This window comes from Coffea arabica, chromosome 2e, assembly GCF_036785885.1.
Source record: "Coffea arabica cultivar ET-39 chromosome 2e, Coffea Arabica ET-39 HiFi, whole genome shotgun sequence".
NCBI lineage: Eukaryota > Viridiplantae > Streptophyta > Magnoliopsida > Gentianales > Rubiaceae > Coffea > Coffea arabica.
In genome coordinates, this window is record NC_092313.1 from 49,394,970 (window position 1) to 49,467,058 (window position 72,089).

General features: G+C 37.1%; 1 protein-coding gene across 1 annotated transcript; it reads right to left on the reverse strand.

Moving 5' to 3' along the window:
* Positions 1-25,611: 25,611 nt before the first annotated feature.
* On the reverse strand, positions 25,612-52,956 carry LOC113732549 (protein unc-13 homolog). Its single transcript, XM_027258385.2, has 26 exons — positions 52,692-52,956; positions 52,080-52,255; positions 51,922-51,986; positions 51,458-51,800; positions 48,626-48,692; positions 48,390-48,543; positions 46,418-46,585; positions 46,103-46,213; positions 45,210-45,419; positions 44,281-44,382; positions 43,602-43,832; positions 42,344-42,418; positions 42,139-42,219; positions 41,317-41,502; positions 41,067-41,222; positions 35,797-35,889; positions 34,452-34,523; positions 33,378-33,495; positions 30,655-30,833; positions 28,863-28,944; positions 28,569-28,673; positions 28,385-28,491; positions 27,498-27,575; positions 27,327-27,422; positions 27,046-27,141; positions 25,612-26,061 (listed from the first exon to the last, which is right to left on the reverse strand). The coding sequence occupies exons 1-26, from the start codon at positions 52,697-52,699 to the stop codon at positions 25,888-25,890; spliced, it is 3,333 nt and encodes a 1,110-aa protein (XP_027114186.2). The 5' UTR covers positions 52,700-52,956; the 3' UTR covers positions 25,612-25,887.
* Positions 52,957-72,089: the final 19,133 nt, after the last annotated feature.

Sequence of the window (72,089 nt, forward strand, 5' to 3'; positions counted from 1 at the left end):
TGCTCCTACGTGTTATGTGAATATGCATGTCTACTTCGCTTTCCTTGCCTTTCCTTAATTCCTTGCATTTATTTCATTTACTTTTGCTTTTATTTAAGTTATTCTTTTAATGGGGTATGTGTACACCTCTTGGCTTGTAATAGATAGGGCTGTGGCGAGCAATTTGGTCCATTTTCCCCTTCCCCTTTTGTTTTAGTTAGTGAATGTAATAGGTTCATTAGCTTGGTTGCATGCCTACGTGTTAAGTGTTATTCATTTTATTAGGCTTTTGCATCTAGTCGAGCATGCTAAATGTTACGTGCTACGTGTTTATGAGTATTTGGTATGTCTACTTGCTTTCCATAGTGTGGATGAATGGAATGGATGAATGTACGTCACCACACTAGTCCAACGCTAGTTGTGGCTTCTTTTATCGTTTCCACTAGTCTAATGCTAGTAGGAATTCATAGAAAGGGCTAGTCCAACGCTAGACCCAATAGGATTTTTCCTTTGTTTTTCATTAATGCATTATTTGCCTGTTCACTACATATCATGCATTTTTCCTTAGTTTTATCATTTGGCATGCTCCTCGATTCCCCTTTCCCCTCACTTTAGGTCTTGCATCTCATGCTAGTTAGGGTACATTTGCCTGAAGAGTCCCCTTCTGATAAGGGAAACGAGCGAGTGTGGCTACTCGATAGCCTTAGCACGCTAGTTTTGCTTTCTAATCAAAGGGAAAATCGAAGTCGAAAAAGTTAGGAGTCATTCCCATACCCGACCTGATGCATTCCTTTAGGTTCATTCATTCTCATTTATCACTTACTCATTTTTTTTTTCAATTCACATTTCCTCATCACTTTTCCTTTCCTTATTGTTCATTTTGATTTCTACTTCACAAAATTGCACTTAATTACACCTATATGCCCTTATCACTATATTTCATACACTTGCACACAAACACTTGGATTTTTCATACAATTTCGCACATGCACCTTTTCATACACTTGCACACAAACACTTGGATTTTTCATACAATTTCACACGTGCACCTTTTTATACACTTGCACACTTGCACACTTGCACTTTAGCCATCATTTGCATTAATCGACCTCTATAAGGTTTTCCTTTATTGGCCGCCACAACTCATGTGGTTGGGACCAAAAACCTTACAAGAGACATTTTAGAATTTAGGTTTGCATTTTTCCTTTCTTTTTGCATTCATCTAGACATATCCAACATGCGATACATACCTTGGGTAGAAAAATTAGGAAAAGTTGGGTTAAGTCACGCAACTAGCCTTGGCTAGGGTGAGGGAGTGCCTTAGGCCTTGCCTTTGCCTTCTCTCTCATCAAATGTGACCCCCGATCCCTCTTTTTGGTTACGTAGACCCAAAAGTTCTTTAAAAGGGTTCATTTACTTTTTTCATTCAAAAAACAAAAATCATTTTTGGGTGACTTGGTACACCCTAACTCTATACCAAGTGGCGACTCCATTTTTGATACAAAAAACCCTTTTTGAACTTTATATGGCCAAACCGTCGCATTATTAAGTCCCATGGCCTTTATTTTCATTTTGCACATGTTCACACACACTCACACTACACATCATTCAAAAAGTGGGGCGCGACAAATAGTTAATGGAAATGGAGCAAGCTACTCATGATGATCAGGCACAACGGAAAGCTCCGAATACACAAGATCTTCATAAGTCAAATAGAACAAGTCATGCACCTGAAAAATATGATGACTTATTCATCTTAGAGGAAAATAATACTCCAATGACCTACATAGATATTCTAAGGAGTAAAAACTCTAAGAAATGGTTTGAAACCATGAAGTCAGAAATGGATTCCATCTATGAAAACAAGGTGTGGACACTAATTGATCCACTTGAAGGGATAAAACCCATAGGGCGTAAGTTCGTATTTAAAACAAAAAAAAGACTGACATGGATGATAAAGTAGTTACCTATAAAGTTAGGTTGGTAGTTAAAGGTTATAATAAAAAACAAAGTATTGATTTTGAGAAAACCTTTTCGCTAGTAGCCATGCTTAAATCTATTTAGATTTTACTTGATGTAACTGCATACTTTAGTTATGAGATATGGCAAATGAATGTTAAAATCGCTTTCCTTAATGGAAATCTTCAAGGGGAAGTGTACATGACACAACCTGAAAGTTTTACATCTAATGATGCTAATAAAGTATGCAAGCTGCAAAGATCTATTTATGGTCTTAATCAAGTTTTTAGGAATTGGAACATTCATTTTAATAAAGTAATCAAAGGGTTTGGTTCCTTGCAAAATCAAGACATGAAGGTTAGTGCAAGTTTAGTATATTTCCTTATATTATATGTGGATGACATAATAATCATGGGAAATGACATACCTATGCTCCAAACAGTAAAGGTATGGTTGTCAAAGAATTTCTCCATGAAGGATCTTGGAAATGGAATCTTTATTTTGGGAATGAGGATCTATAGAGATAGATCAAAAAGACTACTAGACCTTTCACAGTGCACATATGTAGATAAGATGCTAAAGAGCTTTAGTATGAAAAATTCTAAGAAAAGATTATTACCAATGTATCATGGCATCTACCTTTCTAAAAATATGTGCCCTAAAACGGAAGATGAAAGGTGTTAGGCTCGAAAACAACCTAAAAGGGGGTGAATTAGGTTGATTAAAAAACTAATCAGATTATGGGCACTTTTTGCTCAATACGAAATTTACCCTCTTTAAATCAATCAATAAAGGAGCAATATCACTTGAGAGAAATATAAGACATATGCAATTTAAGGATCACAAGCTAATAGATAAATAAAAAGATAGGAAATGCAAACCAATTGACTACCAAGCTCCTCTTAAACTCGAAGATCAATTCACAAAACAAGTTTCTTCAAATTGATGAATACAACCAATCTTGTGTACAAAGGAAGGCTCACTTCCTCCTTGCCCCAAATTTCACTCGGTCAAGTTAGGAAGTTTTACAATCCCTCAGGATAACCCTCACAAAGCTACACTATTGAAGTATTGTCTAACAAATGAAAAGCTTACAAGGAGTCTTACACCACAAAGAGTACAAATGTTTCTTAGAGAGTATTTTCTCACTAAAACTACTCTTGATCTTTTGTATTCTCAGTGTGCAAGCTATTTTGAAGTTTCTGACCATGCTCTATTTATGGGAGATCAAGAAAGTGTTTCATTAAAGCTTCCAACGAATAGAAAGTAGCTGAAGAGTCAACTAGTCGTTGGGAGTATCGGACGTTCGATACTTCTAATACTTGCGTCCAAAAGCAGATAGAGATTCAATTCTTCCGGACATCCGGTGATGATGTTCTTCGTCCGATATGATCGTCCGGTACCTGCCCTATCTATCGACGTCCGGTGTTGTCATTGTGAGCGTCCGATAGCTTTCGACTTCTTTTTTCTTCTTTCATTTGCTTTTTGAATCAAATTTCTTCAAAGTTGAAAAGCTTTCTCATTGAAAAAATATTAGTTTAAATTATCCAATTATTTTGTAAACATCAAAAAATCGGGATCAAGATCATCATTCTCCCCTTTTTAATGATGATGAAACAATGGATGATATTTTGAAAAAATTTTGAGCAAAAACTCCCCCTTACATATAGCATCCATAACCAATTCAAAAATCATTCAGTACCAGCATGAGCAAAGTCATAAGCAAAGTAATTTCTATCATAGTCAACATAATATCATCAAAAACTCCCCCTTCCACATAGCATCCATAACCAATTCGAAATCATTCAATAATTTTCCCCCACTTTTGTCATCATAAAATCAGAAAGTAATTGCCATCAAAAGTAACATCATCAGCTAACATCAAAATCAATCAATGGCAACCATCACCAGCCAATATCAACAAAAAAATAATATCAAAGGATATCAATGAACATTAATGATACCAACATTCATATCAACCAAAATCCATTAATGGTAACATTTAAAAATGTCAAAGGAAACACAGTACCGAACATCAAAAACATCAAAAATATTACAAAAGAAAATTTGAAAATGCATCCTAATATGAAGTGCAAATGACCCTAGAGTACTGTCGGACGCCCGTTCATCAACTATCGAACGTTCGATAAAGCTTGACTGAAAAAAAAAAATTTAGTTAGTCTTTTCCAAAACGCCCAATTTTGTCCTTAAAAATATAAACTGATCCAAAGGTAAAGCTTTTGTAAGAATATCAGCAATTTGGTCTTTCGAACAAACATATTTTACACAAATTTCACTCTTTTGGACAAGATCATGAATGAAATGATGTTTTATGTCTATGTGCTTTGCCCTAGAGTATTGAATGGGATTCTTTGTCAAATTTATGGCACTCGTGTTATCACAATACATAGGCACACAGTCATACACTAGTCCAAAGGCATTCAAGGTATGTTTCATCCATAACAATTGAGCACAACATGCACCGGCGGCTACATATTTCGCTTCTGCCGTAGATAAAGAGATGGCATTTTATTTTTTGCTAAATCATGATACCAAACAATTACCAAGAAAATGACATGTTCCACTACTACTTTTTCTATCTATCCTACACCCACCGAAATCAGCATTCGAAAAATCACATAAGCCAAATTCATGACATTTAGGATACCAAAGACCATAATTCAAGATTCCGTTTAAATATCTAAAAATTCTTTTAACAACAATTAAATGAGATTCTTTAGGGTAAGATTGGAAACGAGCACACAAGCAAACAGCAAACATAATATCGAGTCTACTTGCGGTTAAATAAAGTAAGCTACCAATCATACTTCTATATATCTTCTCATCAATTTTCGTACCTTCTTCATCTTTGTTAAGTTTGGTGGATGTACACATGGCGTTCCAACTTGCTTCGAATCCTCCATTTTGAATCTTTTGAGAAGTTCCTTTGTATACTCTTCTAATGGAGTATTTTCTTCATCTTGAATCGTCAACTTCTTAAATCCTTCTTGAACACCTACATCATCATCTTTACAGCAACTCTTGGAAATATCATCATTAGTTTTATCAAATATGACATGTATGGTTTCTTCTATAACAAGAGTCCAAGAAATAATATTTGGTACCCTATAATATTTTGGGTTCTTGAGAGTTAGCATCATGTCTAACTATCCACATGCATTTTATACCTCTTCTCATGTTCTTCCTCACATAACAATCACTTTTCATGTAACCTTTTTGACAACAAAAACTACACATAACCAAAGAGTTATTTACATGAAAATGTTTAATAGATCTTACTTCTCTTCTTTTATAAATAGTAAATTTATTTGCACTAGAATTTAACTTCTTTTCATGAGTGTCAAGATGAGGTTTTGATCCATTTCTTTAAAAACAGTTTTATTTTTTATGTTGGAGAAAGTCATTTAGATTGTCCATTCTTCTTTTCAAATCACCTTGTTCCTCCTTGAACATTTCACAAAACCTTGTTTTTCTATCAAACTCATTTTGTAGATCAATCTCACTTTCTTTCAAGTAATCATTTTCAGTTTTTAGCTTTTTGTTTTCTTGAAAAATACGTGCATTGTCCTGAAGAAGAAAACTAATTTTGTGTTTTAATTCCTTATTTCTAACATAAGATTCTTTCAAACTATCATGCAATTTTTCAATGAAGGATTCAAGATCATCATTAGTTTCATCATCACTTTCAAGTTGAGGGTTACAAGTTGTTACCTCATTATTTCCAATGGCCATAAAAGCCATTTGAGCAGATTCTTCTTTCTCTTCTATTTCACCATTTGAGTTGCACTCATTCCATGCGAATAAGAGTTGTTGAATCTTGGTTTTCTTTCAGCTCTCCTTTCTTTATTCTTCTTCATTAGACACTCACTCATGCAGTGACCGCATTCATAGCATTTGCACCTTACTTTTTGTTGGCCTCTTGCTTTCCTTTGTTTATTGCATTGTTGAATTGATTGGAATTCGAATTGCTAGGTCCTCCTTTTCTGAATCTCCTTTTGTTGAGGATTCTCTTGAAATTTTTTGTGATGAGAGCTAGGTCATTGTTATCAACATCCATATCTTCACCATCCAATGAAACCGAGTCATCTTCATCTTGGGATGCTTTTAGAGCAATGCTCCTTTTTACTTTTGCATATTCTTCTTCTTGTACCTTGGTCTTAAACTTCAACTCATAAGATGTTAGAGCGTTTATAAGAGATTCAATAGACATTGAATTCAAATCTTTCGCCTCTTGAATAGTAGTCACTTTATTTTCCTAATCTTTAGACAAAGCATTCAAGATTTTTCTGTTTTTCTCTCCTAAGAAGTATTCTTTTTCCAGAACCTCTAAATCCTTAATAAGATCATTAAATCTATAATACATTTTATCAATATTTTCATAAGGTTCCATCTTAAACGACTCATATTTAGTAATCAATATAGACTTCTTTTGTTCTCTAACATTCTCACTACCTTCATGAATTTCTCTCAATTTGTCCAAAATCTCTTTAGCCGACTTACAGCCTTTGACACTAATAGATTCATTTGACTCTAAAGTACTATATAACACATTCATAACTTTTGCATTTAAGGTGAGATGAGCTCTATCCTCTGCAGTTAATTCATTTCTTATTTTTGGTCTGGGTCTATGAGTATTTTCATCTTCTATTGAGGCATCATATGGACCTTCATTAACAATAAACCACAGTTCAATGTCAATTTATTGCAAGAAAATAACCATTCTCTCTTTCCAACTCACATAATTTGACCCATTAAATATTGGAGGTCTAGTTACAGATTGTCCTTCAAAAAATATAGCATTGTTGGTTGTCATCTTTGCTCTTAAGCCGCTTGAACTTAATCTCTAGGAGACCAAACTCTGATACCAATTGTTAGACCCGAAAACAACCAAAGAGGGGGGTAAATTAGGCTGATTAAAAAATTAATCAGATTATGGGCACTTTTTGTTCAATACGAAATTTACCCTTTTTTTTAAGTGATCACACAATGAATCAATCAATAAAAGAGCAATATCACTTGAGAGAAGTAGAAGAGATATGCAATTTAAGAATCACAAGATAATAGATAAATAAAAAGATAGGAAATGCAAACTAATTGACTACCAAACTCCTCTTAAGCTTGAAGATCAATTCACAAAACAAGCTTCTTCAATTGATGAAATACAACCAATCTTGTGTACAAAGAAAAGCTCACTTCCTCCTTGCCCCAAGTTTCACTCGGTCAAGTTAGGAAGTTTTACAATCCCTCAGGATAACCCTCACAAAGCTACACTATTGAAGTATTCTCTCACAAATGAAAAGTTTACAAGGAGTCTTACACCACAAAGAGTACAAATGTTTCTTGGAGAGTATTTTCTCACTAAAAGAACTCTTGATCTTTTGTATTCTCAGTGTGCAAGCTATTTTGAAGTTTTTGACCATGCTCTATTTATGGGAGATCAAGAAAGTACTTCATTAAAGTTTCCAACGAATAGAAGGTAGCTGAAGAGTCAACTAGCTGTTGGGAGTATCGGACGCCCGATATTTTCGATGCTTGTATCTGAAAGCAGACAGAGAGTTTGAAGAATTATTTCAATTCTTTCGGACGTCCGGTGATGATGTTGTTCGTCCGATATGATCGTCCGGTACCTGCCCTGTCTATTGGATGTTCGATGTTGTCATTGTGAGCGTCCGACAGCTTTCAACCTCATTTTTCTTCTTTCAATTGTTTTTTGAATCAAATTTCTTCAGAGTTGAAAAGTTTTCTCATTGAAAAAAAATATTAGTTTGAATTATCCAATTATTTTGTAAATATCAAAAAATCAGGCTCAAGATCATCAAAAGGCATGCATGAATAGAACACCCAATGCTTTAGCAATAGGTTCTATCATATATTTTATGATGCGTACTAGGATTGATGTCTCTTATGTTTTAAGTTTTACAAACAGATGCCAGGCAAATCTCCGTGATGGACATCAGATGGCCGTCAAGAATATTGTCAAATATTTGAGAAGGACTAAGGATATAATCTTGGTATATGAAGAAAACAATTTGCAAGTGGAGAGATACAATGATGCCAACTGTCAATCTGATAAAAATGATAGCAAATCTCAGTCTAGAGATGTGTTTACTCTAAATAGTAGTGTTGTGACTTGGAAAAGTTTCAAACAAGAGACCACAACAGATTCTACATCTGAAACCAAATACATTATAGCAGTTGAGGCAGCTAAAGATGCCGTTTAGATCAAGAAATTCATCATTGAGTTTGAAGGGGTTCCATGCATTAAAGATCTAATACTTTTATATTGTAATAATAATGGAGCTATTACTCAAGCAAAGAAACCAAGGTTTCATCAATGGTTAAAGCATATAAGGCGTTTTTACCTAATTAGAGAGATCATTGGTAGAATGAATCCACATTATAACTAATATGCATATTCTTTAATAAGAGATAACATTGAATCACATATTTAACATTCTTCCATTTTAAGGAGATGGATAGTGCCAATCGGAATCATCAAATTCTATTCCATTATTAAAGTATTTAATAGGTACTGGGTTTGCATCAAATTCGACATCAGAAAAATAATCTTCGTAATTATTTAAGGAAATATGTAGATTATTTCTAGGAAGTGTGAGATCATTTATGGGGATTATGGGATCATTTATGGGCTCTGATACTATTTCGGTGCCCAAATTTAAGTCCAAATTTAAACTTGGGTTGGCTAACAAGATATTCATATTTATCATTCTAGATGCAAAAGATATTTTTATTTCTAAAGTATATTTAGGATGTGTAATATTTATTGATAAGGTACAAAATGGATTTGAAATATTTTCCATAAAATTTTTTGCAAGAGAATAGAGTGCAAACCATATCAAGACTAACAATTTTTTATTAACAAAAGAAATGGGTCCAACACGCTTCCATACGTTAAATCTGATTTTTTACAGACAAAACTCTGGCTACCTCTCCGAGGACTTCTTACTTGGGCGTTGCAGCCTCCAACCACCAAGGTAACTTCCTTTAAGGGTCGCTGTTTTGCAGCACAGCTTAGTTTCATTTTCTACCTCTAAGCGTACTCAGATGTAAATATAGAAAGTTGTGAAGAAACTTGCTTCTTTTATTAATGAAGAAAGTTTAGTACATGATATAGGCTAAGCACACTACTCTCTCTCTATCTCTTCTTATTTACTAAAGATGAGAGAAAATTTTCAAGACAATCGGTAAGGTTGAGTTGCCAAAGTAGAACTCTTGATTCCTTCAATTGCCTTCTTCATATGGCATGCTCCTATTTATATAGGTGTTTGGCGGACTTCAATGCTGGATTTGAATTGATATTTCCACGGATTTCTACTGGCTTCAATTCCATAGACGGACTTCAATTGGTTTCAATCCCGCGGACTTGAGTAAAATATTTTGGATTCCGGTAGTGACGTAAGTGCCTGCGTCTTATTCCATACTTTGACTACTTGATGTCGTGTCCTTATTTTTTTTTTGGTACAGGCTGAACACGTATTATTTTTGCGCTTTCTCATCCTACACAAAGTTTTGATAGTTTTGTCGTTGGATTTTATTTGACTGCTTTCCAATAAGCATGTCGCGCCCCATTTTTTATAAGAAAAATAAATGGTTTAAAAAGTGAATTTTGGTTTGATTTTTGATTTGAAAAAGGATTTTTGATTTAAAAAGAAAATGGGCCTAAATGGGGTTTGTAATGCGACGATTTAGGCCCAAATTATAGTTTAAAAAGGGTTTTTGAAATAAAAATCGGAGTCGCCACTTGGTATTGAGTTAAGGTGTACCAAGTCACCTAAAAATGAATTTTTTAAAGAAAAAATAGAAAAATCCCTTTTAAACGACTCCAAGTCTACGTAAATCAAAGAAAAAGGTTTGGGAGTCACATTTGAAGAAAGGGAAGGCAAGGATAAAAATCCGAGGCACCCTTTCGACCTAACCAAGGCTAGTTGCGTAATTTAGTCAAAGATTTTCTTATTCTTAACCTAAAAATTTATCACATTTGGACGTACTATATGAATGCAAACCCTAGATGTGACAGCTCCACCTTCCCCTAAGGCGAACCAAAGGGGTTAGCGGACTGCCTGCCCAACTCTCGCCAAGACTAACGGTGTAGTTTAGAGCGATCTATCGCGTTCCGGAACTTATAAACGTGCGTAAACAAGTCAAAATGGCAAAATAACCCAAAATAAAAAAAAATGAAATCCGGAGTCGGCCATGAATAGTAACCGACCCGTCAGAACCCAACCAAATAACAAGCAAACATTCACATCTCGAAATTTAGCATTTACAAGCCAAAGTGGCATACAAAAGTATTCAAAAGTGGATACATACACGGTTTGCCAAATCAAAAGAGAAAACTCCCCAAAAGTACATTTAAGGTTTCAATCAATGAGCTATACAAAAGATATGTCCAACTAGCTCAATTCGGCAATCAACTATCAATTGCAGTCCAAAAGTATTTATTTTTCTGTAAGGAAAACAAAAGGAATAGAGTGAGCTAATTGCCCAGTGAGATAATACTACTCAAGCAACCAAGTTCATATAAGCATAAAGCTTTTCATTTCAATTCATCAAAAGTAAGTAAAGGCACACATTAATGGTGGAGATAAAAGGATACGGGCGGCTCTCAAGAGCCCTTTTCCTCGTTTGCATTCTTGATCGAACCTCATTGACTCTCCGTCAATGTTTAAAAGTAACCAACCGTAGACTCCACTTTACTTCCATTCCTTCCACCCAACATACCCCTACTGGGCCCGAACTCCAAACACTTGCACTGTGGTATTACTCGAGTATACCGGAATCGAGAGTCTCTCATACTACAAGATTCCATTAACAGTCCCCAAGGTTCATTAATTGGCACGACCAAGGCCTCGCCGGCTCGATTCAATCAATTACCAATGGGGTTGAGCTCAATGGTAACAATCATGGTCGTTGGATACTCGTTCAATCGACACCAAGTCAAGTACTTTTCATTTCATGTAACAGTCCATGTAACATTCCAATAACATGAGAAATAAGTGAGAGTGATAAAGTACACCCTCACTTCAATCAATATCGATGGTGCAATAACATTTAACTCATCAAGTTCAAGTATCAAAGCCATATAGTAACACATAAGTGAGTAGTACACTCACCAAGCTTGCAAATGGTGTTTCATGCACTTCCGTCAAAAGAACGTCGTGAACCACCGTCACGCCCTAAAACATGCAAACAAGTACAATGAGACTCGATAACGAGTCATAAACCAATGCCAAACACGACCCCAATAGGGTTCCATAAGCATATACAAGCATTAGGGGAAACCAGAAAATCCGGAAATGGCATTAGCTTTAGCCCTGAAAAAAATAGTTTTTGACCTCATTTTCCGGTAATGGCACCAAAGGCACTACAATTATCGGATGAAGGTCCAAGACCCACCGTTTCGAATCTAAGAGATAGGGCTACAATATTACAGAAGGTCACTCAACCCAGTTTCGAGTGTAACCAGGTCAAAAATGCAATCTACTATACCAGAACAGCAAAAACAGATTCACAGAACGCATTCTAGTGCAAACATCATAAAACAGCCTACATAAGTCCAAATCCAGAAATTCCAAAGCCATCTGAAAGCTAAGAAACAGGGATACATTTCATTAGAAGGCCTCAACAACCAATTCGGAAGCATTCCTAACCAAAATAACCAATTACATAAGCAATTCCCAAATTCGGGTAAAACCAGGACAGCAAGGGTAATTTCGACTTTTCTCAAGGTACGCTACTCCGGTTGACCTGAAATTTTTCAGGAACCTCTAAAATATCAGTCCCTACAACTTTAATGTTTTAAGCCAAGGCCAATTCGGCCTCTAAATATGAGCTACAAAACCGGGCAGAATGTAATTTCATAAACCCTAACTTTCCAAAATTTCTTCCAAAACAGAAATTGCTTGCAACTATCCACTTTTTCCACCTCCTAGGTCCCTTACACACCATTTCCAATCATCATACATAGCCACACAATCATATTCATATTAAAACAGAAAAATCCCCAATAATTACAAAACTTCATCAATTCAACAAAAAATCACAATATAATCCATAAAGTTGCATCTTATACCACCACTAAGCATAAATTAAGCATCATTAGAGGGAGGAGAGTGGTTCTTCATAACTCACCTTAGAAACAAGAGAGAGAGAGCAACAAGTCCTCTTAGCTTTCCAAACAACTCCACCAAACCCCACACAAACACTCACTTAAGGTTTTCTATGGAACAAAAGTAAGATTAAGTGGTTGTTTTGATGATTTGGAGCAAGATGGAATCAAGAACTTGGAGAGTTTCCTTCTTTCTTCTTGAGAGAGAGGGCCGGCCAAGATGAAGAGAAAAATGGTGATTTTTTGGTGATTTTTGTGATTTATTTGGTCAATTGGACAAAAGGTGAATAGTGGTCTTACTTAAGACCAAATCCCATGGTGACACTTGTCACCTTCATTAATGCTTGCCTAACTTTTGTCTCTCTTATACCAATCCACTTAGCATCCTCTACTTATCTCTTAACACCCAGTAAATTAATTCCAGTATCCAAAACTTAACCTAGTTGGTCAAATTTTTCTGAACTTTTCGCACTAGTGGGTCCCACGTCCGGTATACGCTCTTAATTTCTTAAAAACTATTCGATACTAGAAAAATCATCTAAAAACTATATCTGCTCCTTAAAAGTATTTAGAAATTTTTCTAATCACGAAAATGCAGAAAACAAGCCATTAAAGAGAATAAAACCTAGAAAATGGAAAAGTTACGGTTCTCACACTAGACCTAGGAGGGTGTCGGGGGGTCGAAATGTATCTTCAAAACTTATTTGGTACCAATCACATTAATTGTGACACCCAATGAAGACTCTTCGAAAAAGTCACGAATAATGCAAAAATATGAGACTCTAAGAAAAGAAAAGGAATAAAATAATTATACAACTATACATGTCTTAAATGAGTGCATCATGTCGGGTACGGGGGACTAATGTTCGTGACTCAATTTTTCCTTTAATAGAGGGAATACGAGCGTGCTAAGACTAGAAAGCCAAACTCGTCCATATCCCATATCCAAGGGGGTTATTCCCTAATCTAATCAAGCAAATGCACTACCCTAATCCTAATTCTAAAATGAAATGCAAATCTAATGTTATGTATCATGCATAGGGGTATATATATATAGGGAAATTAGGGACAAGGGATATACGTATAAGGGGAATATCATACAAAATAATAATAAGACCCTAGAAAGTGAAAAATATGCATAAGATGAAGTGATTTTATCATACAATCATGATCTAACGTGCGAAGAGCTCCTAAGGGTCTAGCATTGGACTAGCCCATATTTCTACTTTCTCACTAGCGTTGGACTAGTGAGAAATCGGACAATAGGAACCACAACTAGCGTTGGACTAGTGTGGTATCGAGACAGGAATCACAGCTAGCATTGGACTAGTGTGATAACATGCATTTATTACCGTCTAAGAAATCAGATAAAGCATAATAAAGCAAATGAACACATAAATCACATAAAACACATAGCACATAGGCATGATATCTAGATGCACGTCCTAAGAAAGCGGTAACACATAGCATATAAGCATGCAAATCACATCAAGCAAAGAAAGCAAACAAACCCTATCTATTACATTAGGGGGAGGCCCTACTACAATCTAATGGGGGATGAATAAAAAGAAAATAATAAATAAATAAACCCCTAACTATTACAACTCGGCATTTAAATGCCTTTCAAATGATCAAAAAATAAAATAAAATAAATATACTAAATTAAAACAAATAAAGCGAATAAATAAATAAATAAAATGAAAACATTTAAAAGGCATGCAATCAAGCACATAAAGTCACGTAAGGGCGCACATAGGATCAAATAAAGTAAAAATAAGGGATAGAGTGTACCTTCCTTGAGTTGGGGCCCTAATGAAGTGAGATTACTTATTTACCCTCCAAAAACAAAGAAAAGGTCAAGGCATCACAGATAACCACATAAATATGAAATTGAATCATCAAAAGCCTTTAAATAATAAAACAGCCTATGTTCACCAAATTAGAACCCAATTAGAAGGAAAGGAAAAGTTTGAGGGATCAATTTGATTAATTTTTTCAATTGCTTGGGCCGTAGTAGAATTAGACAAGAATCCAGGGGTTGGAATGCAACTATTGGAAGCTTTTCATGCAACCCATGCAATCCACGAAGGAAAACAAGATTCTGTAACTACTTTCTATACTTTTATGCTTCAGCAAACAATGCTTTTAAGCTTCAGCGACTTGCAAGCAATGGCAGATTCACACAACCATCTCAAACCACAAACCCAACCTCAAGTTCTTATCTAGCTTATCATGCATGCAAATGGCAGAACCAGAATGAGGAAAATTTTCATGCAAACTCCATGCAGAAAAACGAACAAAGCTTTCTGCTAAAAATTCCAGCAGCTGATGAAGCTTTCTGCAATTCTAAGCTAGCTGCAACATTTCTCATTCCAACCGAAACACATTGATGAAATAACTCAAACCAAACACAAATGCAATGACCCCAAGCCCATGTTGTTAACATCAACCAAATGCCATTGTTTACCCCACTAAAATCAAACAAGGGAGCTGAACATGAAAACAACAAAGAAAATGAACTTGGAGCAGCGAAGGTTTCGCTCATTTGCAAAACAATGTCTACCTCTATTGCTACAACAAGCCAGGAAACTCCCTTTTCCAGAAAACTTATGGCTGAACATTTCCTACACTACCAAGCAATGGTCTTGACAGTTCGACAAAAAATGCAGCCTGGTCGAGTTTTTGATGCAACTCCCAGACGCAATCCTAAATGCACCATTAACTTCTCGACCCAACTCACTTTGAACCAAACAACAAAACCACTAAATGTTCTCCTCATTTTCACTATAAAAACACATGTTTAAGCAGAAAAAAAAATAAAATAAAATTCAGACAAAAGATCATGCAAGCATCAAGTAACAAAATTCAGCAATTTTCCAGCTACGATTAGCTACACTTGTGGTGTGCTTCAGATGTAATTTTTCATTCAAACACGGTCAGCTTCTCAACCAAACAGCAAAGCCATGATCTTATCAACAAATTCACAAAACTCACATCCAAACAAGCAAAAACATAGAAGGAAATAATGCAAATTCTGGAAAACTTCATGCAAAATGGTTCGGCAGCAAGCTTGCGGCACAACTTTCATGGTTTCTGATGGAATTTCTTTTCATCCGAATACAACTAATGACTTAGACAACAAAGACTTAGACTATAGTAGCAAATTTTCCAAACATTTTCCAAAATCCTTATATGTAAACACAACAGTTCACAGGAAAAGAGCATGCCCAAATCTGGGAAAATTATGAGATTATGCTGGTTCGACACAATCAAGAGAAACTCCACAGAAGACCAGAAAAACAACTATTGGAGCCCATGAATAAAAAAAAGACAGAAAATGGATCGAGCACAACAAAAGGCAGCGGGCATGGTTCAACAATCCTCGTAGATTCATCAGGTAAGACAGAGACAGAAACCCCAAACCCATTTCTTTACAAAAATCATCTCAAGAACCCCTACCAAAATCAGGAATCATGCATAAACCTCAGAAAAGATAAAAAATTTTCCTTTTCACTACCGAAAAGGGAAAGAAACAAACAGGTTAAATGACTCTCATTTCAAAGATTAAAGGTAAGAAAAGGGTAAGAAGGCATTACAGTGCTCCTCCAATGATGGTTATCGGCGATGGTGGTGGATTGTAGTGTGGTGGTGGTGGTCGTTTGTCCCTCTGCTCCTCAGCCTTGCCTTTTCCGAAGCTTGTTTTCCTTTCCTTTTGTTCAGCCGAACGCCTCCCTCAATCTCCCCTCTCTCTCTCCGTTGGTTTTGCCTAAAACCCTCAAGCTCTCACTCAACCATAGCTCCTCCAGTCCGTTACCCTTTTTCTCTCTAGCTTTTTCTCTCAGCCGTCACCTCTCTATCACTCTCTATCCTCCTGCCGTCAGTCCTTCTCTTTGTTTTCACTCTCCCGCCGTCACTCTTATGCTTTCCTTCAAACTTTCTCGGCCCTCCCTAGATTTTCTCGTATGTATCCTTTTATAGTGCTATAGAATCCCCCAAAACCTAGAACTAAGGGAGGAGATTGGAGCTGCATTTTTCTGATAGCAATTTTAGAGCCGTTTGATTGTTTTTCTTCTGGAATTTTCTTGGAGCTAGCTGGCTTGGTGTTGGAATGATCAAACGGAGGAGAAAAATGAGTGAAAAAAGAATGGAGAGGAATTTTGCAACTGGATTTTTGTACTCGTGCCTCCCTTCTGCTTGCTCGATTAGAAGAAGAAATAGCGCGCGTGCCGTGCACACGCGCGTGACTCTTCTTTTTTTTTTTTTTTTTTGATTGATGATTTTCCTTCTCTTTTTTTTCAGTGGATTAATTAATAAAAACAAAAACAATTTTCTTAACAAAAATTAGAATGAGATAAACTAAGCAAGAAATAAAAATAAAATAAATAAATAAACAAAAATCACCTAGAATAAAAAAAACTAAAATTTTGGTGTCTACAAAGCGTATTTTCCAATCCAAATAATTTATTGCTGCTTCCGGAGTCTTCCCTGCATATGTAGTCATTATTCAAGAAAATGTTCCATTTCCTCCATATGCACGAAATCCTTGTTTGGGGGTATTTTCAAGATTTTGCAAAACAATCCTTATCCCCAGAGCTCTTCGATAATGTATTTTATCTTCAGAAAAATATTCATATTCCTTCCTTTGAGGGTAGACTTTTATCTCCAACTCGTCAAATTTCATAACTTTGATATGATGAAAGGCATCATATCTATTTGATTCTTCAAAATCTGGTCTAGCTGAAATAATCTTGAGTATTAAAATGTCTTTGGGACCATATGTGGGGTTATTTTGATAAATATGCCTAACTCCTTCTTGAATCCATCGAGGAAGTTTGGAAATTTTAGGAAATGTAGGAGTAGTCGTATAGATAGCATTGATTACTCCAAAATTGTACCATTTTTGAATCAAATTGCTATCACATCTCTGCACACAATTTGTTCGAGGATAGATCCCTGTGAAATCCATATAGTATGTTTCTGTATTTTGAAATGCATATAATTCTCTCATGAGAGAATTGTATTCAGTGTGACGATCGCACTTCTCCTTAGGGCGAACCCTAGGGTTTCGGTGAGCCGCCTGCCTAACTCTCGCTAGGATTCACTACGAGTCAAGCTCTTAACTTAGAACTACTCAAACAACAAATTACTAATATATATAGAAGAAGTCACTTCCTTCAAAAGTCGTTCAATTCTACACCATAATATTTCCAGAATTACATCAAGCGTCCCAAAATATACAACTATCAAAAGATCAGTTAAATCATTTACATCCATAGTTAAACCAAAATATAGTCAAGGCCAGCTTCTTCAAAAATCTCTCCACTTCAAATTCCTGTTAAGGAAATCAAACTTAAAGGGGTGAGCTAACGCTCAGTGAGGTCAAGAAAAGCAGGCAAGCAAACAAGTACAGCTAGCATTAATAATATGCAAATCAAGAAGGGCAGCCATAATGTTTTACGTAAATTCACAAGAGAAAACAAAAGCACAATCACTGAAGGATACAGGAACTCTCAGGAACTAAATCCATGATTCATGCTACATCGATACTTTTGAACCACGATTTCCAAATGTTGACACTCTGTCAACCAAGCAAATAACAAGTTTGTAGAACTCCACTTTTCACCAATCTCCATCCATCATGACACCCCCTGCCGGGCCCGCACGTCAAACAATATGTGATATTACTCGAGTATATCCAAGCAAGTCAAGTACACGAGCCTAAGGTTCACCAAACTCCTCAACCAAACTGTTGCTGGCTCGAGTTGAATGGCTAGCCATTGGGTTTTGGGGCCCCTAAGATCAAGTACAAGTCGATGAGATTGCTCTCAAATCGATGCCAAGGCAGGCACAAGCACAAGGATAATTGTCAAGTACGAGCAAGTAAATTATCAAATCAAACAGGAGAGGACGAGTGAGATAAAGTACACACTCGCCTCAACAAATTTAATTCACACAATCAACAAGTATCATCAAGAATCAATCCAAGTAGAGTGCAATAGGACATGCACTTGACACTCATCAAAGCCAAAAGCAAGCAAGCAAGCAAGTCCTTTACTGTTCCGTGCCGGGATTCCTTTGAAAATCCTCTTGGACACCTGAAGCAATATCAACCAACCATCACTAAAAGCAAACCATCTTTAGCCAAATCCCCCCCTTAAACCATCACTCACGTAGACCCTAAGTTACTTAGCACACAAGGAGGAAAAATTCATTTGCTTAATCAACTAAGACAATACACCAAGAGAGGTTTAAATCCTTTAAAAACCAAGATTCAAAACAAGGGGTTAAAGTCACAAGAGACCTTGTATCTATCCATTAAATCAACTTGAAACGGAATAACAATTTCAAAGGAAAGTTGTAAGTTCTTAAAAGAGCATTTTTTAATTAAACCACAAAATTCAGCTTTGCGCGATGCTACGTGAAAAATCATATCTTGAGTTTCGTAAGTTCAAAATTTGCAAACTTTATACTGCTGGAAACTAGACTCAAAGGACTACATTTTTCCCAAAAGACACATTTGTTAGACTCTGTCCACAAATCAGTCAAATTCCAGTCTCAATTTGCTGCTTCATCAGGTAGAAAAACAGAACAGGTGTGAAATTTCAGTCAAATTTGGAAAATCATAGATATTCATAGAAATCGAGAAAAATTCTGAAATTTGTACGGTGGAAAGCACTGTGAATCTAGTTTCAAACGCAACAAGCAGAACTCAATTTGGATCTTTTTACACCAAGATATGACTGATTTCCAAGACTGCTTAAAGTCTCCTGCGAGAAAAATTTTTAGTAATCCTTGACCCAACCTTCTCACTTAAGCTCATGTTTTTTGGTTCAAATCCAACTTGAAATCAAAGTTTAATGTCTACACAGTTTGTGGAGCAAGATTTTCCCCAAAATTTCTTGAAAAATAAGGGCTAACAACACTCAAAAATTTCGGCTAGCTTGAAGCTCTCAAAATAAAAATTTTTCCACCACCATTTGCAACAAAATCCAACCAAGATTTAAGCTTTCCAAGAAATATACACACAAGCCACAATATCAAGTTTTAAAGCACTAAAATCTATCACAACATTCATCATAAAAGCACAAGAATGACCCTCAAGTCCTCTACCTAGCTTGCCATGGAGACACAAAATTTTTTTTCTCAAGTCCTCTACCTAAAACAAGGTTTTAAAGAAACCTATCAAAGATTCAACCTTTCAAGATACAAGTCTACTAGAATCTAGCCCACAATTGCTTGAAAACAAAAGAGTGAAGTAGATTAATCACTTACCTCTTCAAAACTTCAAACCCTAGCAAGATTAACTCAAGGTGATGGCAAGATCAACCCTTAGGAGCCTCTTTCTCTCAAGATCTTCCAAAGGTGCAATCTGGTTGGTGGAAGGAAAGCTCTTCAAAATTTTCAAGAAGGATGAAATTTCTCTCTCTCTCTTCCTCTCTCAAATTTCGGCCAGCCAAGAAGGAAAAATGAGGGTCTTTTGGTTGTTTTTGGAGATAATATAAAAGCCACAAGAAGGGTTTGCAATGTCAACTTTGAATAGTGACCAATAGTGTCTCCTACTTAAGTTTTCTTACTATCCACCCTTAGCTCCTCTAACCTTCTTTTAACTCCCAAAAATATTTTTTTTTTTTAACTTTACTAATGTCTCAACTTATAGTCTCCTAGGGTTTCGGCCAATTCACCAATAATTCGCAAAATCAACAATTTTCAAGAATTTAATCGCTCGAAAGTTAAAATAAGCAAGTAAGAGAAACTCTTTTATCAATTAACAAGTAAAACACTTAATGAATGCAATTTTTGCAAAAAAACATAATTTAAATAGAAATGCAAATAGTTGGGATGTGGGAAAATAAACTTTTTTTTTTCTTCTGGGTCATCAAAATTCAGTGGCGAGTGGGTGCTCATTAATTATATTATCCATTATGGGTATCCTTTAAAATGTCTGTTTTGACTAAAATCCGGTTTCAAGGATATCCCATCATTGAAAGAATTTTTTCTAGATCTATAAGTCTGTTGACAATCTTCTTATCCCGATGAAGGGGGAAGATTTTCTATTTCATATATTTTGAATTGGTCATATAATAATTCTTCAACCTTATCGTAAAGGCTGATTGTATTTTGCCCTTTTTCGACATGCTTGATAAGAAGTTTAGAAACTTCTTTATTTATATCTTGATAATTCATAATATCCATTACAGCGTTGAATGACGTTTGCAATTGAGAAATTTTCTCAGATAATTCCGAGACTTTATCTAAGAGAATAGTTTACTTATTCATTTGGCCTTCCATCTCTAGTGAGAAAATCTACAAGACAATTCTCATCAGATTTTATTAGTTCAATTTCAATCGTAAACTCAAATAATGCCATTTGCCATCTAATTAAATCTTTTATTTTGAGGCAGAGGTTTAATATTATTTTTAATAAATGCTCTTACTTGAGAATTATCCGTTCGTAACTTGAATTTCTTGGGTAATAAAAAGTAGTAAAATTTATGACATCCTCTTATTACTGCAAATAATTCTTTTTCATTTGTGTGATATCTTTTTTCTGTATCTGAGAACATTCCAGATGTATATCTACATAATAGATTATTTTCTGTTTTTAAAACTGTACTCCAAACTTCTTTGAAAGCATCAGTTTCTAATATAAGATTATCTTCATCAGATGGTAAAGTTAAAAATGGTAAATTTTTACATTGCTTTTTTATTTTCTTTACTAGACTTATATGGTTTTCAAAGAATTCATATTTATTATTTTTCTTTAGCAATATTTGTAATTATTTTCTTTTATCCGCTAAGTTGCAGATAAAATCAGATGCATAATTTAATGTTCTTAAACATCTTTGCAATTGTTTTTTATCTTCTAATTTATCAAGAAATGCTTGTATTTTTTCTAAAATATGTGGTTGCATTTTTTTTTCTTTCACCATTTATTTCTAGTCATAAAAATTCAATTTCTTTTAATCATATTTTTTCTTCTTTTCTGATAATCCAATTTCATGTTTTAGACATAAATTAGAAAATATATTTAAATGTTCTAAATGTTCTTCTATTGAATCTGAGGCTATTAGAATATCATCAACACATACATATACGAAAGGATAATCTTTGAAGATTTTATCCATTTTTCTTTGATATATTTTGAGGGGCATTTTTTAATCCAAACGGTATAACTAACCATTCATATTATCCTTGAGGAGTACTAAATGTTGTGTATTTAATACTGTCAGAATGCATTTTTATTTGCCAAAAGCCACTTTTACAATCAAATTTAGAATATATATTTTTTCTTTTACTCATATTTATTAGAGTTTCTTTATGTGGTAAAAAGTATACATCAAATATGGTTTCACTATTTAATTATTTATAATTAACACCATTCTAGGTTTATTTCTTACTATTTCAGAATGGTTTCTTACCATAAATGCAGGCGAAGAATGGGAAGAATTACTTTTTCTTCTGAAAGGAATTTCTAATAATTCTTTAATTTATTTTTTGAATTCATCTTGATCAATAGGATTATATCTCATGGGTTTAACTCTAGTTATATCAATAGGATTCATCTTGATCAATTGAATTCTCTAATGATTGCATTTAGTACAAGTGGGAGATTGAAAGTATGTATGCCCTAAAAACAATCGTTTTTAGGAATTTTATATCTACTTGAACTATTTATACATTAATAAATGACATCTTTATCATATTGATCGTTTGTATATCTATACTTGTATGATAAAGTCCCTAGAATAAATTTGATCAATGAAATCATAAAGTGTTACGATGGTGATATTCATTTGATAAAATATAAAGTTTATTCTTAAATATCTCTAGTCAAAGTATTAACATAATTGAAACATTGTTCATACGGTTAGATTAGCATATACTATACCACTTCCATTAGGAAAATAGTATACCTCATCTATTGTGGTGTATGAGACATCTAATCTAATATATGGATGCTTGATAGAATGATCAAATTCAATAGATTGATCCACATAGCGATATCTCTAAAAAACGTTTTATGTAAGTGATCCTTTGACTTAAAATTATCATGGTACCTTGAGTATGGATAGTTATACCATATATTATATATTTACTTCCGTAAAAGAGAATGCTCAAAACATTAACATACATGTATATAATTGAAGTACAGAAAGGTAGTGAATAATCTTTAATGATTTACCACCTCTTGTGAAAAAGGACTTATCTCATTTATAGCTAGTTGTAAAAATATAACTCAAGAAATTTTTGTACCAAGTGAATGAGTCCAAAAAAGGTATTTTTAAATACTTGTTGTTTTGGGAATTATATTTTGACACAAAAATAGAACATTAATCATATAATGGAATTGGCACGACTAATTCCATGATTAATGTGAGATAAGTATAGTAAAAAGATATTAATTACATGGTAAACATTCATTAAAAGATGCAGTAATCCACTTGACTTTTCTCATTACATGGGTGGTTATGATTCATTGCTAGATGCCAATTTTGATATATAAGAATGAGTTGATTGATTAGTTGAATCAATAATAAATTAAAGGAGTTTTAATTTATCTAGTTCTTGTTATTAGGAAGTATGACTCATTCTTATTGTCAACATATTTGAGAATCTAATGGGTCCCATACATTAAGAACTTCTTTAGTTGGATTAAATGAATTTCAAGTGGGAACTTGAAGCTGTCAAAATGTTGAGTCAAGCCTTGTTCTACATCAATACATTATTGGTGAACCACCCAGTAATTCTTAACTCATTGGAAGGGTTCGCTCTTGTTAGGCGTGCCCGCGTCTAACTTGATCATATTCTTTACTTTTAGTCTTTTCATAGTTGAGTCTTTTATCAATTGAATAAACTAATTCGATCAATGCTTGTTGGATTCGTTGGATAGTTAGTGTCATTTAAGTTGTTTGGGCCTTTTTCATATAGGGTAATAAAGTCGGCCAGCTTATATCAAAGTTGAGTTCTTAGTTGGTTAGTTAAGTAGTTAAGTCTTGACTTGTTTGGATTTGTACTTTGGCTATAAATAGCCTTACTATAACTTTGAAAAGTTAGACATCGATGAATAAAATTTGAGAATTTTCTCTTTCTTGTTCCTTTGATATAAAGTGAGTGTGTCTCCTTCGTTTTCAAGTTTGGCTTAGCAATCAATGACTACGATTGATTGTGGCGTCTTTCTACCTATACCGAGGTTCACATTCTTTTGAAGGTGTTAGGTTGAGATAGTATCAATAGATTCGCATTTTTGATGATTTATCGGGTTAAGGTTTTCTATCTAGTTATTCTATAACCTGGTCAAGATAAATCCTTCTGCTGCTTGTGTAAATCGATTCTTCAAAAGTGGGAGATTGGAGATTCGAATTCACATCAGGACTTGAAAAATAAGTTTTATAACTTATAGTTTAATTTGTGAGACAAATTAATCTTGAAGGACTTATAGTGGAAATGAGTTTAATTCTTCCAAATATAAATGTTGTATTAAAATAAGAAAGTTGAATTCTATTGGAAACTGGTTTCAAGTTTCCATAAGGGTATGGACAACCTATTTATCTATAAATACTCATTAAACTTTTGCTAGTAAGACTAATCAATACACAAATTATCTTATGAGATTTTTGAAAAAAATCTTGAGAGTAAAATATCCAAAATTCGTCCATAAAATAAGGAAAAAAACCACATCTCTTATTTTTCTCATAGGGCTAGTTTTTTATGATGAAAATTTTGGATTTTTCTCAATCAATTTTTCGGAGGTATCCTAACAATAGCTAACACTAATCTAATTCGACTTTGAAGATTTTGGTTAAAGAGCTCGTGTGGATCACCATTAAAAACCGAACACTTGAATGACTAAGTGAATTTCTCGTCTTTCTCTGCATCAAACGCTCCTACTATTCGCGTATTTCTTCGTTGATTGAGGTAATACATTTGAACACCTTTTTTAATTGCATATGTTTTTATCAAAACTGAAGATCCTTTAACGAATTAAAATTAAATTTTTTCACTGTTTTTATCTTAATGATTCTTTACATATACTGCAAACAAACTATTGCATTCCAGTAGGGAGAGGGATGAGTTGAAAGGCACCGCGGGATAGAAATAAGGCGGGGGATGGGACAGGGGCAAAATATTTCTCCCCGCCTTAAAATGAGGCAGGGCAACATACACTCGTCCCATCCCCCACCCCGTCCCCCGCATACAATAAAAAATATATATATATCTATATATATAAATATATCCTATATATATATATATATATATATAGGATATGAACATACCACCATTTGTTTTTATTTGTTTTGATTATGCTAACTATCCATGGTCAGTTATACCGCCTGAGCTACCAAACTAACTTGTTTTTACATTTCATTTATATTTTGTTTATACATGGCTGGTTCAACCGCCTATACTAACTAGTGGCAGTCCGACTGCAACCCACTTCCTAACTCTTATGCTTTCATTTTACTTTATTTTCTTGGTTAAAGGGGCTAACCCCTCGTCCCGTCTGGTATCAAAGCCCTAAATTTCTCAAAGTTGCACCCTTACTTACAAGTACAACGCTGGTCAGTGCTAACTGCCACATCGCCACAACAACTGAAGAAATTTCTTGGACTATTGTTGATTTGTTTCCAAGGCCCCCCCTCCCCCAAAGACTAAGCTATCCAATTCCAACCTGTTTTGCTCCTAACCCTTTATTATCTTAATCAGTTCCTTTTCTCCACACTGAATGTAACTTGACTTATTGTACTTTATTTCCATCTTGACAGTTATTTAACGTTGTTTACAATTGTATTATTGTAAGAGAATATTTATGACAAGTTAGTACTGCAGGAGAAATGGAGCGGGAGCGGGGACGGGGGCGGGGCGAGGGATTGGGCGGGGGACAGGGGTGGGGGATCCTTCTCCCGCACCAACCCTGCCCCATTGCCACCCCTAGGTACGAGGAGGGGGAAGTGTAAAAAGAGTTTTCAAATTCAAAACCTTCTACTTACCCTAATTAAACAAAAAAGAAAAAAAAGAAAAAACTGTTGCATTTATACTTGTGAAGATAACATTTAAAAGGCCGACACTAAACATTCTAAAGCTAAACCATCGAAAGTCAAAGATCCACTGATAGATATGATGTCAATAGAAAAGATTAATGTTTCACATTCCACTCGCCTTTGTACCTTGAGCTTGAACTGGGATGGAGATCAAATTGACTTAATCTTTCCCGACCAGCCAGCTAAGAAAATGTTACTCGATCATGACTCTGTAATGCCTTAGGTCATTGGTCCTCCCATCTAAGTCAATTTCCAAGGACCACCCTCGTTGACTGCCCTCGAAATTAAAATACACAAAAAGCATCCACATTAACGTTAGACAATTGAAGAACCATCACAAATTTTTTCAAGAGCACATGCATTACACGTAAAGATCCTGGTACTGCTGACGACAGCTGACAGTTAAAATGCAGAACAGTTCGAAAGCTTATGAAGCATTCCTAATAACTGGCAATAGGGAAAGAGAAAATGGGGGTCATAGGATTGTACAAGACATCACCATGTCTTGTTGCTGAAACATAGATTAAGACAAATACCCATTACGCTTTTACATGAACTCTTCTATAGTACAACTGCAGAGAAAAAACAAATAAACAACTAAATACACGAGTTGAAGGGTGCCAGAAGGAAAGAGCGATTGTGGGGTAGAATATTTAATACTGTAGAACAATTAGATATACTACAGTTCTTAGCAAAGCCTACAAGGTACAAAATGAATTATTAACTCCACTTGAAATTTTTGAGAAAAATAGCATCTGTCTAAGTGGCAGATTTTGGTATCCTGTAATGTTTCTTGAGGAACTGAGAAGCTTCTGAATCACCCCTATGACACAAAATCCTCAGGAGGGTTTTCGTATCTGCACCCAATTTGCTCCTGCCACCCTGCAGCTCTAATTCACTTGCAGATTTTAAGTCCTCGATCAACTCCCGCGTCTGCAATTCATGAAAATGATGAACACAGAATTCTATTAGACAAGGAGAATCAGCAAGAAGTTGATAAAATAGCCTAACTTGACTTTTCCTTTTTTTTTTGGGTGAGGGAACTTAACCACATTTGGCTTGAGCAGACAGTACTTGTAGTTCATTTTTTGAACTCAACACTAATAACCTTGAAAAGGAATAAGTTTCATTAAGAAAAGGAAACTTTATTTTTACACCATACAGCATAGCGAAGTAGTTGAATTATTCATGTCGACCTTGCAATGGTATATTCTTTTCACAAGATTCCAACTTCCAGTCTTTAGACAATCAAAGGACCTAAATTTCTTATTAGTCCAAACAATTGAACGCAACTGTCTCCTACTAACTAAGGGAAAAAGAATCTCTGGATCTTATGTCTGATTGTTATTGTAAAACCCATATCTTGTAAAAGAATTTCAATGAGGTACATAAAGAAAAGATTATGCACTAGAGCATAAAACAAGGAATCAAGTGACACCCATTCTTCCGCATTATGAAACTCCATGGATTATGTGATTTTGGATTCCCACAAAACCTTGGTTCCCAGACAGCATGAATGAAAAGATGTTTGAAATTTACACTCTGAAAAGTTAAATTTCTTGTGCTAAAAGTCTCTTATTTTATGATCTTTGAGAAGGTACATAGCTAAAGTATAGGAAGATGATAGACAATTCAAGGAACTTCCATTAGCAATATTATCTATAGTACTTTGAAGTCCAAGAATCTTGCAAAATTCCAAATCTCAGGAAAAATAGAAAACTGATAAAAATTGACCAACACGGAAATCAAATTTCATCTTATGAATTTGTAGCTACTTTTTCCTGCTCTTAGTGTATTGACTTCACAACAAGCTTTATGATTAATTATGGAGACATCAGATAATTCTTTATTATGACTGACAAAATTGAATGGATTTTAGCAGCATTCTTTACTACACAAGGTCCTGCTAGAGCTAACCTCATAACCAAGCAACTTTATCACCTGCCGTACGCCAGCTACTTGATTTTCAACTCCTCCACGAGGAAGCCCATCTCCACCAGAGATGAAAAACTCCTACAAGATAAATAAGCTCAGTTGGAGAATAGGCAGCCAAAATTGCTTATTTTTCTCAATTAAATGTTCCATCTATCTATCCTTGAAACAGCGAAAATGTTGTAATACAAGTGAACACATATATGTCCATTTTTTTATTAGCCAAAGACAACTCCTCCATTTGAATCAAAATTTTCCTTTATCACCTTTAAGACCTCTACATCTTCCTCCAATAACTTAGCATCAGCAAGGGTAAAAATGCGTGATGGGCCTCCATCCAAAATGACGCGGAGTAAGCCATCCTGATGCAAGGAAATTAAAAATAAATTAAAAAATTTCAGCATTTAAAGATGAAAGTGAAAGGATTTAGCACATACCAGTGAGGCTTGGAGGAGACCTGTTACAACACGATCTCGGAGTTGCTCCACAATTATATCACAAAGTTGATTGAGTACCTGCAGATGGAAAGTAGATGTATTCACATATGTTTGACATAATTATATTATCTATTAATGACAAACAAGTACTACTACGTACACATTTTCTTGCAAATATGACAAACTTCATTCTACTGTGCAGAGAAGGTAAAAAATTACTGAAGTTTGAAGGCTGAGCAGAAATTGTCACGACAGACAGCAATTATCAACAAAAAGATGTTTAGATTCATGCTTCACCATACAACTGGAAGTGGGACAAGATAATAAAACAAGGCTTTGAATAGTTTTGAATATCATTGCATGTGGGGAAATTAAAAGACATATCAGGCCAAGTTGAGAACAGATCCATGTATCTCAAGAAATTTCTACATAAAACAGGGTATGCCTAGAAAAATCACTCCATTGCAGTCCAAATACCACAAGTAGACAGACTACGTACACTAGAATGACTTAGTCTGGCAACTAAACACGAGTTCAGCAATCAAGACGGGAATTAGCCTGATTTTCAAAAGTTCCTTTAGACTAGCTATATTTTGCAGTTCATACACTATTGGTTTAGGCACGACAAAAGATAAGTTGGATTCACAATGAAATGGCCATTCTTTTAATAGTCTAAGCTATATGGGAAAAGGGTTCTATTGAAGGACTCACAGAGATATGAAAGGTAATTTGCAAAATCCATTGCTATATCAAAGGAGAAAGAGAGAGATGGTCAAATTCTTCAAATAACTCATATGGCCAAACATTCATTGGTCCTTTTCCATTTTCATTTCATCTGCTGATCCTACATATCAATAGGAAATAACACAAGAGAGACAAGGGCATACCAAATCCAGTTGATCAATCAATGTTTCAAACCTACACTGAGAAACAGTTGGCTTATAAAGATTGTCAATAAAAGACTCTCTGAGGTCCCAAAAAATTATTTTAGTTCCTGCAAAAATAGGAAACAACAAATAAGACTACAGTCTACAAAGTGTGGGTCATAACCAAAAGCACCAACATGCTCACCAGTGAACTCACAAACTCGGTTAATAGCAGCATTTATATCTTTTCTACTGCCATCAAAAGTCTCTTTCTGTGTGGAACTTCTTAAATTTTCTTCTGTAGGTCTCCCTACCATGCCAAACCAAACATAAGCATAAATTGCAAAAGAAAAACAGAAGCAGCAGTATGCATTTGTAGCAATTGCAGAATACACAAGGTCTGTAAGCCAGAAAGGTTGTTTAATAAACCTAACAATTCTGTCATCTGATAAAACCACTGATTAAAAGTACGAAGAGAAGTCTAATAAGAAATACTCACTTATTGACTTATCATGGTAGTTTTTCCTTGTCCATCTCTCCCAAATGCTATCTTCCAACTTATTCAGTTGGCTAATTGCATACTATGGACAGTGAAAAAATCAGATACTGTAACTGATTAGGATTATTGGAGAGTAAGGGAAAACAAAATCAGAATTATAAGGACAAGCAGAAGAGCAGCACAGGCAGTAGCAGAAAACAAACTTGGAATAAATGTCCAATTAGGTAGCAGTTTCCTCATGCTAGATTGGATCTTCATGAAAAATCATCTACAAAAGGAATTTACCAGGTGCTTTCTGAAGTCTTAACAGTGGCAAGCCTAAGCATCTTATCAGGACATAAATGTACACAACTCGCAGCTCTGAACATATGGCTTTACTTCAACTTAGGTTGACATCTTGGCAAGTTTACCAATCTCAATTTTTTCCTTTTTTTTTTGTTTGGTTGACATCTTGGCAAGTTTACCAATCTCAATTTTTTCCTTTTTTTTTTTGTTTGGTTCCAAACAAAAAAAGTTGAACTTAATTAGCAGAAATTGTTTTTTATTTCACAAGCTTTACCGACATACACTAAACTCTACTAATTGGGGACTAAATAACAGTGCCATTAAGAGTTTCAATAACGTGCTGCACCCATATCAATTTCCCCCATTCAATGACAAAGATATATTGATGAAGTTACTGAAATTGATGCTACCTGTCATCTTATAAACCAAGAATGTATTGATCGAGTCACATTACCAAATTCATAACAATTTGTAGACTATATATGAGGAGAGATGGGGTTAATTTTAGAAGTTTGTTGCTCATGAGCAATCAGGTAAAACTGTTGAGAGCAATTGCTTAGCAAGGAATCCCCAGTATGGATACATGGCATGTGGCTGTCTTGGAATAAGGGATCTGAGTTTTCTTGTCTTTTACTTGGTTCCATGGCTTACCAAAACTTGAAAATAATTGGACAAAATTTTCTGCAAATAATTGGACAAAAACTGATATGTAGTTAGACTAATATGCCACATATCATTAAATGGAACAATCTGAAGTTCTAGTCAGAATTGAATCGAGGACCTTTTACTCCCTGAACCTCAAAATTGGCAGCTTTAAATCACTGGATTAAGACCTTTTGGGCTGGGAACTCCGGTATAAAATATCTTGACATACTCAAATGATGTCACAAACTATTTGACCCTTGTACTCTAAGGACCTCAACCTTGGCTGCCCTTCACAACAATATCAAGACCTCCTTGGGATGAGACTTATAACCTCTTGACAATGTCGCTAGTTGTCACTTATTTCCATTGTTATTGTAAATTTGAATCGTTTTCGAGGAGTATAAAAATTTTACTTCGGGAGATCTCTAGGCTTTTCTGCAAAGCAAACTCCTTTTTAATTTTTAATTTTTATTTTTTGAAAGATCTAGATTCAAAATTTATCTTTTAATGTAAATTTCCACAAAGCAAAAAGACCAATTCATGGTTTGGATTAGACTCAATATATGAAGCAAGAGCAAGAACATGCAGAACCAAGGATTGATTGCTTGGAGGAATTTTACTAGGAAACAATAAATTACTGTACAATGTAGGGAAAGATATACATTACAATGTAATAGCAGTTGATAATCATGGTGAAGGATACAAATAGACTATTACAAAATTTTTAGGACAGGGTGTAGATTATAAGCCAAATGTGTCTTGTAGGCCATTAAAAACTGCGGCAGGTTTTATCCCAGAAGATAACAAAGAACATGACAAAGTGGAAAACAAGGCTAGAAGAAGAGGTGTTCCTGGAACTCACGTAAAGTGTATTCAACTGAACACAAACCGTTGGTGTTGTCAAAGCACTATAATCAGTCGACCTTTTCACATCAGGTTGCCTTGGATCCCTCAGTTCCTTTTTTACTAGTGCCTTAATTCCACCTTCTTTAGAGTAACGTGTAAGAATCGGCACAGGAGGAATGACATCTTCTTTCTTGGCTGCAAGGGCAAGATAGTAACAATAACCATGATGGCAAAGATATAAACACAGACAAGAATAACAAAATTGGTCTTAAGAATTGTATGGATAATATAACATTAAATTCAGAAGCTTAATAATCAGAGCAAAAATGGATAAAATATTGCAACATGCTTAAAGATCATTTTGCTTCAGTTCAATGAACAGAAATAAGGGTGATATGGAAGTCATAGCCCGGAAATCTTCTGTAAATTCATCCCCAAACAATTCAGCTGGAGACAACTACAGAGGCTTTTTTTAATCCATCCTTCTGTGCACATGCAAATCCATAATCTTCAGCATAAACAATTGGACAAAGGGCATCCTGGTCTGCTGAAATCGATCATAACTTAAAAGCCAAGATAGTTTTAGTAGCTTCTTGACACTACATTGTTATCTTATATTGAAAACAAAAACTCTTATCTTATGACGCTAATGTATTGCAAATGTTATAGTCACAAATGTCAACAAAGGAGAAACATGAATTTAGGTAGTTACGAAATAACTTTCAACTACAGTCTAGGTGGCAAAAATCAATGCATTTTTTGATATAAGATCCAATTGGCAGCTATCAAAAAGTTCAACTTCCAACTAAAGCCAATTGGCAACAAAAGGAGTGGCCCAGGATCTAATTAATTTAGCTGGAAATCGTTGCGAAACCATTGTGGGGCATATTGTCCCTTTACAGCCTCTCTCACACTTGACTTCGTACTGGCCACAGCCATTGAAATTTGAAGCGGGCTCATGAAACATTGTTGACAACATAGGGCTTGAGGGTATGGGTGATTGAAGCTCTAGAACTCCTCTAGGCCTGTAAGAAAGAATCGAGACATGGTGAACTATAAGAGGGTTGATGAATAAATCCCTCAAATACCATAACTAGGGGTGGGCACGGGTCGGGTACCCATCCCTAACATGATTTGGCTGATCCGACCCTGATATATCGGATCAGCCATTTTGCGACTCTAACCCGCTCCTAATGTCTTCGGGTACCCAAAAAAAAGGGGCAAATCATAGGGTACCCACCCCTAAAAAAAAAACTATTTTCCAATAAAAAAATTGCTTTTCACTTAATATCAACATGTTTTCCAATAAAAAAACTGCTTTCCAATTAATATTGGTAAAGATATTGTAATCAAAATCCATACATCACCATTCTCACACATTTCATCCAATAATCAAACCGATCTCATAAATTTAGTACATATTAGAATTATAATATCTAATAGACAAAATGAAGTTTCATGATAATTTTGAGTACATCACCATTCTCATACATTTCATCCTTCTACAACATAACAAACACAAGGATAATAAGTATTTGGCAACTTTCCCAGCTTCCTTAAGGATGTTATGGTACAAGACTGTATCCCAAATGAGTCAATTGTGGAATCAAGTCCGAAAAAGAATTGAACAGAGCTAATAATTTTTGGAGAAAGTATAACCAAAATAATCTTGAAAATTTTTCCCCAACTTGCTTACATCTTTGGAATAGACCTTATGGCATTAAAGGTGATGAAAAAGAAAAATAAATTTCTTGCACTAAAATAAAGGAGACAAATTTAAGAGACATAATTGCAATAAAATAAATAAACAAATGAAAGACACAAATGTTTTAATTATCTAGTTAACAGAAAATTGGAGCTCCAAACACAAATCTTTGATTGAATTGATGAAAAATTTGCAGGAAAGATCGATGGAGGTAGAATAAAAATGAAAAAGGATGAAAGGGATGAACAATTTTTATGATAGAGTTTCACAAAATTTTCTTTGTTTTGTTCATTTGGTTCAGGTTTCACCAAGAATATTCGCTTTTTTTAGACAAGATGAGGAGAGGCGGATCATATGGGATTAGAATATGAGGTTGTGTGCCAATAATGAGCCCTAATTTTTTAATATTTATATAATATACCCTGCAGGTTGAGTACCCACCGATTTTTATTTTCCTGATCCGTATCCGTATCCGTCTTTTGCGGGTTACCCAACCCGCATCTGCCCCGCTAAGAAAAATCAGATCGGATATCCTATTTTTCGGATTGGATCGGGTTTATCGGGTTTTTGGATCGGCGGGTTTTTTTGCCCACCCCTAACCGTAACAAAGAACTTGGGTATCCATCTCAAAACCAATTGGTGATGACTGAAGTTGCCTTATTAATTTAGCTGAAAACCCTTGGAAACCAATGTGGGACATTTTGTCTCTCAACAGCAGCAACAGCAGAAGAAACTAATTAGTGGTGGGTGTCCAACAGTGGTGAGGTCATAATTAGCAGCACTGATGTAGATTAGGTATGATTCTAGAGGTACCCAAACCCTGGAGAAGAAAGAGGGAACAGTAACTAGGGTGGTATTGGGTGCTACTGAATTAGGGATAGATTTTCATACCTAAGGCTATTGTAAAACTAGAAATGTTTAACAATTTAAAATTTGCAATTCGTGGAAGAAAGAATTAGGACAAAAAAATCTGCACAACTGTGCAAAACATTCTCTTAAAATATGTACATCCACTTCAATGTGTTGGATTATACCTAGTTGATTCACCACACTCCTTGCATACACTTGAAATGCATTGTCAATGCCACGAAGGAGGCTGCTTAGTTCACTAGACCTCATTGGGACTTTCAGAGCAAAAAATTGATCAACTGTCTGCAATACAAGAAGAAAGTAATTGGTTTTCAGTATCTGATCTGTTAGGATATAACCAAAGATGTATGTAGTAAAGCATATTAAATGACTAATGGGAGAGAAAGTCTGAGATAGCTGAAATCTTCAAATTCTACTGCTCTATGGGCCTTAAAATGACCACATACTTTTGTTCAATGAGGCACAGCAATCAGAGTTCTGGTTAAACAAGGCACATTGCTGAAAGAAGTTTAAGACTTTGAGCCTAGAGTGGCTACCCATGTCTTGACAAAGAAAACAGTAATTGTATCTATTATTCCAATGGAAAAGCAAGTCTAGTTAGCAATTTGCTTTATGTTTGGGCAATGACTCATTTCATGCAGTGTACTAAACAAATTTCAGCTGTGTCTAATTTCTTTTTTATACTTGCAATTGCTACAGATAAAAATTTTCTAATCATTTGAAGAGTTGATTATTGCAGGCCTTGTTGCTTTTCATTTGTGCTTTTGTTGTTCATTCGTAAATTATCAGGCCTTTGTGTTTCTTGTGTGTATAGTACCCGATGAAGAAAAGTAAAAACTGTGGAAAATCAAACTTAATCTGCAGTGCCAAAATGAAGCCATTTTGTTTACCAGAAGCCAATTAAAGCTTCTATTCTCTCGGGAAACTGTAAATTGCAGTGATCTCAAAGAAAAACGGCGAAGGAGCCTTGCAGCTATCTTGATGCTGGAAAAAGGATGTGTATAAATGTAAATTTGTCAAGGTATTAAAGGATTTGTATAACCTAACATTGAAAGAAAAAAGCATATCCCCTTTTGTCCATTCTGTGCCTGGCAAGTACAACTCATAGTATCCGTTCTCAATTTCTTATCATATCAAACTACAAAATCCAGCTAATAACAGGAAAGTGCTCCATGTTGGTAATGGAGGAGTAGACAAGAGGAGACTATCTACATAAATAAAGGATGACAAGAGGGAACCTCTTCCACAATTCTGTAGACTTCAACAATTGAACTTCCATGCCTTTGTTGAGGTGACACAGGGACCCATCTCTGCAGAAATCTTAAAGAAAATTACTCCACACAAAGTAGAAACTTCAGGAAAAGAAAGCGGCTAACAGAAATAAACAGTTCATAAACAAAAGCAAATCTTTAGGGGAGTATTTGATACATTTATCTTTGGTTTCCCTGTCAATGCTTAAGAACCATTATGAACAAAACCAAGAAAAACAAAATAAATAGGGGATTGTTGCTTGAGCATTGATTTTAATGTCTTCAATGAGATCCCTTCCCCAAATTTTAGTGACAAACATCTTAAAGCATTGAATGAAATTGTTTGTTAATTGGGGGATTGTTTCACAAGTATTGAAATTAATACCCAATGAAATCCCTGCTCCAATTTTTTCTCACGAACTTTGTATTTTCCTTCTGTATGCATGTATACAAACCAATAGGATCATTATGACTACCTAGTCCCACCCCTCTGATCGCACCCTCTCCAGACGTCCAGCTATTTCTCCCTAACCACCTTCCCCTGGAGTTTGTCAAAGCCTCTCTTCCACCCCATTCCAAGCTCCAACTTCCCCCTCCCAAGTACCCTGCTAGACCAAATCACAGCCTCCAGAGTCCCCCTCCCTCCTTGTCACCAATCGCTCTTCAGACACCAAATTGTGATCTTTTCCTCTACTCCCTCAAGATCACTTACAAAGCTTTTCGCTCATAATCTTGAGATATGGAAAGAAAGTTCTCACCAAAGATTTTCTATTGCCAACTTTGCCCAAAAAAAGATAGAAGAACAAATTACTATTAACTCATGAATCCAAAACAAATTACCATTATCTCTTGAATCCAATATTTCCTTATTTCCTTAACTTTCAACCAAAAGGAAAAGGAAAGAATCTTCTCTTTTCGGTGATGAAAAAAAAATTTTAGGCTTTTTTTTTTTTAAGTTAATGCGAGGACTCCCAACCTTACAAGGGGGTAGGGGCTGATCATATGTTTAGTAACACTGATAAAAATGCACCTAATTAATAACTCCCATATGACATATGTCAATAAAAGTTTCAAGAATGGAAATCTGCATCTCTATGTTAATTGCCCTTATTGACATAAATTAACACCATTTTTTCCCTGGCCAAGGAGGAGCATCAGCCAGAACCACAGTTTTTCAAAATCAACTACCAACACTTGATAAAGCCAAACATTTGGCTTAAACATCACACTTTGTCCCCTTACCTGCTTACAAGTTATGACTAAACATGAAGTAGACAGCATGAATCCAACAAATGCATCTTTTAGAAAAGGAGACAGACTATAAATGGATCACCTCTTGTTCAATAGCACGCTCAACCCAACTTAAAATTCTCCCAAGTTGCGAATTCACCCATCTCAGCACCAGTGTCCCAGATATAGTCTCGATCTGGACAGAGTAAAGGAAACCATATCAAACAGTCAAAAGACAAGACTGCAGAAGATCAATAACCACAACATGGAAAAGAAGTTTGCTCATATGGGAAAGCATCAGAAGCAACATTCTTTCAAGCAACCATTAAGAACACAGAATAAACATCAAATGGGAACAGAAAAGGCCACAAGTACATTTTTTCCCTTTATATGTACTGATGTCTGGATATGCTCAAAAAATTGTGCAAATACGGTATGCAATTAAAAACTGAAGTAGCCAATTTTTTTGACTAAGTAGTCAAGCACAATTGATTAGGAACAGATGATGCTATAAGCCGAAGATCATATTACACTCAGTTGACTATCAAATCATGCCTCTAATACTGACAAGTCATTAGCAGCTGTTAAGAGAATATAAGTATTCTTGTAGATAATAAATTAGTAAGGGTATTCTTGTAAATAGTTTGTTAAGTTTGTACTTCTATAAATACTAGTTGGTCACTCATAATATACTGACTAGATGTTTTCCTCCCAAAATACCTGTTAACATGGTATCAGAGCCAGGTTCTAGGATTAGGGTTAAACATCTAGCAAAGTACTGTTCACGCTGTTACTGTTCACGCGCAGTACTGTTCACGCATACTGTTCCACGCTGTTACTGTTCATGCATACTGTACACGCGCACTGTTCATCTCGAGTTTTGACCCTTTCTTTGGTTTAAAGTGCTATTCGCTATGGTTGAAAGGTTTATTAATGCGGTTACCACTGACCAAGTTGAATCGAGTTCCCAGAAGACTGTTACTATATCCGAGAAAGATTATGTTAAATTTCTACAGTACCAAACTACAAATCACGCATCTCTTCCCTCTGCTTCTTTAGCACAAAAAGGTAATGACTCATGGATTATTGATTCCGGGGCTACTGATCATATGTCAGGTACCTCTAAAAACTTTTCTAATTTTCAAGAGTCTGCTTCCTTTCCTCATGTTACTTTAACTGATGGATCTACCACTAAAGTTAAAGGACTAGGCACTGTAGAAATTAATCCATCTCTTCTGCTGTCTTTTGTTCTTTACGTACCCGATTTGCCCTTTAATCTAATGTCTGTTAGTAAGCTCACTAAATTTCTACAGTGTTCAATTACTTTTTCTCCTGATTCTGTTGTCATTCAGGATTTGAAAACAAAGAGGACGATTGGTGGAGGGCATGAGCATAATGGTCTTTATTTTCTCAACTCTAATAGTCCGATTGCATGTTCTGCTACTGTTTCTCCTCTTGAAATTCACTGTCATTTGGGTCATCCGTCTCTACAAAATTTGAAAAAGTTAGTTCCTACTTTGAGTTTCTAATTTTGTTTCTTATTCTCGTCTCTTTATGTCATATTCTTCTTTTGTTGCTTCCCTTGATTCTATCTCTATTCCTAAGTCTATTACCTATGCTCTTAATCATCCTGGTTGGAGATTAGCTATGCAAGAAGAGATGTCTGCTTTGGAACAAAATGGTACTTGGGATCTTGTCCCTCGTCCTTCAAGTAAGTCTGTTGTTGGTTGTAAATGGGTGTACACTATAAAAGTGCAGCCTAATGGTTCTATTGATAGATTGAAAGCTCGTCTGGTAGCTAGAAGATTTACTCAGGTGTATGCAGTAGACTACTTAGAAACATTTTCTCCTGTTGCCAAGATTACCTCGGTTCGTCTTCTTATCTCTTTGGCAGCAACTTACAATTGGTCATTGCATCAGTTGGATGTGAAAAATGCATTTCTGCATGGAGATTTGGAAGAAGAGGTATATATAGAACAACCTCCTGGATTTGTTGTTCAGGGGGAAAATTCGCGGTTGGTTTGTCGTTGAAAAAATCCTTATATAGATTGAAATAGTCTCCGAGGGCCTGGTTTTGCCGGTTTAGTAGTGTTGTCATGGAGTTCGGTCTGACAAGATGTAGAGTAGATCATTCTGTATTTTATCGGCATTCTAATGTTGGTAAAATTTTATTAGTTGTTTATGTGGATGATATTGTGATTACAGGTGATGATGTTGTGGGGATCCAGAAACTTAAATCCAATTTGCAGGCAAACTTTCAGACAAAGGATTTAGGTCATCTACAGTATTTTCTGGGCATTGAGGTAGCTCGGTCTAAATATGGGATTTATTTATGTCAAAAAAAATATGTACTCGATATGCTGAGTGAAGTTGGGATGTTAGGTTGCCAACCTGTGGATACTCCTATGGATCCTGATGTGAAATTAGTAGGAGATCAAGGTACATTACTAGATGATCCTAGGCAATATCGAAGACTTTTGGGTAAATTAAATTATCTCACTGTAACGAGACCTGACATTTCGTTTGCAGTGAGTGTTGTGAGTCAATTTCTTGATAGCCCTCGTACTAATCATTGGGATGCTGCTATACGGATTCTCAGGTATCTTACGAGTGCTCCTGGAAAAGGGTTGCTGTATCAAAATCATGGACACATTGATATTGAAGGATGTAGTGATGCAGATTGGGTTGGTTCTGCCTCAGATCGAAGATCGACCACAGGATATTGTGTATTTGTTGGTGGTAATTTAGTATCGTGGAAGAGTAAGAAGCAAACAGTTGTCTCCAGATCAAGTGCAGAATCTGAATACCGCGCTATGGCTCACACTGTGTGTGAGTTGGTTTGGTTGAAGAGCATGTTACTTGAAATTGGGTTTGAACATAAACAGCCTATGAATTTAGTGTGTGATAATCAGGCAGCTGTTCATATTGCGTCTATTCCAGTGTTTCATGAAAGGACAAAACATATTGAAGTTGATTGTCATTTCATTCGAGAAAAATTGCTTGACGGAGTCATCAAGACATCTCATATACTATCTGTAGATCAATTGGCTGATGTGTTTATCAAGAGTTTAGGGGGTTCTAGGATGAAATACATTTGTAACAAGTTGAGTGCTTATGATATATATGCTCCAACTTGAGGGGGAGTGTTAAGAGAATATAAGTATTCTTGTAGATAATAAATTAGTAAGGGTATTCTTGTAAATAGTTTATTAGGTTTGTACTCCTATAAATACTAGTTGGTCACTCATAATACAGTGACTAGATGTTTTCCTCCCAAAATACCTGTTAACAGCAGCAAATTCAGCATCAGTTCATGACATGCACATAGGCATTAACTACATACTAGCTATCCTTATTCACAAAAGCAATTGTTTGGAAAACCCTACTGCATAGTTTTGATGAAAACGAAAAGGCTTCAATACAAGCTCTTTCACAACATAGAACACTTATTTTTTATACAGAATACCATATTTTTATAAAAAGTAACAATGTGAATGGAAAACAACAAAAGCAACACACAGAGTACTCGGGAACCTGTACCAGGAAACAGCAATCTCCCTACTCATCTGAATTCCTTAGTCTAAATTCAAACATTTAACTACAATAGATGTGGACATCATTTTCTAAATTGCCCATTGCATTCAACAGAGAGCATTTGTGCGATTTACAGCAATCACTCATCTGAAATCATATCATCTGACCTACAGTTTTTGCATACCAATAGCAAAACAAAGAGCCAACCAAACAGAGGCATCAAAGTCCTTGAGTTGCCTGAGATGCTATCCAAATAGAATTATGTTTATCAGCATATATTACCAAAATTTTGGACAACTAGACAAGTCACGTGACTCTGAATTACATACTCAGACTCTACAATTTTTTGTTCAGATCTCAAAAGGTTATTGTTACTCTCTCCGTCTTGTCTTATTTGTCACGGTCAACTTTGTACACAGTTCAAGACATTTGATGCTTGACCAACTAGCAATAAACTCTTTCCATGATAGCACCTAGATTTATATTCAAACTTCATTAGTTTCTTCTGAATTTTTTAACTATTAGAGTATTAAATGTTGGAATTTGATTCTAATGCTCTTTTTAAAAATTTTTGCTTTTGACATTTTAAATTTTAGAAAGCTCTGTTAGAGTATTAATAAAACATGACATCATTGCTCTTTTAGGAAAAGGTACAAAAGGTAACAGGGGGAAGCTGGTCCTTCTTTATTTCCTTTTCAGACCATGACAAATAATTTGGTACATCACCAAAATAAAAACCATAGCTAATGAAATGGGACAGAGGGAGAAGAATGTTTTAGAGAACAAGCATTGCTACTTCAGTGCACAATGAATGCATGTGTCCTTTATCAATTAATTTCATTTTTCTTTTTAATTATGAAGGTAAGAGGGTGTTTCTAATTTTTAATATAAAACAAGAAGATTTTTGAATGATGTACTTAAGCTTTAAGTGGAATTGATGCTTTTAATAATATGAAGTCAGCAAAGGGTTTAATTTGTTCAATTAAAGCAATCTTCAGTTGCTTTACCTAGTAGCAAGTGCCTCCAACAATAGAATTACATATTTCTGGAATTGTGATTAAAGGAGTATTTGGTTATCCACTTCATATTTAAATAGCACTATGAATTATCTTATCCAGATGAAATCTTTACTGCAGTGGGACTCCCGTTTAGATTGAATGTGGTAGGAATATACTGAATAGGAAAGGGCTTTGTCCAAAAAGTAATTGGCCCCCTTGTTTCCCAACTGTTTGCTAGGATAGGAAAGCTCGTCCACTTTAGTGCACAAGGTTGACGGGCATGACTTGTAAAGATGTACTCTTTCTTCTTCTTTTTTGTTTTTTTTTGGAGGAATTTGGGGCTGCGTTTGGGAATGTGGGTGTTTTTTTTTTTTTTTTTTTGGGTTGGGCGGGAAAGGGGGGGGGGGCATTTAGTGAATAAAATTTTCGGAACATAGCTTACATTTTACAAATATATAACGAGAAATTTCCAATTCTACAGGCAACAATATAATAAGTTTGAAAAGTGAAAATCCATGACTAGTGCCCTCCCACCCTCACCCACAAAAGAAAAGGTACCTCTGCCTCATACCAAGCATTCAAAGGCTGAGCTACTAATTGCGAGTATTTAAACCCTGAAAAAGTACTACAACTCTATGAAGCTGCCTTTCAAAACTTCAGAAATGAGAACTTAAGAGCAACAGTAATCAAACTTGTCCACTTAAAGGTTTTGGCTTTTAGCTCAAGACTACATCTTGAGTTCTTTTAGTATGGAAACAAAATCCTATCAGATAGTAAAACACCAAAATACTAATCAAACCAGAAGAATTTTACTACTACTTCGCTGAAACAACATACTTACCTTGTATAAATTTAGTTTCTTGCAATACATTTCTCCAGTTTCTTCGTTGCAGTTTGACATGATGACTTCTATTACATACTGCTCAAGGCTATTAGCAGCAGGAAATACAGCTACAGTATCTTCAGTGAGATGTTCAACACTATCGAGAAATGGTTTCTGAAGAAAGTAATTGTTAAGCCTCTGTGGTTCCAGATGCATAAAGATATATGCTACCATAGAACATTCATATACTAACTATGCATCAGCTTACCAATTTAATTCCAAAAAGCTTGTGAATGAGAGAGGCAGAAACAGCAGTTGCATTTGGGTGCCTCTGAGATAGGATAGGCATATACATAGTTGCATCTTTTTTCAAAAGTTTCTTTGTTTGCTCTGCAAGTGATGCCAACGGATGCTCGTGTGTTACATCAGACATCGTCTCAACATCCTTAATTATCTGCATAAAAAGTGACAACAGACAATTTTGTTTGGTACCAGCCAATTAGAGGGCATTCTTCAGTGCACTATTTTTCTGATTCCAAACAAAGCCAGACTGTCATATAAAAGTCATGTGCAAATAAACCTGACTCAAAGGCTGTTTGATCACTCATCAAGTGTTGAAACCAAAAAATGAAAGAGGGAAACACTACGCTGGTGAAATACCAATGGGTATTGGCATCTCTTAAATTCATAAATTTCTCTTGAAACATGCCTCTATTTTCTCTTTAAACATGCCTCCAATTTTCACTTATCGACAAATGTAGAACGTGCAAAGCAATGATTTCCATAAATTTCCATTCTTTAGACTTTCAGCCGTAATAACTTCCTTGTTCAGAAGTCGGCCAGTGTGTTCCCTTCTTTCAAGCAATTTGAAGCAACATCCTAGTGCCTAGCTGATTTTCTGCTATAACCTATCATCCCATTGTGGCCTCAAACAGGATACAGAAGGGAACCATACAAACGACCAGGGTCCTTAACTTTAGGATGGCCAAAACCCACCCATTAATCCCATCTCCCAAAAAAGAAAGGAAATAAAGAAAACAACCCGACTGAAGAAACCAGACATATTTCAGCTGAAAATTGAACAACTCACCCTCACATATGCACTTTTAATGGATGACAAAACATATGATTCTATCTGCTCAGTATCTGCGACAGGTCCAGTGTACATTGCCTGCAGGAAGTGCCAAAAAATTGTCAAGTGCTTCTAGATCCAACAGGTTGTATTTGCAACATAAAACTGTTCTTCAGCTGATTAATTTTGAACTCAATCTTCGAGAAACATCGTGGACAAATACCATTTCAGGTTCTTCACAAAGAAGTCTTCGAACAACCATTGCTGCAACTAATACACTCTCCATCATTGCTGTGGCCTAAAAGGTAGAATACAAATGTAAGTTTTTTTTTTCAGCAGTGAAAATAAGAGCATCTGAAAATGCATAGAGAAAGAAAAGCACTTTTCCAAAAAGAAGATTAGAAATTAAATACAACAAGAACAAACAGTCTAAAAGTCTAATTGTGATTGAATAAGATTAACGAGAAATGTCAATACATGCATCAGACCTGGAATAAAGAGTTAAGATAGGAGATAGAGAATTTAATCCTAAAAAGCTGTCACTTTTTCTCCATTGAATGTAAATCATTTCAAATTGACAATGATCACACTTTGTTTACCTTGAACGTTAAATGTTTTTCTGAATAGAAAATAAAAATGGTCAATCAGTGCTTCAGCTTCAATAGGTGGTAACTAATACTCAGAAAACAACTTGTCTGTTCTTGATATATCATTTTCCTCTTTTCTTTCTACAGTATGGAAGAAGGTAGCAAGTCTCATGTTTTTTTTATAGTCCTAAATGAAATTCCAAAATTGGATTAAAAGACCAACCATATTTTAAGAACCAGTCAGAAAACCCAGAAGAATTGTTTAGTTGCTAATGCTTCAAACAGTGAAAGCACCTGCTCAAGCAACAACTATCACAAAGCATACGAACATAATGTTGATAATTGCTGATGAAACAAAGATATCAGAACTATCAAATTTTTCTTATCACGTTCCTGACAGCTGGTATTAAATCTGAAATCCAATTTGTCATTGTATTCTTAAATATGAAAGAGATACAACTAAAATTAATCATCAAAAGAAATTATAGATTAACTTTTCAACCAGTATATGCCATAAATGAGGCATGATACTTGCTTTAATTTCAGTTAGAACCAGATCTTCTAAATCCCATCAAAAGCCTTCTCCCCCACCCCCTCTCTTCTGCAATTAAAAGAGACATGCTGCTTTACTGCTTTTTGCATCTATTAAATTATTTTAAACCTACTTTGAAGGTGTACAGTCATCAAAAGAAAACTTTATACTAGCAAATGTTCCAGACCCTGAAGCTTCTGCAAAAACATAGAGAAGAAAAAATATAAAATAAAGATTAATCGTTTATGCCAACTTGTCATTTAGAACTTCATTGACAATATGAATAGATGAATAGGCACATTGGATACACAAACAAAAAAGAAAAAGAATGATGTGAAGGATCAAATGATTTATTAGCACACCTCAGTATAATGATGATGGTAATCTCCGAGATGCTTATCAGTCCATTTCTGGATTGGTAGTAAGAAAGATTGTAAAAACGTCATCTCTTGAACTCCATTCTCACTTTCAACTCTTCCAAGCAAACTTTTCAAGTGCAACCTCTCCTGTGATCCTCGCTGCTCCTTCAAAGGGATTTTCTTCAATTGTTCAATAGAATGTTGCAACAACCCTCGCTCGCCCGTGAGAACAAACTGTAATGCACAATGAGGTGTTTTAGACATTATGGAAACAAAACACTTTTACAAGTTACTAAGCAACATCTTTTCAGGAGGGTGTCAGGACCAATCAATCAAGGGTAATAAAAAGCACTGATGTACAAAAGCGGAAATGATTAACAAAAAGACAAAGGAATTCCTACAAACTTGTCATAAGAAGTTAATGATATATTCAACAATATAATCCTGTTTTTATCATGCATTAAATGATTTGCAAAATAACTTGCATTGTGAAAGCTCATAGATGACAACGGCCCAACAACTGCTTTTGTACTTCACTAGCAAAACAGGAAAGAAAGAGCTAAATCCATCTTATGCATGATCAACAATTTGATGGACAAAAAATTAGTGGTTAACCATTTGGCCAAGATGCAAATGACTATTCAAGGCCTTGCACTAAGGAAAGAATGTTTAGTTTAAAAACCTGACGAAACAACACCCATGCATAGCAAGTATAATGGATGGTTTCTGTGATTCCCAGAATTCGCCAAGTGGACTTCAAAAGCTCCAAGATTTCTTCCACTTCCTGAAGACAAGATAATGCATAATCAAATAATCAAATTAATCTTCAAAGTCATTCTAGGAAACTACAGATAAGCAATTTGCATCCACCTAATGTAGGACAAGAAAGGTGTGATCTAGCCTACTAGCGCTAGCAGAAGAATGAGAGAGTCTTGGGACTATTTTAGGGCTGTAAACGATACCCATGAACAGTGGGGCAAAAAAGGTAAGATGGGGTTTTGGATTTTGAGGAAGAAGAACGAAAAAACTAATAAACAAATAATTCATTCTTTACCATCATTGTCTCTGCCTACAATAACGTATAAATATCAAAAAGCTGTAAACGTTCCTAAAGATGTGGAACTTCCATTTCTTGTTATAAATAGAAAAGCAAACTAGTTTTTAAATTTCCCTTAACTGCTACCTACTCCAATTAATTTCCTGATGTAATAAGCAACTAAAAAAGACTCAAAAGACACAATTGCTGCAAATTTCCTGCAAACAAGTAACAGACTAAAATACTCCTTGAAACCTGAAATTTTATAAAGTACTAAATCTCAAGAAAATGAAACTACAATGAACCTAAACAAAAACATTTTGCATTTTTGCTCCTAATTAGGCTGCTTATCTTCAAGGGATGCATAGTTGAAGCTTTAAAGAGGGAAATTTTTTTTTTTAATTTTATATATCCTGGAGCTGCTTGTTGACTGCATCGTCACCATAACCTAAATTTCCACAAATCAATTATAACTAGATATAGGAACATAAGTTCAGCTAATGTAAGAAGTATATATGACTAAAAAGGAGACGTCAAAAATTGTACAGTTTCTGGCTTTTAAAGAATCCATTTACCTCTGCAAGTTTTCCTTCGTCAAGAATGTCAAATACGCTGAGAAGCAGTTTTTCATATAATCTAACATTTAAGTGATAACCATCTGCCCAATGGCATATTTCACCAGTTAAGTCACCTCGAGCAGGCCTCTCTGCAAGGGGAGTAGCAACATCTCTCAGACATCTTAAACATTCTGTCCGCTGAAGCTCACCAGCAGAGGGTGTAAGCATCTGATACAAAAGGAAATACACTAGAGTTGAATACCGAGGCATACGCCGGTGATTCATTATGTTAATTTATTCATGTAGCTAGCTACAAGTATAGAGAGACAACTACTTGTGTTTTTCAAAGAACTGGATGGAAATCGCATTTAATTTAAAAACAGGGTTCTACTTTCACAGTTGAATGTAAGCACGTAGCATGAAGAAAAGACTTTCCCTTTGCATGCAGATAACCTGAAAGCTATAACTCTTGGGGTTAGGCTGAGGGAAGCTGATGAGTCATAAATGGATCATATGAAGAGTTTTAATAAGAAGACATTTGATGTTGAAGATACAAGACCTCATGGTAATGGCTAACCAACATATCCAATATTTAGGTGGACTAATACTTGATGATCAAGAAACTAATCTTTAGACAGAAGATCTGAATAGCTAAGAAGGTCAGACAACTATTGCACAGGTGGAGCATTCAAGTTTTGAAAATGGGAACATAAAGAATGGTCTTGTTTTGTTTAAGAAACTAACTTAAGCGGATGCAGGTACCATTAGTAGTAGCAAAAGAATGTTTAAAATAGAACTAAGCATAAAGCCAACTCAATAACAACTTTTCTCATGACAAAAGAGAGTAACCAAAACAAACAAACAAACAAAATAGAGTAAAATTTTTCTGCCATTGAACACTAAATGCGTACCTCAGATTCCTCAATCTTTGCCAACAGCACCCTTAACTCACTTGCTTTGCGGCCAGATTCTCCAAATCCTACAGCAGGATGATTGATAAGGCCTTCCTCCATCACATTTAGCTGAACTGACACAAAATTGAAAATAACAAAATCTTGATGTTAAATAATTTGAACATCACAACTTGCGCCAACTAAATAAACTGATTTGAACTGGATCTCTGCACATGTAATTGAGCTATATCCGGAATTAGACAGGATGCGTGAGAGAGAGAGGGGGAGAGAGAGAGGGAGAGAAAGAGAGAGAGAGAGAGAGAGAGAGATTACTTGTCTTTTTTGCCATTTGATATATGACTTCTTGTCAGAAAACTCTGTACGTGATATACAACACAGCAATTCCAGTGGAATCAAAAGAGCATCCATTCTTTTCCCAACTTTTCCCACCATTGCATTCAGAAGGCCAATTCTTGTTCTAACATCCATTGCCTCAGTAATCTGTAAATGTCATGAAAATGGACTAAAAAAGAAAAATATCTGAAATAGCAGAAATCTCATGAAAGTTGCCTCTGATACAGATGGCCACACAGAAAGTAATGTTAATATGATTGTTATGCAGTTTGAGTCACAAACATAACTTTTGAATAGTATTTGCTTGATTAGAAGACAAAGCTTGAATCTTTAAAAATTGGTTCGATATTTTGCAGCAACGAAGTTCTAAGATAGCCAAGAAAGATATATTCCTAACAACATTTGTTCGACTAGAAACAAGATGTATAATTTCAAAAGCTGACATAAATATACCACATCAATGACGTTTTAGGTGGTTAACGAACATGTATTCCATAGCAATTTCACATATAAAAAGAGATTTAACAACAGTTGATTGCAAGCCCCATATTTTCAGCTTCTCCTGCAATGCAGGAGAAATAACATGTTTGAGATCAATATGGGCCCTCACCACCCATCAAGCGAAACAAAGATTAAACATCAAGTGAGGAGTTTGAGAATAATCTAATGAAAACTACTTACTTTGATCACCAAGTGCAAAGCTTAATCTTGTAAACCCACCTCCATCACAAAAATAAAAAGCTGAAGCCTATGGAACAACTAGATTGTCTTCTAGAGCATGCTTGAACTAGACTATATTCCTAGACGTCAATCTTTACATTGCATGGGCATATCTTAGTATCTTACTGTAGCGAGACTGATGAAACAGTATACTAACAGAAACTTTGATGACTCAGAAGTCTTTATAGAGACTCTGACAACAAATAAATGGTCATTCTAACTTCCCCAACTTTGTTCCCATATTCAAGACTTTTTAGCTATTCAGTACTTATAAGTCCACCTTTTCCAAATGTTTGCAAGTGCTTACTCCAACCATACTGAGCGTATACACTTGTAGGTCAAATCAAACACAAATTTCAACAAACTTTTTTATTTTACGGGAGCCCCTTGCAAACATGTTCAACATCGCAATTGTTCAACTTCCGAATGCAAAGAGAGGCGTAATCATGTGCACTTCCACAAAGGACAGGAACTATGTGAAGCAGATAATGGCATATTTGCCTAGATGAAGAATTAGGGCAATAAAACACAACAATTTTACAAATTGAAGACCTTTCCAAACAATCATTTCAAAAATTGAAGACTTTCTCAAAGAGGACTAAAGAAAATGAGAATATTGAACCATTTAATCAAAGCAATACAAAGAGATTTAAACTGTTTAAGAGTAAACCAGACATCGATAGGGGTTGCACTGCCTTTTGTTTAATTTTTAGACTATGAAAACACATTATGGATCTTTGATAAACATCATCCCATTAACTATAAAGGCAAATCTTTTGATGTCAACAGCACTCATACATGCACTGCTCAATTAAGCAGCTTCTAAAATTCCCAAGGGGGAATAATAGATGAGAAGTGTTAGCTCTTTGATCAGTCTTTAACACAATATATGACTTCAGTACACACTATTTATCTAGGAAGTGCCAACTATAAATCTGTGTTCTTTGTAGCTGTCTAACCAAACTTCTTTCACAGAAGCAACTCAACATTATCACAATTACAGAATTATTAGGTACTTTGATGAGTAACTTTTAGCAAGAACAGGAGATTTTTACACATTCTTTTATCCGGCTTCTTTCATATCAGAAGATGGCTAATACAAAGAATGCTCAGTAATATTGAAATGCCCAAACAACAGCTACATTTATGGATGGGGAATGTACTTATCCAACAGGAGGAAAGTAAGCCTCAAAAGTTCACAAGATGTTTGAGTGAAGCAGTTAATCTTTACCTCCATTTGGACACGCATTGTCTCCAAAAGACTAACTAAACCAGATGTCTGCTGATTTTGTGTCGCAACATGTTCACCCTTACTGCGTCCCAACTTCCTCATCAATCTTGATTTTTTATCTTTCTTTTTTTCTTTGACAGGAACAATGAGGCCCCTGTTCAATAAATGTTCCACATATGAAGCCAACCCATCAAACATAACTATCACATCAAATTGAATTACTGGAAACAAAGTACCCTGAAGCTCCAGCAGAAGCCAAGAGAATCTCATATGCAGTTTCACGGAGATCATCATCCATAATACCTGAAAAGAATTGCAAAGCAGTTTATATTGACAGCAGCAATCATAGCCGCAATTTTTTTTTATTTCTTGTTTAACAGCATAAAAGTGACCAAAAGAAAGTTCTTCACAATTCTTATACTAAACCCCCATATCTGAATCACTTTCGTCAACAGCACAATACTTAAATCCTCAATTGTTTACAACATGAGGGTTTTTTGGCCCGTAAAACTTAATCATATTTTACAAGGAGACATGAATTATGACTTCTAACGACTTTGATGCACAAGGCACAAGAGAAGGGACCTGGTCAAGGAACAATGGACAAAATCCCCCATCAGCTTCCCAAGGAATTATAGATTCGTTAACACGTATCTTGGACCACTTGACTTATTGCCGATTGATTTTGAAAAGATCCAGTTCTTCATTAGACACTTTCATGATGTTACATGGACAAGGATCTTATGCAAATTTTCTAAGTATAAGATAGCATATAACATCATATCCATCCAGGGTGTGTTTCTTTTGGTTTTAGTTTCTGCTTTTAGCATATTTGGCAAATTTTAAGCTGATATAAGCTGATTCTGCAAAGTAGCCTAGAAATGCTTTTGGAAATGGCTTTGAGCTTTTCAAAGCATCTAAAACAAAAAGGGCTTTTCATTTTTGCAAGACTTTTCAATAATTATTTTCTGATAATCAGTTTTGAAATAGCACAACCAACAGCTAACAAGCCCAAATACTTTTTTAAGATTAGGGTTATGACTTAGTTTTGCAATTGAATGGCAATGAATCGGATATAGCATATGCTGCCATATAATGTGGTTATTTAGACTTCAAAAGTATTCCAAAATGCATTTCATGTCAACAGTCATATGCTTCTAATTTACACTTATCTATGTCTTGGAATCCATACATTACAAAGTGCTCTTGCAATTCAAGACCAGGTCAAGGGAATCAAGTTTCTATCAATTTGTCAAAAGCACTTATTGCAACAAACTAATCCTAAAGACAGTAATACGGCTAAGATGATATTGATCCGGTCTCTTCTGTCCTTTCTCTCATCCATCAAACCTAAAACAAGCCCATGGTACAAGCTAGGTACTATTGAGGAATTAGCTCGCAGTGCATATCTTCCTTGATTTGCTGATCCTTTGGGAGTAATTGACATATTCCTAAGAAAACCTCAGAGGAATTTCTAAAGAAGAAGAAAAGGGAAGGAAATGGCAGAATTTCTAAAGCATTACCTCACTTCCTCACCTACGAAGCTTAATCTTTTTCCTATAAAAAGCCCAACCACAAGCCACCAAACAACATAAAAAAACCAAAGATGTGCACTCCCATTAATCTCAGTAAGCAGCTCCATTTAGCAATCATTTCCAAGAAAAACACAACCAGAAAGCACCAAACTCCATAAAAAGGCCAAAGATGTCCCATCTAAGTACTTACTAGAAGCCCCAGTTTAACAATAGTTTCGACCTAATACCTTCTTCCCAATTAACACACCCCTCCAGGGGCTCCTTTTCCCATCGTCCCACCTTTTGGCCCTGAATTTGGCACTATCCCCACAGCAAGTAGTTTTCGTTGTTGTCTGTGGTATGATAAAGCTACTCCTACACCAGCCGTACAATAAAACTATTTAAATTATCCATCACAAATTTGTTCTTTTCCTTAGCTAAAGAACTGTACTTATCACAGATCCACCATCCCCTGAATATGATTGAATCAAATAAAATGATTACCATACTTTCCTCTCAAACAACATACGGTGCAAACAGGTCGGCACTTTTAACAGCATAATCAACATTATTCGAGTCTATTTTGACAACAGGTCCGGAAAGCAAAACTTTTGCCATTCCTCTTTTGCATATTGACCAGAAAAAAATCACTGATACTGCACTCTTCAAATTCATACCCAACATGACAATTACACGGAAACTCAAATTGGGACCTTGTGCCAGGCAACTTCATTTGTTGAAATAGATAAAAGTTGAATGATTCAGATAATTTAAGACAGCAGCGGTGATCACTTTGAACAATCCAAATAAAGCCACAGCAATAATTTATTTTTCACAGTTATGAACACAACTACACAGAACAAATTCCTTCTAAAAAGTTTTGCAGGAATGTTATAAATTTTGTTCCAACCCAAAATGTAGTTAAAAAGGATGCGGCATCTCATCAAGAATTTAACTGGCCAATGCTGCCATGCTCAAAACTCAAAGGTGCAAACTTTAGTAACATTTAACCTCCAAATCGCATAGCGCCAGACTTTTTAAAGTCGCAGGTAATATATCAAGAGGAAAACAGATATATCTTATGTAGTTTTGAAAACGCTTTCAGTCAAAAACATCCCTTCCAGCTTAATAGCTGCACAAGAGAACAACTAAACTAACATTTATCAAGCTTCAGTTCTAAACCAACCATTTAGAAAACAGCCAAAACCACCAATATCAAAAAACACTTTCAACTAAAAAGATGCTGCTTTTAATTTAGCACTGCAGAGACTGATTAAGTAAGACAATACCAAACATCTTGCAACACGGGGAGAAATGCAGATATCAAAATTGATTTTTTAAAAGTAAAATATGCGGCATTGGCTACCATGAACAGACGAGATATTTGTTTATTTAACATCAATAGGCACAAAGCTCTTGGCGGATTCTTGTACTTTCATCTCTCCACCATGCACTTTAATTTTGTGTTCAATCAGCACTAACCAACTTCAGCTGAAGACAAGTATTGACTAAACTATGCTGACAAGTTTTCAAGAACATTCATAAATCATTAACCTGTGGCAAATGAAGGCAATCCAAGCTCCAGATCAGCAGCATCATTCAGAACTCGTCTAGAGTATCGCTGACTATCAACTTCTTCCAAATCTTCATCATCATCAAAATCATCAATGTCATTGATAGTCAACTCTTGAACTTGTGTGGAGTTAAGAGACTGGGACTTTGATAGATTTAACAAATTTTCATCTTCTGCAGAATCAAGAGTCTCTGGAGTTGCTAGACTTGGCAAAATGGGGGATGGCATAATACTGTGGAGAAGAGGAGGTTCCCTTCTTGGAGGTGAACCTGAAGAAATAGGATCCGTAACCAAAAAGAATTCATCGGCAGGACCTGCTTTATTCTTACTCAAAGAAAAAACAATAAATATAAAACTCCATATTAGGCTACAACCGTAAGCAGCTCAAATCAAAATGAAAAACACTCAAAAAAGAGTATGAAGAGTTTAAAATTTCAAGCTTTACCATATTTGGGAACAAAGTACTGTCATGATACTCTCTAATAGCTTCTGAGAGGTCAAGCATTTCTCCTGCATTAATTTAAACAGCTTGCTTAATTCCAGTCCTCCCAATGAAAATCAGGGAACAAAATTTTTAAGAATACTAATTAAACATTTCAGGACCTTTCTTGGCACAATTCAAAACATGGTCAACACTGACTTGATCCAGATCCACATCATCCAACGAAACTGCTCCTGGGGGCATTACCACCTTCTTGATTAAGCTACCAGATAAAATGAAACTCAGCAGCACTCTCCTGTCCCGCCTATATCGCTGCAGAACTCCAACCACACCCTCCCTATTCAGATTTCAACAAAAATAGCTATCAAAAGTCAACTTTCTCATAATGGATCACTCATTAAACCTAAGTTCTATCCCTCACCATAATTTAACACCAAAATTTTGCCAGATACATCCATAAATCTTAAACAACTCGTACCACATTCTCAAGAGAAACAATAATCTGCTTCTCTGTTTAATTAAAACATCAAAACTTCCTTCCAACTAATCAGCAACATTACCAATAACACCAATAATATTAACAGTAGTAATAATGATAATGAGAGGAATTTAATAGCTCAATAATGCAATACACAAGTAAAGAAAACCAGTGCAATAGAAGTTTAGCTGCATTGTCTCCTCATCACAACAGTCGAAGCAAATCTTACTACTATTTTACATTAATCACCGCCATTAAAGCACATAAACAAATGAATTACGCCGGTTTTACGTACTCTTCCATCTCAAAATTGAATTGGTCGAGCTGAAGAGAACTGCTGCACCAGTAACTTCACTTTTGCTTTGCTTTCGACTTTGATTAACCGCCCGGCGATGAAGAAACAGCAGATTTGACTAGGATTGGAGTGAAATTTCTCGAAGTGAGGAAGGGAAACTGGGTTTTTTTTTTTTTGGCTGTGAATTTTGAGCTGAATTAATTGGATTTAAGTTGTGAATGGGATTTTCACATTTCTTTTCGCTTCTTGCGATTTCTTTGCTTTATTTTATTATTTTCCTGTCTACTTCTACGAGTAGGGAGTGGCAGGAGTGTCAACGGGTCGGGTTTGGATTCGGACCCGACCTGAATTCGATAAAAATTTTCTGACTTTGGATTGAAAAATAATTTTGATACTCGAACTCAAATTTAGACCCGTTTACTCTAACAAAAACGGGTCGTATACGAAATATAGGATTCCTACTCGTATTCGACTCGGATCCGACCAATATATTAATAATTATAAAATACAAATATTTTTAAATACATTCTTTTACTGTTTTAACAATTTAGTAATGACTTTGTAAATTGATTTATGGTTAGTTTTGAATTGACTATTGTGAGTTATTTGTTATTTAGTTTTGTAATTTGATTTGTTTAAGTTGGAGATTGGATTTGTGATTGGTTTTGGATTTAATTTTGGAATATTTAAATATGGACGTTTTAGATCCGAACCTGTCGAACCTAGTTCAGAAACTCTAAGATCAAGACCCGTCGGATATACAGGTCGAGTATTGAAAATTTCAGATCCAAACCCGATCCACTAACACCCCTGGGACTGGAGCGAAAGGGTAATGTAATCTCAACTGTATCATTGGGCTTGTGAGCATTGCAGATTCTTTCAAAATTCCTTTTAAATATTCTACCCCCTACTGCCCCACATGCATGTATGTGTATGTATACATATATATATGTAGAAACACACGTGTGTGTTGGTGGGGCCTTACTGGTAAGCTGTGACAGCCCCACTTTCCTCAAATGCGAACCAGAGGGGTTAGCGAATTACCTGCCAAACTCTCGTCGAGACTCACTACTATCCATAATTCAAAAGTTAGAAATACTTCAAATATTTTCAATATACATTTAAAGTATTTCAAAACATTTCATACTTAAAATTAGTTAACTTTCAAGTTTAAATACAACCTAAAAAATATGTACTACAGTCATTTACTATAATACAACTTAAAGTCTCCAAAAGAAAATAATTCAGTACTATTCGTAAGCACTCTCGATCTTGAACCATGTTGAGGAAAAGAAAAGGAGTGGAATAAGCTAAACAGCCCAGTGAGGTTCCAAAACACACAAGCAGTTCTAACAAATCAAGTAAATTAAGCATAACGCACATATGGTTCAAAATTTCACATTGGCACATTAAAATGAGACATTTATCATTTTACAGAAATAAACACACATTAAAAGGATACGGTGTTCAAGTGGAACTATTTCGATCAGTTTCACCTTATAACTCCAATAATTCCCTCGGTTCGTCTGGCCATCGCCTTATTCCTCTAGTAGTAATACTCGAGTATACCAAAACGGTGACTCAGGGTTCCAACCTATTTGACTGAACCCAGTTCTGGCTCGAGCAGGTTAGCAACCAAGGGCAGGGTCCAGTTCAGCTAAGAGCTTACAACATGCGCAAATAATCAAATAAACCGGTAAATGGTAGAAATTCACGGTTAAATTGTAGAAATTTGTTATTTTAGTAGGTCGAGTGTGAGAACCCTCACTTTAAAACACAATTTCCCCAAATTACTTGCCTTACTCTAGGATGTAAATCACTTATTATATGCCCTTGCATTATATTCTACATGTGTTACAACATTTCCCATGCATTACATTTCATTTCCTTTTACTTGAAGTAAAACATTTTCTTGAGTTGGTTTTAAATAATTCACCACTTGCATTTTTTCAAGTGTTCTTTTATTTGTTGTAGGGACTTTATATGAGGGATTAGAGGTGTTAAATAAGTATTGGTACATTTAGAAGGGTTGAAACATTATTAGTCAAAGAATTAAGAGAAATTTTGGATAGGCCTGTCAACGGGCCGGATCCGGGTCGAAATTAATAAATCCGGACCCGGACCCGTTATACTGCATTAGTTCCAGATTCAGCCTGAATACCCGACGGGTCTTCTAATCTTTCTACCGGATCCACACCGACGGGTCCCAGATCCGGGTCAGGCCTACTCGGCAAAAAAAATGTCTTGCCTGCCTAATGTTGATCAACTTTGTTTAAAAGTTTAATGTTGATCAACCCAGTGCTGCTTGGGTTGGTTTTATTTACTCAATACGTTGGTTTTTGGCAAGTGAAGTGTACTTACCATATTATTATTTGGCCAAAGAGGTGCTGGTAAACTTACAAATACAACAAACTACCAGTCATTAGTCAACAACCCGACTTTAGCAGCAGTCCCGAGGTTCACAATCTTGAGTTAAAACTATTGATGATGATGCAGAAAATAATCATCACAAGCCAAATACACACAGGATAGTTGTATGAACTCAAGGGCACACGGACAAAAAAGATTTGAGAGCCATAGCAAAAGAAAATTCAAACTGAGTAAAATATTATTGATGAGCGGACCCCTACTATCCAAACACTTATATTTAGTTGCTCCGCCAGCTAATCAGGACAACACGGTACTAATACTGAAGAACGAAGGAGAATGAAAGAATACACCAAAACCATAAAAAGTTGGTGGCCAGCGTTGGGCTTGCTGCAACCGTCAGGCGTCACAGCGGACTAGCGGAGCCGCGGAGGTAGAGCAAAAGAGGAGAAGTCTCACAGAAGAGCTGGGCTTGCTTCTTTGGAGCTGGCCAAACCCGGCGATTTCATTGGAGCTGGGGATGGAGAGCAAAATAGAAGCGTCGCCGGTCCCGGTGTCTAGTGACTGGCGGAGGCGGGACTCGGGGGGCAGAGCAAAAGAGAAGAGAGTGCGGCGGCGGTGGGTATTAGGGTTGAACAAAATTGGGAATGAAAGTAAGTATTGATATGAATAATTATTACATATAGGTATATATTTTTAATTATTAATTAATTAAAACGGGTCCGGGTCGGCGGATACTGGTCGGAATGGTATATTCCGTATCCGACCCGTAATTTTATTAGATAATATGGGTCCGGGTCCGGGTCCGGGTTACGGATCTATATATCTATCCGTACCCGACAAATATTGGCGGGTTTTGAACAAGAAGTGGGCTATGTGGCAAAACCCTAACCAAGTATTTTGTTTGACCAAAGGTTAGAAGACAATTTAAACTAAGCTTAGCCTTTTCTTTTCTCCTTGAGGCTGAACTCCTTGAGGCTTGTCAAGGAAGAAAGAGAACTCCATATTCTGGCTTTCTAACCCTAGTTGATCAAGAGCAAAAACCAAAAGAGAAAGATCTTGAGTTAGTGAGAAACTTTCCTCCAACCCTAGTGCTTGATTCAAGCTTGAAGCTTTCATTTTGGTAGATTGATTTGGTGGTTCAAGCTTCTTACATGAGAGGTAAATATTCTTTAAATGATAGTTTTATGGTGTTTTATCATGTACTTTAAGTTTTAATGGCAAACTACAAGTTGTTTTGGTTGAGATTTGGGGTTAATCTCTTGAATTAAACAAGTAGTAGTTGAGTTAGTTAGTATGCCTACCAAGTGTTTGATGAAATGTTTGAACCTTGTTCATGGTGGTTTATGAAGTATTAACATGTTTTAAACCTCTTTTGAGTTAGATTTAACACTTGATATGTTGTTTAAGTGAAAATCATTAGAGGATGAAGGTTGGATGAATAGAGGAAATTGTGGACTGTTTTCATCTCCTTAGCTGACCGGTATGAGAAGGAAGGGTTTCTTCTTGATCTTTGTGGTTTCATTGTACCCTAATCAAGCCTAATAAACATGGCTAGACATTGGTTAAATTCATGTATGAGTTGGAATGAAATTTGAGCAAGTAAAGTGGTGGTTTGGTCTATAGTGGACTGGTTTGGTTTTCTTGATGGCTACACTGCTATGGATATTCTTAATCATGTTTATGTGTTACATTTTGAAATCCAATGGTCCTAGGTGATGTGACTCCCTATATATGAACACTTGAGGACTAATTTGGGTGAATTTGAACCAAAACAAATGAAGATAGCACCAAGAACTAATGTGGTTTTGCTTGAGGTTAGGGCTGATCCAGAGTTGGAAAATCAGCCGACTTGTCCGAGCTACTGGTACTGATAGGAGATGAACTAGAGTGTGTATTGGTACCGTTGGAAAGCCCTTCGAATCTAGTTTCCAACGCCACCAACCACACCTGATTCTGACCTTCCTACAGTGAGTTATAGCCATTTTACCGAGACTGCACGGGCGCGACTGTTTTACCCGCGAAGAACATTCTAAGCTTGAATGAGACTTTTCTTTTGCCCAACTTTCATGCATTTATTAAACTTGTTTTCTCATGAACTTTTACTGCATTTTGGACCTCATTTGCATGATGAATTGAATGGCTTTAACCACTCACTTAGTCTCTTAATGACCCTACAATTGAGTGGGAAATGAACTTAATTTGTTAACGATTTCACTCGTTGCCCTAGGATTGGGAAACAAAGGTGGTCGTAACCGAGATACTTGACGTTTGACTACTACATTGCTTGACAGGTGAGTGTTCCACTACCTGCTACCTGCTTATGTGAAATATCTGAATACTTGATTTACGACTGTTTGAGCCAAACCTTGTTTTGATAAAAATGGAAGTGAGCGTGTATTTTATCGCACTCGACCTCCCTCACTTTCCACTGAGGCTCTGTATACTGCTATTATGAGATGTGATTTCTCTATATATGACTGTACTTGAGTTGTCTGGGTGATACCCCATCAACTACTACTACTGTTTGGGTACCCAACCTCATAGGTGAGTCGGTTCTATCGAGCCGGTAAGGGCTTGGTCGAGAGGGTCGATAAACCTTGGGGACTGTTTACTGAACACTGGAAACTGGTATACTCGAGTATTACCTAACTACTGCTTATGGAGTGCAAGCCCGGTAAGGGGTTGACTGGTGGACGGAAATTGGAGAAAGTAGTGTTCTACGGACTTTATATTCTTTAAATACAAACGTTGACGGAGAGTCAACGGGCCCCGGTATGATCAAGCTCAAGGGGATTTGGCTTTTGGAAACCACGTATCCTTAAATTGAACTGCGATTAAATTGTTATTGTACTATACGGTATTTACTTGGTTATTTTATGCTCTTATTTGGCTATGTGCTTACTTGTTTACTTGGAACCTCACTGAGCTTTATCTCACCCCACTCCCTTTATTTTCCTTAACAGATCGGGGATGAACTAACGGTCAAGAGCTTTCTTAGCTTTATTTTGCTTGAACTTGTAAATTTTTGTTAAGACGACTTTACTTTTGACTCTTGTAAGTTTGAATTCATAAGTTCGACTTATGTTATGTAATTATAGTATGGAGTGGTAAGTGTGACTTTTAGCTTGACATTTTAAGTTTAAAAAGTTGGCTGGACGATTATGTGCCATTAGGGTTTGTACGTTTTAACTTGAAGTTATTTCACTGGTTATCTTGAGTTGCTAGTTCTTTGATCGGCCGAGCCTCGGCGAGAGGTGGGCAGGCAGTCCGCTGATGAGTTGGGCAGGCAGTCCGCTGATACGCTGGGGTTCGCCCTAGGGAGAGGTGGGGCTGTCACAGGTGGTATCAGAATCTAGGTTTGAATTGGCCTGGACGAGTTAGAAATTTTCTACTTGAGGATTATATTGATTATTCCCTTTAAGTGTACTTAAGTTTATCTACACTTTTGTGTAGGATGGATGGATCTAGTGGCCCTAGCGATAGACCGGTTGGCGAGACGCCCCGTGGAGTACTCCCGATGATTAAGTATCAGATCCGATCAAGAGGGGCCACTGTATGTTGGAGTCCAGCCAATCGTTTTCGGCGTTGCGAGTGCCGCCATACTTATGTCTACTCCAATACCGTAGTTTTGGCCGTGGTAGAGGAGAGGGAGGCCCTAACAAGGGACAATACTAGGCTTGAAACCGAAGTGAACCAACTAAAGGAAGCTAATAAGATGCAAGCCGAGTGGATTAAGGAACTCGAGTATGATATGGTCGAGGGCCAGGAGAGGATTGATGATCTTTGCGCACAACTTGGAGAAGCTCAGGAGTGCATGGTCAAGAGGGCCATGAAAGTGAGGATTAGAGCGGAATCCATTCTGAATGTTTGTGATAACCTACTAGGAGAAGCGAGCGATGAGGCTTCTCAAATTGGAGATGGTATGGGAGCTGTACCCACCGAGGTTGGGGGGTCAGCTAGTCCCACCACGGACTAGGCCTTCACTATTAGGTTAGGATTGTGAGAACCCGTAAATTTTCTCATTTTCTAGATTTTATTCTATTTAAGTGCATGCTTTTCTGCATTTTCTTTATTAGGAAAATTTTCTAGATAATTTTTATGAGTAAATATAGTTTTTAAATGATTTTTCTAGTATCGGTTAGTTTTTGAGAAATTAAGAGCGTATACCGGACGTGGGACCCGCTAGTGCGAAAAGTTCGGTAAAATTCGGCCAGTTGGATTAAGTTTTGTATACCGGATTTATTTTACCGGGTGTTAAGAGATAATTAGAGGTTTCCAAATGGATTAGTGTGGGAGAGACAAAAGGATAGCTTTGCATTTAATGAGAGTGACAAGTGTCACTTGGTGAGTTGATCTTGATTTTGACCACTATTCACCACTTTACCAATTAAACAAAAATTGACCAAGAAAGCTTCATTTTCTTCACTCCTTTGGCCGGCCTCTCAAGAAGAAAAAGAAAGGGAAAAGCTCTCAACTTTCTTGCCTCAATCTTGCTCAATCTAGCAAATCAACCGTTTAAACTTCCAATTTCTCCATAAAAACCTTTAGTTGAGTAGTAGTGGGGTTGATTGTGAAGTGGTTTGGAAGCAAGAGGTGTTAAGTTGGTTCCTTTCTTGAGTTGCAAGGTGAGTAATTAAGGAACCTCTCTTTTGTTCTTAGTAATGTTAAATTAGTGGCGTGTGTGAGTAAAAGAGATGGTTTTAGGTGTTATTTCATGACTTTTGGTTGAGATTGGTGAATTTTATATTTATTCTTGATTTTTTTTATTTTTATATGTTTAGTATTGTGTGGTCATGGATGATGGCTTGGGATAGTCTAGAATGAAGCCATAGTGCGTAAATTGTAGCTAATTGCGGAAAATTTCCACTTTGTGCGGAAAATTCCAGATTAGGGTTTCAATTAACCCCATTCTGCCCGGTACTGTTTGGATAGGAAGAAAGCCGAATTAGCCTTGGGTTAAAACATGAAAATTGTAGAAAATAATGTTTTATAGTTGCCTGTAAAATTTCAGCACAATCTGAGCTCGGTAGCCTGAGAAAAGACAGAAATACCCGGACTGCTGTAGGTAGAGTTCGGTGAACAGGGTTGACATTTCACCCGATCTGGCCGTGTCTGTTTAGCTTGATGCGTACTGACTTAACCTTTGGTCAAAACACAAAAGTTGTAGTGCTGTGTCTTAGCTTTCCAACGCCCTTGAAAACGCCCCAATTGGACTTCGGTAGCCTGAGTTATGGTCATTTAACCAGAATGCGGTTAGCTAACCTGTTTGTGCGATTCTGGTTTGGTACATTGAAATTTTGACCTAGTTACACTGCAAACTGGACTGAATGACCTTTCTCTTAGGTTCGAAACGGTGTATATTGCACCTCAATCCGACAAGGGTAGCTTCAGTTGTGTTAATTCCGCTAAGCAACAGCAAATCTGCCTTTTGTTTTCCAATCTAAACTTCGTTTCCGCACATGTCCTAGTTTGATTTTTGCACTTATACGTTCCATTTGATTTTACTCTAGTAATATGTGGATTCGGTTTATGACTCGTATTCGAGTCTCATTGTGCTTGTTTGAATATTTTAGGGCGTGACGGTTATTCAAGACGCTCTTTGGGCGGAAGTGTATGAAATTTCATTTGCTTGCTTGGTGAGTGTACCACTCACTTGCTTGTTACTATGTGGCTTTGTTACACTTGAAATTGATGCCTTGAATGCTTATTTGCACCGTTGAAATTGGTTCAAGCGAGGGTGTATTTGATCACTTTCACCCTTTATGTCTTACGTATGACTGATTACTGTGTTACTTGAATGGTATATGAATATATTGGAATTGGTGTCGTTTGGACGAGTATATAATGGCCATTACTGTTATCACTGAGCTCAACCCCATTGGTGGTCAATTGAATCGAGTCGGCAAAGATTTGGTCGTGAAAATTAACGAGCCATGGGGATTGTTATATGGAATCTTCTAGTATGAGACTCTCGATTCCGGTATACTCGAGTATTACCAATTTTCCACTGTTTAGAATTCGGGCCCGGTAAGGGTATGTTGGGTGGAAGGAATGGAAGTAAAGTGGAGTCTACGGTATTGGTTACTCCTTAAGCATTGATGGAGGGTCAACGAGGCGAGATCAAGTACGGCAAGCGAGGGATAAGGGCTCTTGAGAGCCGCCCGTATCCTTTTACCATTGTTATTGATATGTGACTTTATTTAGCTTCCTTATTGAATGATTTGAGATTGATCGACTCCATGCATAATTGAACTTTCTTGCTTGAGTGAAAGTATCTCACTGGGCGTAAGCTCACCCTATTACTTTTGTTTTCCTTACAGGGGTTTGAAACTTTTGTGAGACTAGGACCTTTGGTTGCCGAGTTAAGCTTGAGTAAATACATTTTGAATAGCTCCTTATTGGGCAAAACCTTAAGTGCAATTTGATCCAACCTTTGCGTTTGAGTTGTAATTTGCAAACCGGACTTGTATAAACTTGTTAGATAACTTTTGTATGCTATTCTGACGTGTCCGGCACTGTTCATGTCGGTTCCGATTTTCGTTTCTTTTATTTGGTGATTTTGACTTGTTTGAGCGCGCTTTTATTTTCCAAAATGTTTTAGATCGTGTTTAACTGCACCGTTAGTGCTAGCGAGAGTTGGGCAGGCTGTCCGCTAACCTCTTTGGTTCGCTTTAGGGGAAGGTGGGGCTGTCACAGGTGGTATCAGAGCCTAGGTTTGAATTGGCTTGGGTGTGTTAGAAATGCTCGACTTGAGGATTACTTTGATTGTGTCCCTTAAGATTATTTATGATTATTTACTCTTTTGGTGTAGGATGGACGGGCATAGTGGGCCTAGTGGTAGCCCTACTGGTGAGCGACCCCGTGGAGTGCTCCCGATGATTAAGTACCAGATTCGGCCAAGAGGGGCCGTTATACGTTGGAGTCCGGCTAACCGCCTCCGACGTTGTGAGTGCCGTCACACTTACGCCTACCCTAACACCGTAGTGTTGGCTGTGGTAGAGGAACGAAAGGAGTTTGCGAAGGATAACGCTAGACTTGAGGCCGAAGTGAACCAACTAAGGGCAGCTAACGAGAAACAAGCCGAGCGAATCAAGGAGCTAGAGTACGACGTGATCGAAGGTCAAGATAGGGTGGACGACCTTTGAGCCCAACTTGTAGAGGCACGTGAGCGTATGACTAAGAGAGTTAGGAAAGTTAGGGTTCGAGCCGAGTCGATTTTGAACCTTTGCGACGATTTGCTCGAGGAGGAGAGTAACGAGGCTTCATGTGCGGGGGGCGAGGATGGAGGTGAATCCACCTCGTCGGGTGGGTCCACTTGCCCGACGACGGACTGAGCCGTTATTCTTAGGGTTTTGGATGATTTTGACTATTGTGTATAGGATGGATAGGTAATGGTAGACCTGGAGAAGAACCTTTAGCTAGCCGTTTTTGTATGTTTGGACTAGCATTGTATATATAACTGTTGATGATGCCGTTCCCTTGTGGATTGTCTTTGTTGTACTTGACGGACTGTTAATATGTGCCTTGTTTGACTTTATTTTGGTGACTTTGCTTTGGAATGTGTATATGCTTTGTTGTAAAAGCTTTTGGTTTCTTACGTACATGTATTGTTATTTTATTGTTCTAGTTACATTTGTCTAGATTGAATAGATTCTATGGAGGGCACCCGTAGTGGTCGGGGACGTGGGCGCGGGAGTAGGCAACTCACGTCGGACAGGGGCGTTGGGGACACTTCGTCTGGACCCAACCCTGAACCTGGGGTTGACCCTAACGTTCAAATAGCTGCTGCCATGCAGCAAATAACTAATTTATTGGCCCAAGTGGTGCAACAACAGGGTCAAAAGCCTAATTCTAACCCTGGAAACCCTAGTAACCACATGGAGAGCGAAGACAGAGCTCTCGAGAGATTCCAAAAGTTTGCTCCACCAAACTTCATTGGGGGGTCCGATCTAGATATAGCCGAAAGGTGGCTAGAGAAAATGGTGGATATTTTTGCTGCCTTGCACTACATCGAAAAGAGGCAGGTGACCTTTGCCGTCTTTCAGCTAGAAGGGGCGGCCCGTTCCTGGTGGAACGTCATACGGCAGAAGTGGGAACGGGAGTAAACGCCCCGGACTTGGGTGAATTTCATGCGAGAGTTTAACGCTAAATTCTTCCCTCCTCTAGTCCAGGAACGGAAAGAAGATGAGTTTATCCGACTTCGCCAAGGGGGCCCAGTTTTTAGTGGAATACGAGAGTCAGTTCACCCGCCTATCCAAATTTGCTCCCGAGCTGATCATGACCGAGCAGCGGCGAATAAGGCGTTTTATCCAGGGCTTGACCGTAGAAATTCAGAAGGACCTCGTGGTGGCCCAGATTAATGCTTTTAGTGAGGCCGTGGAGAAAGCCCAACGGGTGGAAAGCGCTAGGCTACAAGTAAGAAACTTCCAGGCAAAGAAGCGAGGCTTTCCTGGGAGCAGTTCCGGGCAAGGGGATAAGAGTGCCCCTCCGAAGTACGGACGGGAAGCCGGAGGTGGAAGGTAGTCGGGCACAGGTAGAGGGGCTCCGTCTAGGGGTGGCCCAGTTGGAAGAAGCCATGGAGGAAGTTTCCAGCGAGGTTCGGGTTCGGCATCCCGTGGACCCTGTGGGTATTGCGGAAAGCCGAACCACACAGAGGACAACTGCTGGAAGAAGGAAGGAAAGTGTCTGCATTGCGGAAGTGCAGACCACCAGCTTGCCACTTGCCCGATTCTAAAGCAAGATGGAAAGGGAAGTCAACCACTGCCAAAGACCAACGCTGGACCAGCTAAGGGAGACGGGACGAAACCCAAGGTGCCGGCTCGAGTGTACTCCCTAGAGCCACAACAGGTCCCTGACTCTTCCGAGGTCGTAGAAGGTACGACCCCTGTATTCCACCGCTTTGCAAAGGTCTTAGTAGATCCCGGTGCCACCCATTCCTTCGTTAACCCTAATTTCATGTGTGGCATTGATATAAAACCTGCTAGTTTACCATACGACCTAGAAGTTAGTACGCCTACGGGAGATCCTCGTTTGGTTACTAGCCTGGTTTATAAGGACTGCGAGGTTTGGGTAGGAGAGAGAAAGTTGTTAGGGGATTTGATAAGCCTGTCTATTAAGGGGTATGATGTGATTTTGGGCATGGACTGGTTGGCCAAGTATAACGCCCAACTAGATTGTAAGAAGAAGATGGTAGAATTCCGCATTCCTGGAGAGGCGACCCTAAAGTTGGATATAAGGGGTAGGTTAGCCTCATCTGCTTTGATTTCGGGCATTCGGGCTAGAAAACTGCTAAGTAGAGGGGCGCAAGGATTTTTAGCCTTTCTAATCAACACCCCCACGGATAAATTGAAGGTAGAGGATGTGCACATAGTACGGGAATTTTTGGATGTATTCCCTGATGAGTTAGTAGCCCTACCTCCGGAAAGAGAGATAGAATTCAAAATCGACCTGTTACCGGGAACGTCGCCCATCTCGAAAATCCCGTATCGGATGGCCCCTGTGGAACTTAAGGAGCTGAAATTGCAGTTACAAGACCTTTTGGAGCGGGGGTTCATTCAAGAGAGTGGGTCTCCTTGGGGAGCCCCTGTATTGTTTGTAAAGAAAAAGGACGGAAGTTTGAGGATGTGTATCGACTATCGGGGCCTGAACAACGTGACGATTAAAAATAAGTATCCACTGCCCTATATTGATGAGTTGTTTGACCAGTTGCAAGGAGCAGTGGTCTTCTCGAAATTAGATTTTTGACAGGGGTATTACCAACTGTTGATTAGGAAAGAGGATATTTCGAAAACTGCTTTCAACTCAAGATATGGGCATTACGAATTCGCAGTTATGCCCTTTAGACTGACCAATACCCCTGCCGCCTTTATAAATTTAATGCATAGGGTTTTTAAGCCCTACCTGGATCGATTCGTCATTGTCTTTATCGACAACATCCTGGTCTACTCCAAGACTCGTGAGGAGCATGAGTAGCACCTAAGAGTCATTTTGCAAACCCTAAGAGAGCATCGATTGTACGCTAAGTTCAGTAAATGTGAGTTTTGGCTGGAGAAAATCTCTTTCTTTGGGCACGTAATTTCTCTTGAGGGCATCTTGGTTGACCCGGCGAAAGTAGAGGCCGTGACCAATTGGAAGAGGCCAGAAAACCCCACGGAGATTCGTAGTTTTCTAGGGTTGGCGGGGTATTACCGACGTTTCATTAAAGACTTTTTCAAACTAGCCGGTCCTTTAACCGACTTGACAAAGAAGCATGGTCGGTTTGTGTGGGATGCCAAATGCGAAATAAGTTTTCAGGAGCTAAAGAAAAGATTGACTATGGCGCCAGTTCTAGTCTTGCCTAACGGAGTAGACGGGTTTACCGTTTATACCGACGCGTCGCGGGAAGGTCTGGGGTGTGTGCTAATGCAGAACCGGAATGTGATATCCTTTACTTCTAGGAAGTTGAAACCCCACGAGCAGAACTACCCAACCCACGATCTTGACCTAGCCGCGGTTGTTTTCGCTCTGAAAAAGTGGAGACACTACTTATATGGGATAACGTTCGAGGTGTACTCAGACCATAAAAGTCTTAGATACCTCTTCTCGCAGAAGGAATTAAACATGAGGCAGCGACGGTGGATGGAATTTCTGGAGGATTACGACTGCACTATCAACTACCATCCGGGGAAGGCGAACGTAGTGGCTGATGCCTTAAGTCACAAGGCTCAAGTAGCAGGGTTAATGATCAAAGAGTGGGATTTGTTAGAATCCGTTTGCGAGTGAAAACCCTGCCTTGGGAGTCATCAGGTGGTTTTTGGTAATATTAAGGTAACACCCACCCTACTGGAGCGAATTAAAGAAGCGCAAAAGTAGGATTCGATGGTGCGAAAGTGGGGAGAGAAGGTGGAAAAAGGGGAATCAACCGACTTCAACTTTAGTCCCGAGGGTACTCTAAAATACCGAAACCGAGTGGTGGTGCCTAAAGATGAAATGTTAAAGACGGAGATCTTAGAGGAGGCTCATCGATCCAAATATACGATCCATCCGGGTAGTAGCAAGATGTACCAGGACCTAAAAGGAACATATTGGTGGGATAACATGAAGAAGGAAATCGCTCTGTACGTGTAAAAATGTCTCGTTTGCCAACAGATTAAGGCGGAGCATAAAAAACCATCGGGTTTGTTACAACCCCTTGAAATACTCGAGTGGAAGTGGGAAAACATCACAATAGACTTCGTTTCAGGTTTGCCGCGAACGTAACGAGGACACGATGCCGTTTGGGTGATCGTCGATCGATTAACCAAATCGGCCCATTTCTTGCCGGTAAACATGAAATACTCCAAGGAGGAGTTGGCTCAGGTGTACATGGACGAGATCGTAAGGCTACATGGCGTTCCTGTGAGCATCGTTTCAGACCGAGATCCCTGCTTCGTATCTCGGTTTTGGCAGAAATTTCAAGAGACTCTGGGGACTAAACTCAACTTAAGCACCGCCTATCACCCTCAGACAGATGGACAATTGGAGCGAACAATCCAAACTCTCGAGAATATGTTACGGACCTGCATTCTGGATTTTGGAGGTAATTGGGGTCAACACATGACCTTAGTAGAGTTTGCGTACAATAACAGTTGCCATTCGTCAATTCAAATGGCTCCATACGATGCACTGTATGGACGGAAATGCCAGTCACCGATCTATTAGGACGAAGTCGGCGAGAGGAAGGCGCTAGATCCAGCAACTATTCCATGGATGGAGGAGGCACGAGAAAAGGTCAAGTTGATACGACAAAGACTCCAAACAGCTCAAAGCTGACAAAAGAGCTACGCGGATAATCGAAGAAAAGACTTAGAGTTCGAAACTGGAGACCGTGTTTTCCTCAAGGTCACACCATTACGGAGCATCACAGCAGGTAGAGGAAAGAAGCTCCAACCGAGGTTCGTTGGACCTTTCAAGATTCTCCAAAGGGTTGGTAAGGTAGCGTATCGCCTGGAACTACCGCCCAGTCTATCCAGAATTCACGACGTCTTCCACGTCTCGATGCTTAAGAAGTACTATCCCGACCCTTCTCAAATCTTACAGCTAGAGGAAATCGAAATAGATGAAGCGCTCACTTACGAAGAGAAACCTGTACAACTGCTTGATCGAAAAGTTAAAGAGTTGAGAAACAAGCAGATTCCTTTGGTAAAGATATTGTGGAGAAACCATGGGGTAGAGGAAGCTACCTGGGAGGTGGAAGAAGAAATGCAAAAGAAATACTCTGAATTTTTCGTGAGTCAATGTGAGAAATTTCGAGTGCGAAATTCTTCTAAGGGGGAGAGGGTGTGAGAACCCGTAAATTTTCTCATTTTCTAGGTTTTATTCTATTTAAGTGCATGTTTTTCTGCATTTTCTGTATTAGGAAAATTTTCTAGATAATTTTTATGAGTAAATATAGTTTTTAAATGATTTTTCTAGTATCGATTAGTTTTTGAGAAATTAAGAGCGTATACCGGACGTGGGACCCGCTAGTGCGGAAAGTTCGGTAAAATTCTGCCAGTTAGGTTAAGTTTTGTATATCGGATTTATTTTACCGGGTGTTAAAAGATAATTAAAGGTTTCCAAATGGATTAGTGTGGGAGAGACAAAAAGATAGCTTTGCATTTAATGAGAGTGACAAGTGTCACTTGGTGAGTTGATCTTGATTTTGACTACTATTTACCACTTTACCAATTAAACAAAAATTGACCAAGAAAGCTTCATTTTCTTCACTCCTTTGGCCGGCCTCTCAAGAAGAAAAAGAAAGGGAAAAGCTCTCAACTTTCTTGCCTCAATCTTGTTCAATCTAGCAAATCAACCGTTTAAACTTCCAATTTCTCCATAAAAACCTTTAGTTGAGTAGTAGTGGGGTTGATTGTGAAGTGGTTTGGAAGCAAGAGGTGTTAAGTTGGTTCCTTTCTTGAGTTGCAAGGTGAGTAATTAAGGAACCTCTGTGGGGACCCCACTTCCCCCTAAGGCGAACCAGAGGGTTGGCGGGCCGTCTGCCTAGCTCTCGCCAGGACTCACGCAAGCAATCTAGCCCAAATCCTCCCGGAGAATAACCTAAGCTATTACAACACCGTTTCCTTCCAAATAGACTGATAACTAAATCCTCATTAACTTCAACGATAACAGCATTTTTAAGATAGCCAAACGTCGACTCTTAAATACCTCCCGCGTTACACATCAGGCAACAAAAACATACAATCCAAATACATTAATACAAGCCAAATAACAATTCCAGGGTTTACACTTTTCCAGTTTCAAGAGGCAATCCAAAATAAAAGATACAATGTTTAACTCAAACTACAAGCATAAAAGTGAAATTAGATTTCAAGTCTTGTTCAAGAGCCAGGACCTGTCAAGGAAAACAAATAAACGTGGGGTGAGCTAAAGCTCAGTGGTGCCCCAAACATGCAATTAAATAAAACAACTAACACGTATTGATTTCAATCTGAAGTAAACAACTAGGAAAGCGCATAACAGTACAAAGTAGGATACAGGGGCTCTCAGGAGCCATTTTCCGCGCTTGATCAAAATTTACCGTAGTTGACCCTCCGTCAACTCTCACTACTTACGGTCCATGTAGAACTCCTTATTTTACTTAACTCCGGCCACCGAACATACCCCAGCTCCGGGCCCGCACGACAAGATAGATGAGAGCGGTAGTACTCGAGTATACCCCCTGGATAAACTAGTCGAGGAATTCACCCAACGACGTCTCACCCAACACTTATAGACTGGTCGAGGGATTCACCCAACGACTTTACGTCCGACACTTGATTTTTATAGACTGGTCGAGGGGTCCACCCAACGACTTTACGTCCAACACTTGATTACCAGGTCAGGATAAGAGACCCTCCCACCCTTAAGGTGTGGTACATTCCCCTGCCTAGTAACTTTAACACTTAGCAAGCGCAAGCAAGATATTCACGAAAACACTTCACACAAGTCACCACTCGAACGGCTAGTGTGATAAAGTACACACTGCTCATTTCGATGGATCAGAAATCATTTTTGACAATTACCACATATCGAGTCAAGAAAGCACTTTAACCAAATAGGCGTAGAACAAGCAGGGACACTCACCAAGAGTGAAGTTATTGATCAAGCTGGGAATCAAAGTCTGCGTCCTCGCTAAACCCTAGAAATCCAAGTTTTAAAACTATAAGTTTTACTAAACAAACCCTTGTTTTATATATAAAAGGTTATCTTGTATAAAACTAATTTAATTTCTCGAAACAAATCAATAGTTCCCTTGGAATTAAGGCTAGTAAAGAAATAAAATATTTCGTATGGTTTCTTTAAAGGTATTTCCCTTCTCGAGGGCAAACTAGAACCAAATTAATTCAAACAAGTTTTCTTGCTGAACAAGTTCCCTTTGTCTTTTATTTGAAATTATTCAAATCTAATGTTTTTAACAAATTTCCTTTAAAACAATTGGTCAAGGATAATTTTGTGAAAACTTAAAGTTTGGAAGTTAATGCAATTATTTATTAAAGGTGAAACACTAGTTTAAATAAAGAAAAGAATTAACACATCGGCAAGGTTTTAAAAGTCCCGATATCTAGATTTTAATATTAACGTACTATACTCAATGTATATAACTTGATATTAAGGCAAAATATTCCCACGAAGCTTGATTTAAAAGTATTCGAATTCAAGGGACCAAAACGGACTTCACGATTCCAATTCATTTGCACATTATATTCCAAGTCGCCAATATAGCAAAAACACAATTCAAACATCAATTTCACTAGGGCTTCATCCATCATTAGCCCTAGGTCTCAACAGATTCAATTCTAATCAAAATCAACCAAAGGAAGTCCAAAGTATTAAAACAATTCCAAATCACAAATCGTGGACCTTCCAAATGCATTTTGGCCAAACCACTTAAACAATTCCACCAAGAATTTAACCCTTGCAAAAATTACTCAAATGGCCAAGAGCTTCATCAATCATTAGCCCTTAGCATCCAACAATTATTTATTATTGCAATAGAGCCAAAATTTCGAACGTTTAGAATCACAAACAGGTATATGAACATAAGGCAAAATTTGCAATCATATTTTGTCCAAGATCTCAATTAGAATCTCATTACTCTTAACCAAATGCAGATTTAGACATCTCTCAATAATTATATTCCAAAATTATTACTTTCAATGCCGATAAATTCATCTCATCCTTGTGGCCATGATAAGATCAAATTGTCACCCCAAACTTCTCATGCATGGCCCTCTTAATATGTTCTTGAGTGGGGTTAATAAGCATGAAATATTTTACAGCTCAAAACAGCATTTTTAGAACTAAAATTCGCCAAAAGAAATTTGGGAAAAATTCCTTTCTTCCACTCTTGACTAAACTGGAAATTTTCCAGCACTTTGCTTCACCACTTTCAACCAAAATATCAATTGTATCAAAAGTTTCACATCTACGCAGCTTATTAGACGTAAAAACGCACATTTCTCATGCATTTCTAAACCATTTAATTCTAAGGAAAAATTTTCCAGAAGCAAGTGAAAATTTCCAGCTCCTCCTCTCGGTTTCCAAAATTTTCCAACAACTCATTAATCTTATGTCCAATTTTCCTTTGGCTAAAACAGGTTTTAGGCACTCAAGTCTAACATGCAAACACTTAACTAGCTAGTTAACATTTTAGCTCAAAATCAAATTCGATTAACAACTACATTTATCCCAAAATCCGGAAATTTGTCCAACTAGCCTCGGTTTAGCATGCATGTAGCAGATTTCTGTTTCATTTTCTTTTTCTGATTTAACCCAATTAATTAGCTAGGTGCAGAGCTTAATTATCTTGTTTGATCACCACTAATTAATATTGTGCAAAGCTTAAATAATCAGATTTAATCCAAAGTTCAGTTCGGTCATCATCAAGAACGAAAACATTAACCAGGATTCTATTTCTTTCCCCTCGGATGACTTGCATGCTACCGATCCTACTCTACTAATTTTTCTGGCTTCATCAGAGCTATACAGCCTCATGCAAGGCATAAACATCCCATCTATAATTAGCTAATCATACCTCTAAGCTCAGATTGCATCGAATTAGCAGATTGAAGCTACAGATTTCCAATTGGCCTCGGGTGATCTTGCATGCAACTGATGTCATTTCAATTTTTATTTTTCTTGCCTAACCGATCTAGCTATCCCCATGCAGGACTTAATCACTTAGTTTTTAGGTGATTAATCATAACTATAAGCTCAGATTGTCGAAATTAAACAAATTAAGCACAGCATTTCTTAATCAGTCTCGGCAGTCCAAATGTGCGCACATCAGAAAATTTTTTCTTCTTCTCTAAATTCAGCATCCGATGGTCTAAGGTCAACATTCAAAGCTTTAAACAGTTTAATTAGTTAGTGATTAGTTACTTAATCAACAATGCAAACTCAGATTATCCAGAGTTACACAGATTAGCTCGGCATTAATCCAAAACAGTCTCGGTAAACCCACATTCAGCGCACATCAGGTTTCTTTTCTTTTCTAGATCATCATCCAACGCATAAATTCAACATGCATGCTCCTAATTAGCTCAATCAACCTCTAATCAGGTGTTCTAGATCTGAAATTTACCTCAACAGCAGGCTTAGCTTACGCACAAGGGAACTGAAATTTTCGCCCTCGGCTCGCGCGCGACTAGGGTGTTGGTTCGCTTGGCTGTGGCAAATGGTGTAGCTGGTGGTTATTGCGGCTGGAAAATTGATTGCAGCTGGTAGAAATGGAAGTGCAGAATGGGTGGGACTTACGCACAGCTTTTCCTTTCCTTCCTCAGACTTACGGACAGCAGCAGAGTCGCTGCAGCTCACGGATTGCAGCTCTCGGATGAAGCTGCTGCTCACCCTCCCGCTCACACACTCTCTCTCTCTCTGTCGATACTCACGGTGAAGGTGGAATGCGGTGGTGGTTTGTGATACAGAAATGAAGAGGAAGAAGGATGGATGCCGCGGTTTTGAGAGGGAGGTTGAGTGTTTGTGAGGGTTGAGTGTTTAGATGGTGAAGTTGTGCATTGGCCGAAAGAG

Bases quoted from the DNA above. Each gene is read 5' to 3' on its own strand.
- LOC113732549 (XM_027258385.2), bottom strand. The intron at 51,987-52,079 runs GTCCTGAAATGT...AAATTAATGCAG, and splicing joins TTTGAATTGTGCCAAGAAAG to GAGAAATGCTTGACCTCTCA. The intron at 27,576-28,384 runs GTATGCCCTTGT...TTCCATCTGCAG, and splicing joins TGATTGATCAACTGGATTTG to GTACTCAATCAACTTTGTGA.